Here is a 68967-nt window from a genome sequence, read left to right as displayed (position 1 = left end):
AAACAGAATCCAAGCTGGGTTAAGACTGATCAGCTGCTTCAGCTGCTTCTGAAAAAGGAGAGGAGATGTTATTGGGGGTTCGGGAAGGGAATCTGTCCAAGTGGGGAAAAGAACGTGAGGAAGCTTACTGGTCCAGAAGAAGAGCCGATCCCGGAGGGGGCTTGTGGATTGCAAAGGTGGGCTGGAGACCAAACGGTGGAGAGCGGGCAGGCAGACGGAGTAACAGCGGAGCCTGGAGGAAAAAGACAGCTGGATGAGCTGGAGCACAGGTGAGTCAGCAACAACCTGATGGTTCAGATACAGATCTCTGGGAGAGTTTACTCAGGGAGAGAGGCTTGAAATTACCAACTTAGTTGGACAATCAGGCGGTGAATGCTAGTCCAGCTGCTCCTTATAAGAGCTGCACCAGATGAGAAACAGGTGGGTCACCTGTCGGGTTGGCACACCTGTCGGGTTGGCACGCCCTCCAATTGGAGATCTGATTGGAAACCTGTAGTCTCAGCCACACACAGACACCATGACAAAGAGAGCTTTAGACACTTTCAAAGGAACACCACCAAGCCACTGGTTTAGATATTATATTAAATGAAGACTTCAAGAATAATATCTGCTGAAAATGTAAATGAAAAATGCTGTGAAATCTGCCTTTGTCTTGATGCAAATGACAGGGAGACAATGTTTATGACAAACTTTATACTGTATTCTAGGCCTATATCAAGCTTAATGTGACCTCACATACTCAAACTGTTTTTTTTTTATTGACGAATTGCTGGTGTTTGCTGATCTGGAAAGGTACAAAAGAAAAGCACGAAGCATAGGGAAGTTAATAGTTCTGTGGTCAGAATAACAGAGCAGGGAGACTGCTGTGCACGTAGGTGTTTCCTCCAGCAGACCTGCGTTGGGTGGCAACAGCAGGTAGATCTGTTTGCCAGCCTCCATGCTTATAATTTATACACTCTTACCCCAATGTGCTTAGCAACCAGCCATTATGTGTTCAATTCAGTCTTTATTGAAATTTGCCCCTCTTGTTGTGAGGAAGTATAGCACTAGTAACTAATTGAAATAAAAGAGAGATGTGTTATTTAGCTCAAAATGGCTCATAAACCTTTCTACAATTACTTTCTCTGTGACTCAGCCATACTTAGACGAGTTTACGTCCATTGATGTAATTCATCACTTTTTTATAATTATATTTCTTAGCGCTACTGTTAAAAATAAAGAGAAGGGCATTTTGAATAACAATAATACAGTCAGTGAGGGGGGAAAAGGCTTTCATAGATGGAGTTAGATTTTTTTTGTATTTTCAGTTTTGTAATAAAAATGTCTTTTAGCTAGCAGTTGAATATTTTTCATTTCCCAGTCAGTTCATAATTGAGTTACTACAATGGCACAAATGTAATTAAATCTAATTAATTCCTATATTCTTCCCTTCTGCCCCTTTTGCACACTTACTAAAAATTGCTTCCTTTGTGAAAAGGCAAAGATACAAGCTTAGCAACGACTTCCTTTTCATTTTCATGAAAATGAAACAGAAGTCATAAGGAAAGCAAATGAAAGCTTTACTTATGAAGCACATACCTTGGCTTAAATTGTATCTTACATGTGTTGAAGAGATACGTGTACCCCCTTTATTCATTGATCTATGGTTTCCATGTGTCCAGTCTTCGCTGGGGTCTCCTTTGCCTCTTGTCTTACAGTGTAGGGACTGAGGGAAATTGATTCAGACTCAAATGAATATAAATTTAATCTAAAGCGACAAACCTCACAAAAAAACTGGGCATCCTCCTACTGCAAATACCCAGGGCTGGCTCCATGGAGGTAGGCTCCTATATGCATTGACCCTCTTTGAGGAGGAAGTATACAGTCTGAACTATATTTGCATGGCATAGGCATACTGTTTCAAAAGGCCTCTCCCCTTAACTTTTTTATTTTAGAGTTTCTTAAGGAAAGAGGCTGCAGACAACTGTAAACTGTATACTAACAAGTCTGTGTGGACCAGAGGATTGCCCCTGTGGTTACACATCACCTTGATGATCGTCTGGGAGAGGAATGTGAAAAACTGTTATGAAATCTGCTACATTAAATAAAAAAAAAAATTTTTATGTGAAAGGTCCTTATTTATACTCACTTGACTCACATGATTTAAGTTTGAAATGGAGTACAGTACAATCATTAAGAGGAATCATGATGAGGTGTGGCTTCTTCTCCTCATTATCTACATCACAGTTTTTCCATCACCAAAATAATTGAAGGCATTGGCAAATGTAGCATGAGGGACTGCACCTTCCCCCTTCTGTCTTTTTTTTGTTGTTTTTTTTGTTTTGTTTTTTTATCCATTACAGACTTTGCATGAAAAGTTCTGTACTAAAGTTACTAGTTTGAGTAACTTTACTAGTTTGAGTGCATGCCTGACTTATGAATGAGGCCCCATGTCTTTTTAGAGACAATAAGGTATGATCTGAAAGCAGCTCCACTTAATAAGCGTGGAGGGCACCTGGAGGGATATTATTGGGAGGAATCAAAATCTGAGTCATGTTAATTATTGCCTAACTGTGCTAGATATGGTATGTTCATAACAAACACAATGTTGGGGTATAAAGTGGTTCTTAGGTGCACCTATTACAGGTCAGTTGGGCTTAAAGGTAGATGATCAGAGTGTGGCAATGGTGCACGGGCAGGATCCCTTCATCCCGTAATCCCTTCTCCCCTCCCTTGTTTTCATTCAATCAATCCCTCATTCTCACCCACTTTTCTTTCCCTCCATCTCATAACCATACTTTGCTGTCCTGTGTCGCAAGTTCTATCTGGGGGATCTAATGTGATACTCTGGAAACTATGGCGATAATTTACCCAAAGATTTTACTCCCACGTTAAGTTTTCACTACCAAAGCCCTCCAGTTTTCCCCTGATGTATAAACCAAGCCCTTATGCGGCCGGCGCGGCCGTCCTCCTCTCGGTGGCCCGTGGGCGGTGCAGGGCCGGAGTGGGGTGGGTAGTGCTGCTTTCGCGCCGAGCGCGGCGGGGTCGCGTCTGCTGCTTTGTTTTTGCTGCTTGTGCCGGCTTCTGACGGCCGGGGCGGCTTTGCTGCTCTGGCTCTCTGGCGTGCGCCGGGCGGGGCTGCTCTGTCCTTTGTTTTGCCTTGCGGCTGTGTTTGCTGTGGTCGGTGGGGGCGGAGTGGTTTCGTTGTGTTTTTGGGTGGGGGAATCCGCCTGGGGGCTTGGTTGGTGCCGTCGGTTCGTCCATATCGGCCTTCCGGTGTTGTTTCTGTTGGGGCCGCTCGGGCCCCAGTGTGCCGGCGGTGCGCTGTCGGAGGGGTTCCTGTTCAGCGGGCTTGTTTGTCTCCTGGGAGGGCAGGCATGTTGATTTTTCTGGGGAGGAGCGTCTGGGTGGAGGGGTCCTCGCGGTGTGGCGGTGGGTGTTGGACATTCTGATTTATGAAACGGACATTGGCTTGTTTGCGGCCGTTCTTCTTCAGTGAGAGGGAAAAAAAATTTATTTGTGGGAGGGGGGTGTGAGCGGGGGAATCGGAGCTTGGAGTCGGGCTCGGGATTTGTGCTTTGCTGTGTTGTGTGGCTTTCTACTTCTTCGGATTGGTGTTGTGGGACCGGTGTCGGGGGGGAGTCGTTCGGGGGCTTCACAGGTTTGCACTCTGTAAGTGGGGGAAGGGGAGGGAGGGGGAGTGGGAATGATCTCGGCCTGGATGTCTTCTGTTGCTTGTGTGGTGAGTAGCTTGATTGTTATTGTAGGGGAGGGATTAGATCTTCGTGGGTGGGGGGTGTTGATAGTGGGAAGAAGATCTTGGAAGGGCTTCCGGTCTTGCTCCCTGTCTCGGTCTTGCTGGGGGTGGTCCGGTCCGTGTGCGGGGTGGGGGGCCGGGCTCGAAGCAGGAATGAGATGGGTTGGTGTGGCAGTGTAGCCGCTCCCCTCCCCCCACATCCGGATTTTAGGTTCACTTATTGGGTCATCCAATAGTCCAGGGACCAACCACCAGTGCCACCGGGTTTTGGTCCTGGTATTATTGGATGTGAGTGTTATGTGTGAATGTGTGTCCGCGCTGTTATTTTCTTTCTTTATTTATTTTTTTTATTATTTATTTATTTTTCTCTGAGGTACGAGTGGGGGCACTAGGGAGGGAAGGCATGATTGAGATGGTGAGTGTTTTTTTTTTTTTTCTCTCCCAGGTTGGGGTCTCAACCGCACCCTCTCCCAAATACATCTCAAGTCTCCGCTGAGTGCAGAGCCCATTCCCCCCGTCCTGCTCTCCCTCCGCTGGCTGGCGTCGGGGCTCACCGGTGCACTGGTGGAGCTCGGGGTCTGGGGGTGGATGCCCGGGGGGCTGCTGGCTCATTCCTGGCGGCCTCTCCGCTGGCCCCGGCCGGCCGGGGCTTTGCTGGGGCTCCTGTCTCGGGGTTGGGTGCCCCTGGGGCCTCGGATCCCTGGGGCCCAGGACTGGATCCACTTCGGGGTGGGGCTGGGTGTTGTTCGGCGTTTTTCGGTGTCGGTGCCTACACTTCGATGCCGGTTCCTGGGTGGTGCTTTTTCCGAAGTGGGAGGGGAGGGGAGCTGCACGGCATGGTGAGGTGCAGGTCTTGGGTCTCGTTTTGGGTTCCGGTTTTTCCGCTTGCATTTCTCCTCTTGCATAGGGGAATTTTTTTTTATTTAAATTTTAATTATTAATAATTAATTAATTACGTGGCTGTGCTGCTCTGGCTTCGTCTGGTGGGGGAGCGGCATGGTTCGCTCCGCTCTGGCTTTGTGCTGCCCCTTGGGCTGCTGGGCGGGGGGGGGTGGGGTGGCGGGGGGTGGCTGTTGCGGCCGGTCGCCGGGGCTTGGTGTCAGGGGCTGGGGGGCGGGGGCCACGCTTTTTGCCTGAGGTGCGTTTTGGGGGGGTCCCGCGGCGCTTGCGGCCGGTTCGCGGTGGATACGCATGGCCCCTGGCTGCAGCTGTGTTTTTCCTGGGTGGTGCGGTCGCGGTGGGTGTTGCGGCCGGTCGCCGGCGCTTGGTGTTGGGGGGCGGGGCGTGTTTCGGTGCTCTGTGAGGCTGGGGCGTTTCGGTCGGTGCCGTGGGGGGGGCGGTGTTCGGTGCCCGACCCTACTTCAGGGTGGCCGGCTGCCGGCGGAGCCCTGCGGCTCTCCAGGGCGCCGGCATGGCGGTGGCTGGTGGGCTTCTTCGGGGCTGTCTCTCCTCCTCCCTTGGTGGGGGTCTGATTTCCGGGGCTGGCCCCTCCTTGGTGCCTTCGCTCTTGGGGTCCCTTTGGGCGCCTGGGGCTTTGGATCTCCCGGCGCTGGACTCAGTGCTCTGGGGGGTGTGCCTCTCCAGCTCTCCACAACCACTATTGAGCATTTTTTCTATGGATAAACTTTACATGCACAAGTTCACCCTCACAAACAACGACAGGTGCTTGGCTCCAGGTACTTAGAGATTCACTTCCAAACAGAAACCCCACATTCATATCTTCAGGTAACAAAGAGTACATGTCAGACTTAATAATATTACTTTAGCGATAGTTTCAAGGTGTTGAATTATTGTATATCTCGTACCATGTCTTTTGGTTGTGCTATTCTTTTTTCATCTCGTTACAGGTGATGAAGCAGACTGAAAATGTTTTGTCATTGTCTCCTTTCTATCTCCTCTTTCTTTCATCTTTTCTCCTTTTTTCCCTCTTTTTTCCTTTTTCTTCTTCTGTTTTTCTGCTCTACTTACATTGCAGTGTCCATATAAACTGTAAAACTCCCTGCATAATTATAATAAAGCAATTTATATGCATGAAACAAGTGGAACACTATGGCGATAGCCGTACTGCTCCACTTGTGAAAGCAAAATCTGTTGGGCTCTTTTTGGCATCAAGACAATTATTCTTATTGCCACATTGCCAGACAGGACACTGTAAAAAAAAAAAAGAAAGCTGACACCAAAAGTTCAAAGCCCCACAGCTCAAGACCTGTTATAGCTAGAGGTCTGAAATTTTCTGCATTTGTGGTTGACAGGGGCGGATCTATAGGGGTGGCTACGGGAGCAATTGACTCCCCCGAAATCTGATTGGCTACCCAAACTGCCACCCCAGATGATTGACGGCACCGCTAAAACAGTTGCACGTTTGAAGTCTTTGACTGCGATGTTCTTCCTGTACAGTAGATGGCGCAATGCAGCATGCGGTTTGCAGCCCCTTTCCAGTCATGAATCTAGGGTGAAAGAAGAAGAACTAAAGTGGCTGTGGAGCCACCGAGTGCAACAAGCATAACATTAGTTAACAAACAACAATCTTTGGGAAAAGGCTGCGCGCTCTCGAGATGGATTTTATCCTCATTTGGGCCGACTGACCCATATTGGTGAGTAGGCTGCACAACCACAGATTATATTCATAAAAGAAGCTCAATAACTAAGAGTTTGATAAGTTCAGTCAATGAGGATCATCAGAGAGTTGAAGAATGCACCATATTCATTTTGTGCATAAATAAACTACAAATTGTACTCAAAATTGCACCTTTTGTCTGCTTAGTATGTGGCTACTTAAATATGATTGCAAATTACTGCTTACAAGGTTTATATAAGAAAGGTCAATAAGCCTTAATTAACTTGTAAATTATGCAACAAAGATAACCACAGACTAGTTGGCTTTCATCTGTAGCCCCTGGAAGTTTGATGTTGAAAGAAGTGTGTGTGTGTGTGTGTGTGTGTGTGTGTGTGTGTGTGTGTGTGTGTGTGTGTGTGTGTGTGTGTTTGTGTGTGTGTGTGTGTGTGCGTGTGTGTGTGTACATATAGAGTATAACACAAGAATGATAAGTCATTACTCATGACATGTCAAAGAAGAACACAAGACAGGACCAACATCTGTAAGTCCATGTAGAAATAAATGATAGTGAATAATAATTTAAAGGTGACATGAACAGGTATACAGCACTCGATTGCTTACAGACGGTTGGTGTTTTCTGCTGCGACATTAACGCTAGTGAATATATTTTGTTATTTTTAAGTATAAACCATTGCCCCCCTAAAATACACTTGGCCACCCCCTTGCTACCCCAAGGATAAAAGTCTAGATCCGCCACTGGTGGTTGACATGATGTAAAACAAATATAATACAATAAAACCAATTTTTTTCTAAAGAATTTTGTTTATTACTGCTGTTCAAACAAGACCTATCACTTCATGGAATAATAAAAAAAAAAACTTTCTGTCATGTTTGAACTGATGCAGGTTGGTCTCTGTTCTAATCACCCAATTTTTATTCAAATAATATGGTGTTAGCTTTCAAAAAATGTATTGCACATGTAATTTGGGCATAGAGTTCCTAAGTTATTTGCTTTTCCATTTGGGTATGCAAAATAGGCGAGGATTACCCAAAATGAGGTGGATGTTAAGAGGTTAGAATAGCCCTTCCCAGTCAAACGCTAGCAGAGTGGCAGCCCACTTCCCTGCAACTTCCAGGAAATTCCCTCCAACTTCCAGCCCCTTGAGTGACCTGCTCCTTCTAGGCGTGAATATTTATTTACTCTGACTCCTCCCTTTCACTGAATTACAGGGCCTGACCAGGAGATGGCTTCTCTTTAAATCTTAATGTCCACAAGTCACGACAGAAAGAATTTTGTAATACAAGGTCCCATCAAGGAAAGTGGGGACATTTTGAATGGCTATTACTGTACGGGCGATCGGAATCAGAATCAGCAGCCTAAAATCAGACTATCCTTATCATAGATGTGCTCCTATTCTAATCATGTCATGTCAACTAAACTTATCATAGCTGGACATTCAATTTAAGTTGCAGAAAAGGGTAAGGATGATCATTGTAAACGGCACCTCACCTCAATTTTGAGCTACATGGTAAAGGCTGTGAATGTTTGTATTAATTTCATTTTTTAGATTAGATTATTTGTACTTACTTGTAACTTTCTCAAAAAATAAAAAAAAAGATGCTCATAGTGGCTCATTGTGTGGAATTCCCTAAGAAATATTTAAATTTAAATAAGATTGTACCATAACTAATGGAAAAGGTGCAGCACTGTGAATACTCTCAGGATCCACTGACAATGAAGAGCCATTTTGATTCTGGAGAACCAGCTCTCCAAATCGATCTGCAGTTTTCATTACTTGTATGTGCTGAATGGAACAACTTTTAAGTTACAAGAGCCAAGGTTTGGGTTCATGGAAATAAAGCAGGCTTGAGGTTTGTTAACGCATGTTCTGTCATGTTCTGAGAAAATTAGGTGCACCCAATGGAAATGAAAAATGAAGAAAAAAAAGATATAATTACAGTCTCTTTCATCCTCTTGCTGAGTCTTCAAGTCATGTTCCTTGTCCTCAATCATTTACTTCCTCTCAATCTGTTTCTGACTGACTGACTGTCAGCTCCTCTCCAGCTCCATGAATCTTTTATCCATTTGCTCTGTTTTGCAGTGAAAGCAGGATTTTCAGCAAGGAAAAGTCTCTAGGGAGCATATTTATTGAATGATTGAATTTAAATACAGGGAACTGGTTTTCACTCCTGCAAACCAAACTCAGTTAAGAGCACATTTTAAAAAGATGCAACTTTCAGCAACAAATGCTGGTATTGTGCTCATTCTATTTTATGTGAATCTCATCTCCAAATAAATATTCACATTGGATATCTGGGACAGACAGGTGCGACCCTTGATCAAAACGTTTGTTTGACATTAAGGTAAGAGGCACAGAAACAGAAACAGTTATAAATGTTGGGATCCAGAGGCTTGCCCTCCAGAGGGCGCCGAGGATCCGTTCCTGTTTGTATGTTTTTCTGTTGGGATCTGGGGTACTGTTGGGATCTGGAGATCTGCCACCTGTCTCCAGCAGAGAGCGCTATGGGTCTCCTGAGCTGGAGCCTCCTTCACACCTGAGGATCATCAGCCCATCAGGAGACCTTCTACATAAGCAGCGGCCAGACCTGTCTTCAGCGCCGGAGTGTTGACCAATTTTGGTTAGCGGAACCTGAGCCTCAGCTTGATTTAAGAATCTCCGCCTGCCTTAGGGAGCAACCTGATCCTAACCAGTCTCTGTCTTCTCTGCTCTTAGGTAACCTGATCGAAGTCTGTAGCTCTGGAGGAGCTCATGTCTGGAAACCTGCCTGCCTGCTCAGAGAAGCCAAACCAGAAGATCCTCAGTCTGAATCTCCAAGTTAGTTCTCAAGGGAGAACTAGGAGAAGAACTCAAGGTCTGATCCTCGCTAGCCTGAAGCTAAGCTCTGCCGCTGTTAAAGCTCTCTGCTGAACCCTCTGTCTCTGGACCCAACTCGTTACCTCTCTCCACCGCTCAGTTTGAACCTCATCCGGTACAAATCTGAATCAAGACTCAGTCAAGACTTCACTCCTACCTGGCTAACCAAACAATCCCTCTCTGCAGATTCTCTGTGATACCAGTCCCCGACCAGTACCAGAACCAGTGCATTCTTTTACTCTGCGTGTGTTTATCAAATAAACAGTTGAACTTTTATTCTGCTTCCTGTGGTGTTCTGCATATGGGTTTAATCACAGAGACCCATCATGACAATAAATAGGGAAAACATTATACAAACAAGTCAATATGAGGGGAAAGAGAAAAAAAAAAGTAGTAATATCTGCCCATATACAACACATTTCTTCAGAAAACCGTTTATGGAGACAAAACACTGACAGCTAAACAAACAATTGATAAACTTATGTATTTGACCCTTTCTTCCAGAATAGCTAAAAAGTTTTGAAAGGAAATGGTAAAGTGATAATAACTATGAACATTTCAAGCCTGACTGAAGTAACTCCAAAATTATTTTATGTCGTTTTCCATTTTAACATAAGGTTTCAGTAGCTGTTTTACCATGCTCTCTGATGGTATTCCTTAGTCTTCATGTAATGTTGAGCAGTGAGCACTTTCCACAGCGACACCCTCCACAGGTAGGGTCACAGGCAGCACCGATACTATACTTTTTCAGCCAACTCTTTATTGCATGCAGCTGTCGTTTGGACTTCCACGCTGCTTTCTTTTTCCAAATGGCTTCCTGACCTTTCCATGAAGTGTTCGTCATCTTTGACAGCTACCGTCTTAATGGAGTGTGCAAAGTGCGTCTTCAAGAGCCATGTGGTCACCTCCACTTCTTCGAAGAGGTCTAGATGCACACCACTCACAGTCTTGCCTAGAGGGCCGTCCCACATCACCAGGTCGCCGAGCCTTTGCAGTCTTTGTGGAGCTAATCGGACCAAATAACCAGCTGATTTGGTATAGCCTCTGCCAGAGATGTGAAATGTGGAGTCAACAAATCATCTCCATGTCATGTATTTGTTCTACCCACCCACGGAAGCAGGTGAGTCCAATCTTCACAGTGAATAAACCTGTGCAGATTGGACTCACCTTGTTAATTAGCTGGGTAGATTAAATACATCACATAGAGATGACTTGTTGACACGACATTTCCCATCTCTGGCGTATGCACATCCCGGGTCTGTGAGATCTAATGCTGCCCTCTCCCCTGCTAGAATCAACTCTAATGTCTCACGAGGCTGGTGGTTCTTTACAGCAGGCCTTGGTTATAGCTCCAACATCTCTTCTGCCGTTTGTGCTTTATCACCATAACGGTTCTCTAATTCCCTGAAGATATCGTTTGCATATCTTCAACGCAACGGTCTGAGTTTACTTTTGACAGTCTCACCTATGCTGTCTAGCAGTGAAGTTTCTTGCATTTCCTTGACCCCGTGGACTCTGTTTGCACCGGGATACTCTCCCATTTAGCCTTCCAGCGCCAATAGTCCCTTCTGTCCCCGGAGAAGTTGGGCAAACTTTTGGGTGGGAGCTTTATTTTAGGTCTGGCCCATTGCGAGCTGTTATCCCCAGCTGTGTACATGCCAGTGCTGTGTGTGGCAACCGCTACATACCTGCTCTGAGGTCGGCTAGTGACAGTAGCGCCTTGAGCAGCACAGGTAGTAATATTTGCTCCATCTCTGTCATGTCGCATCTTCATTTTGTGCTGTACCAATCCTCATTATAATCTTGCTTTTGCATCAGAACGTCCACTCATCCATCAGTTGCTCCTTGTCCTCTCTCAATGATAAAAGGAGCATCCACTTGTCCTTTTCATGTGGCCGATACTCTCTCCATGTGTACAGTGACTCACTGTCATCACCTGTAGGGTCTATCTGGCTCTGTGTGTTGATATATTAATTACTGACATTGAGGAATTTTTCATTATCATCCTTCAATCTCGCTAACTCTTCTGACAATTCAACCTCACGTAAATGTCCAACACAAACATCAAGGCGGTTTAATCGTGTTGCAAAGTTTCTTTTGCCGGATGCTATGGCTGGTAGTGACGTTGTTTACAAAGTCACTTCATTAGTTCTGCAGCTTTTATATTATCCACACAGCCCTACTCAACGTTGTGGAAGTTATTTAGCTCCGCAACTGTCCCATTAGCTCTTGGCTTTGGTCCTCCATTGTAGTGGAATTGTTGATGGCCGCTTCCTTCCCAGACACCGGATCTCTGGTCCCGGCGCCTATTGTCAACAGTGGCTCTCCTCCACTCGGGTTCTGTGTGCTCTCTGGCACGGCTCTGATGGTGGTTAACTACTGTCCAGACTTTTACTGAACTACATGCTATAGCTTACTAAACTCCCTTCTGGAAGGGTTTCAGACAAGAATGGTGGATACAACTCAAGTCGCTTTATGAATTTTTATTGCACACACATTCACAATAAGCATCCACACACACTAGGCAGCTTTACTGCTACAACTGTAGCAACTTAACTGCTATAACTGTAGCAGTTGAGCTGATTATCAAACTGTCGGCTTGATAATTAGTGAGTCAGTTAGCGAGGTTAATTAGGTTGTAAACTTGCAATGAAAACAAACGCAAAACCTGGAATTAACCAATGACCTTATACAATAATTCATGAGATATTAATACTTAATTTGGATTATTAGCAATGCTAGTTTAGAGTAACTCACCGGCAAGGCATACCAGTCCTGACCATCAATCAAATGAAGTGACGTAAAGGCGAGCCACCTGCGCACCGTGACTAATTATGCATACACAGACACACAGTCTAGAGAACAGGAATGATAATAAACAAACCTGTAGCCTGGTATGATTATAAAATATGTGAAATATAACATAAAATATGCATTCATTTGGAACAAGGTGGTAAATGTACACACTTATTTTCTCAAGTACCCCAGGACATACTCTTATCACCCACCACTTCTAATACATATATATAAAAAGCAGAATCTGCAACTGCTGGAAAGTTCTACAAGGTGGATCAGATGAGTAGTGATTAGAAACTGGGCAGTGAGACAGGTGAATGGAATGAGTAATTATCCAATGCCAAGATAAATGCCAAGATCATGACGACTGGATATGTTTCTTGAGGCTCATCTGACCAGAGCTCCTTGTGGGGATCCAGACATGCAAGAATACTTGGACTTTGCAATGGAGCAAAGTCATTTACAGAAGCCAGAACCCTGGCAGTCTTTAACTTAACTGTATATAAAACTAAAAGAAATTGCTCAGCTATGAAATGGAAGAAAGTTTATTGTGATAACTGTGGAACATGGACATAATTTGTCACCCTATCTTCCAAGTTAAAAACTCGGGAATAAATAAAAATAAATAAATTGGAATTTTTTTTTTTATTCCCAATGATGTCTAAGGGTGAAAACAAAAATCCTGCCCCAATTTATTAGCATTTTATCAAAAAGAACTGAGCCTTAAGGTACACATAATCTCATCAATGAACAAACATTTTACAGTCCAAGCTCTAGGACAAGCTCTTGGTCCTCAATCACGCTGCCACTGCATGTTTTAGACCTTTTCCTGCTTTAACACACCTGATTACACTAAAAGAAATATTAATCAGTTATTAACTGAGATCAGGTTTGCTGATGCAGAGAAATATCTAAAATATGATTTCTTGGCCTTGAGAGTGAGAACCTCATTTAAAAACACTACTGTAGGAGTTATCCAGCCATGAGGTTTCCCTCAAAGTCACCCAGCAAGCAAACTGAAGGGGAAAGTGATATTTTACAACCCAGACACAGTGTGTTAGTGGAGGGATGAGGATATTAGAAGGGCTTCGGATACTGCTCCCTGTCTCGATCTTGGTCCATGCTGTTCCCTGGTAGGGGCCTCGTCCACGGTGGTGGTCCTGCATGGTGCGTGCGGGCTGAACGGCCTGGATGGGGGGGGGTTGAGTGAGCTTCCTGATACGTGGTCTTCGCGGGGGACCTGGACCTGCCGGTGCTGGGCTTGTCACTTCTGCTCTCCATAAAGGGGTTTGGAGGGAGCGGCGTGTAGTGGCTTGATGAATTGGTTAGGTCGGGTGGCCTGAGCGGGGCATGTGGGCCCCAATCACGGGGGGGGCTTTTGCTGGGGGTGGTCTGGTCCGGGTGTGGGTTTGGGGGATGAGCTCGAAGCAGGAACGAGATGGGTTGGTGTGGCAGTGACACAGCTGCTCTCCCCCCATCCGGAATTTAGGTTCACTTATTGGGTCATCCGATAATCCCGGGACCAACCACCAATGCCGCCAGGTCTTTGGTCCTGGTTTTGGATGTGAGTGTTATGTGTTAATGTGCGTCTTTTTTTTGTTTATTTCTCTCGATAGAGTCTGCACTTCTCAAGTCTCTGCCAAGTGCGGAGCCCATCCCCCCCGTCCTGCTCTCCCTCTGCTGGCTGGCGCCTGGGCTCGCCGGTGCTCTAGTTGAGCTCGGGATTTGGGGGGTGGATGCCCAGGTGGCTGCTGGCTCATTCCTGGTGGCCTCTCGCGGGGCTCCTGACGGGGGGTGGGGCCTGGGGTCGGATTCACTTTGGGGTGGCTGGCTGCTGGCAGAGCCTGCGGACACATCCCCGCGGCTCCCGGGGGCTGCGGCATTGCGGTGGCTGGGGGACTTCCTCGGTGCTGTCTCTCCTCCTCCTTTGGTGAGGGTCGGATTCCCGAAGTATAATACAACTTATACTTCAGCGACAGTATCTAGGTGTTACTTTATTGTATCTCTTGTTCCATGTCTGTTGGTTGTGCTGTTCTTTTTACATCTCTTTGCAGGTGATGAAGCAGACTGAAAATGTTTTATCATTATCTACCTGTTATCTCCTCTTACTTTCATCTTTTCTCCTTTTTTTTCTGTTTTTCCTTTCCTGTTCTACCTACATTGAAGTGTCCATATATTCTGTAAAACTCCCTGCATAATTATAATAAAGCAATTTTTATGCATAAAGCAAGCAGAACAAGCAGAAAATCTGTTGGGCTCTTTTTGGCATCAAGACAATTATTGTTATTGCCACATGGCCAGACAGGACACTACTAAAAAAAAAGAATAGACAGCAATCAGCAAAATTTTGATCTCCTTTAAAGCTGAAATGGAACCGCGCCACTGACTTCAAGTCATACTGAATGTCTGTTAAATACTTTGGCAACAGAATTATTGTTGGAGGTCATGCAATTTAGCTATTGCTAAATTACTACTCTGGTGATCATATTCTCAAAACAAAATAGAGCAAAGTTTAACTAAATTTTCCTGGCCTGACAAGCTAAACAGACCCAATATCATAGACGTCTGCCCTGTTGAATATATCAACCATGCCTATATGGATGGCCCTGGCCCTTTAAAATGTGTCTGTGTTTTTTTTGACTCCTGTAATCTGATAACATTTAAAACTTAGACCAGCCCATACAGGAAGAGGGGGTGGTTTTTAGCATAAGAGTTGGTGAACTCTGATACTGCTCCAACTACTTCCTGCATGAAGTTGAAATGCAGGAAAAATGTTTTCTATTCTCTTGGTGCCGGGGCTTATAGCACTTGCTTACATTTTCCGTCAAGTTGTAGTTATAGGAAAGAGTTGTAAGAGCAATGCAAAGCTGCATGGGAAAACTGTGATTATAACTGGTAAGTACAGTCTCTGCATTCTGACAAATATGTGCTTGCTAACTACTTTCAACATGCAGGCAGCAATACTGGCATAGGGAAGGCCACAGCAATAGAAATGGCTAAAAGAGGAGCCAGAGTGACTCTGGCGTGTCGCAGCAAGCAGAGAGAAGCTGCTCTCCAGGATGTAAAGAGGGTCTGTATCTGAAAGCTATCCCCTTCTCTCTCACCAAACTAGTTAGAATAAAGGACTAGAGTTGCAAAATAGAACTGTTAGGATGAAATGTAAGAGTTATTGGTGGTAAAGTTGTAAGCTGTGAACAAGTGCATTGCAAGAGGGACACATTCAATTTTATTAAACATAGAGTTAAATAATTCAAGCTACATAAATGAAAAAAAGAAAAATTCTATCTCCTAAAAAATTCTAAGCCCATAAAAAAAAGTTGTGCATTTCGACATAGTTGATACTTAGTTGATCCTCCTTTACTATGAATAACTGCGTTGGTGTGGCATGGCTTGCAGGTAACCAGATAGTTGTTCTGCATAAAGGAAATGAAAAGCCATGTTTCTTTGGTAACCACCTTATGGTTATTTCCATTGGGGGGTCTGGGGTCTCTCATCCCCTTCTTGATAAATATTCCAAAGTTTCTCGATGGCTTTCAAGACGGATTTTGGTAACTTTGGCAATATGTTCAGGTCCTCCAGTCCTATTGGAAAATTAAACTACAGACATACCTTATTATATGTAAATCGTAAAAAACATACTCTTTAAGGGGGTTTGGGCTATATAAAGTTCAGAAATTTAGTTTCTTGTATCTATTGCTGTTACAATGAACACCTTGTGAATACTGACTAAACTGTCTAAGGCTCTCAGGAACAAAATAGTTTCTTAAGTATGGAAAATAAATTTAAAGTTTAAAAGGAAGTTGAAATCAGTCATTCCGTCACACAGAAATAAAGAAGGACTTTCCAACAATCCCCCTGAAAGCAGAGAATAAGTCATTGAAAATAATTTTTAAAAGTCCTTAATTTTCATCACGAGATCTGACACAGGTTTTATTTTTGTTATAAATGTTGGTGCAAATCCAACTTCGAGAGCAGGAAAAATTTGCTCTCTATGAAAACTTTAAGTGCCAAACACAAGTGTTTTTTTTTTTTATATATATATATATATATATATATATATATATATATATATATATATATATATATATATATATATATATATATATATATATATATATGTCTAGGCAGCTTTTTAGCCAATTTCTAAGTGTTTATTGTCTTTTGCAAGAGAGTGGCAGCAACAAGGTAGTGTTTATGCAGTTGGATCTGGGAAGTCTTAAGTCTGTCCATAGCTTTGCCGAGAACTTCCTTAAGTCTGAACCTAGACTGGACATCCTGATCAACAATGCAGGTAGGAGTGCAAGCTTTAGCCTTTAAGTTATTGTGGATACACTGCTCACAACCACTTTGGAAACTCAACAAAGACAGGGCATATGTTCATGCTGCGTTCACACCAGACACAGCAGGCGCAGCAGAAGCAACGAGTTTACATGCAAAGTCAATGGTTGATGCGTGTCAAGGCTCAGCAAAAGGTCCCGCAGCGCGTTTTGAGCAGCAGGCGCAGCACGTCTGAGCAGCTGAAGCAGAGCGTTGGGAGCGTTTAAGCATCTGACGCGCGCGACGCGCCGCAAATACGCTGCTGCTCGAGATGGAAAAATTGAACTTTTTGCTGCTTGACGTCAACCAATCAGAAAAGCTGATCTGGGAGCTGGCAGCGAGACAGACACATCACTGATGATACAGAGCACTGTGATCGCTCCTCTGAAACAGTTTATTAACGCCTAAATTAACTTCAAATGCTGAAACCTGCCGACAGAATATGTTCGCTTTTATTAACCTGGTGCCTGCAGTTTGGATTATTTAGATGAAAAACACCAACCAGCCGCGACGGTGAACCGAAAGGAGGCGACCCGGCCAGAGGCTGCTGTTGAGTGGGATTCCTACAGACAGAGCACCGCTGGTATGTGGGGGTCTAAGCGGCTCCGACAGAAATAATATTGGAAGGTGAGATTGTAACCTGGATGAACTGACTGCACTGATTAAGTTTTCAGGTGGATTTTCCCACTTAAAAACATATTAAAACTACTTTATTCCCACTGATCACAGCAAATATAGCTGCAAGGCAAAGAAAGGATAGGATAGTTCCGCCCAATGCACGTCAAACAGACTTTTGCACCGCGCAGCCAGAGCAGCAAAGCTGCTTCAGCTGCGCGTCAGAACTAACTGGTACAAGCAGCAGACGCGATTTTGCTGCACCTGCTGCGTCCGGTGTGAACGTAGCATAAGAGCTAAATTTGCTTTGATTTAAGATGTCATGTTGACAGAGACATTTCAAGATTATCCATCTTTTGTTTCAGGACTGATTGCATTTGGTCGAACGGAGAATGGGTTCGGGATGATGTTTGGCGTCAACCATCTCAGTCATTTTCTGCTTACTAACTTGTTACTAGATAGACTGAAGGAGTGTGGACCAAGCAGGGTGGTAAATGTGTCTTCTGGATTACACAAATTGGGAAAAATAGGTTTTGACTACCTAAACACTAACAAAGATCTAGGACTTGGGACATCATTATTAGATCGCTTTAGAATTTATGGATCTAGTAAGCTGTGCAATGTTCTCTTCACCCACGAGCTTGCAAAGAGATTGCAGGAAACCAAGGTGACTTGTTACTCGCTCCATCCAGGTAAGTTTGAGTGGTAAAGAATTACAATGATTAATGTATAATCAACTGAACATTATTTGACAAAATTTTATGACATACAGGAAGGTTATGTTAAGGTTTCTTGCATAAGCAACTGAAAAGTACATGTATTTAACAAAATATTTAAAAGGTATACAGCCTTTCAATGCAGAAAATTCTACTGATAACTTTGATCCCAAGAACCCATATGTTTGAAGGCTAACATGAGGTTAACAATTTTGGAGCAAAAAAAATACTTCCATGTTCACTTTTTTTTTTTTTTTTGCAAACTGTTTGATCAAATCCCAGCTATACAAACAAACCTCATTGTTTGTCTTTTGACCTGTTGCTTCTATCATTTTTTTGTCATTTCTTAACACATTGTAATATCCATAATAGATGGATGATGTCATGAGGTGTGATATATATCAGCATAGAATGGATAGAACAGATTCAGGTTGCATGACATCTGACCACATCAGATTTTAGAATAACAAACCTCTGCTTTTAAGAGAAATTACTTTACCTAAAAAAAAAATCAGAGGAATTGATGTAATGCTGTGATATACCTTTAAGTTTTTTATATACTTGAAGCTAGTTTGATAATTAAAATGACAATGTTCTTGCAGGAGTCATCAAGACTGAACTCAACAGGAACACAAACTCAATACTTAAAATCATCATTAAGATCATAGGAGGACTTCTCATGAAGAACCCCACCCAAGGAAGCCAAACCACTTTATATTGTGCCCTACAGGAGGGCATCGAACACCTGAGTGGGTGCTACTTCTCCAACTGCACTGCAAAAGAAATACTTGCAAAAGCCAAGGATGATGCTACTGCAAAGAAGCTGTGGGGGATAAGCCAGAGATTTTGTAACCTTTGAAGAATAGCCTACTTTTAGGAATTCATTACTGGTAATAAAAAATGAATGCAATAGACAATTGACTTGTTTGAAAATACTTTTTAGCCTTTAGAAAAGCCACCATTTGTTTTTTTTTTCTTCTGCTGTTATTTTTTTCTATGCTGACAAAACCTTTCAGTGATTTCAGTGATTCGTTTTTTTTGTACTGAAGGACTTCACTTTAACTTTCCACTCAATATATTATCTAATATAAGGAAATAGTTTTTGCCATACAGTAGTAAGTGTTTCTGAAGAGTAAACAGGGAAATCCAAAACTACTCATCTATCAGTGACCGTTAACAGTCACTGATAGATGACTGTTAACTGCCACAATTGGTGGCTCAGGATTCAGTGGGAGAGAAACAACCAAACCCCAAGCATCAGGCCTTCAAATCCTGACCATCTCCTGAGACCTATATGTTGCAGAATTTTATAAAAGTAGTGTGGTTCTGTTGATTGTTTATGTGAAATTAATGATACTTTATCTAATGTTCTGTATATTAGTCATTATAATTGGATATTTAGAGAGCAAATTGTGCTAAAAGTAGAAAAAACTATATAAGCAAATAAAGTGGAATCAGTATTTATAGATAAAAGAGTGGCAAGAATGGAGAATGCAGATAAGTTTGCTGCTGTTTCTGTTAGGGGTGGAACGGTTCACAAAATCCACGGTTCGGTTCGATTCACGGTTTCTGGTCACGGTTTTCGGTTCGATTTGATACATGTTGAATGTTACACCGAAATCCCATAAAAATTTAAGAAATCAATGAAAAAATCCCCCAAAAAATAATGGATTGTAATTATTTTAAATGATCCGCAGAAACCCTGGATAATTTCCGTATGTTTTGCTGCTTTGAATTTAATCATCTGACGCAAGCTCTCTACTACCTCCAAGGGACTCAGAGGGGAGCAGACGAAGCTACAGTGGAGGCTGTAGGCTTTGCTTTGAGCAGCCGGTCTGGAGCGCAGCGGGGCGGAGCGGGGGTTGCTGACGGAGTATGAGGGATTTCGGGGTTAGCATGACATGTTGCTGTTAGCATAAACAAAACGTGTTGCACAATGCTTGCACACTGTTGCACTTTTATCCACAACTTTCTTTCCGCTGTCATCGTAGGTCACTCTAAATGCAAAGCGCTCCCATACAGCAGACTTATAAAGTGCTGCTGGCGCGTCTTCCAACTCCTGTTCTTTCCCACTCGCCAGTCCGACACAATTCTCCACAACAACTGATTTTTTCCCCCTGCTACACCCGGCTAAGCTGCTTCGCTTCTTCTTCTTCTTGTTTACTACTGGCAGTTGGCTTTGGTCGCAGCACTGCCACCTTCTGCTCTGGAGTGTAATCGCTTCCTCTATGAGAAAAAGGAGCAGCGCATGAACCGAATGAAACACACGTGAACCGAACCGAGACAGTCGAACCGAACGATTCTGACGGTTTTCATAAATCGTCCCATCCCTAGTTTCTGTAGGTCTCATAGTAAAGTTTTATGAGCATTTAGAGTACACAACATTTAGTATTTAACATATATTTAATTGGTTTTAAATTTCACAGTTTACTCACGCTGATTACTTTTAGGTGCCAGTGCCATGTGGTAGATTATACAGTAAACATATACTTGACGTGACAACAATAAAGTGCATAGGGAACATTATTCATATTTACTAATTCTTTGCAATATCACTTTGCAGTAGTCTTTTGCAATAAATGCACCCCAAGCCCGACACACTAACATACACAAAAATATGCTGAAGCTAGGTAATTAATTTCAAGCAGGCATGAATTATCCTTTTTTTAACTTTCATTCAGGCAATGGCAACAGGTGATGTTCTTACAGATGCACTTTTATATTACAGTAACTGCACCTATGGCACCCATCTTCCTCCAACAATTGCCATCTGTCATCTTTCAGAAACTGAGTTTTTTCTAGCAGACTTAATAGAGGAAGGGTTGGGGGTGGTTTGATTTGGGATACTCCCCTCCTTTAGCCATGACAGTGTTGTATGTGGAGAGGGGTCATAATACTGAAGCTGCTCACGGTCTGAGCACTCTCTGTAAAAAAATACCACAGGAACATTATGATGAGTAGTTTTGAAATTCTGAATTTTCTTTATAATGGGGTATACCATAAACTGGTAAACAGCTCATGCCTTTAGGTGACACTAAAATATTTTTGTGATTTTCAAGTTTTATCTTTTAACTCCATAAATTAGGTATTAAACTATATTAGTTTCAATATAACAACATTTTTATTTTAATGCAAAAAGGCAAAGTTTCTGTATGTTTGGGGTTATGGTTAACATTTTCCAACCAAACTTCTTCAATCTAAAAACAAATGAGCAAAAATACCTTCATCCTAAATTATATTTTCCTATAAATTATTGTTGTTGTTTTTTTTTTTATTACATATTTTTTCTTTTTGACCATGTTCTGAAGACATCATATTGTTTTATATCTCTGACTTACAAATCGAAGTCATTCTTGTTGCAAGGAAGTCATTCATAGTGAAATAGAGTTTTAAGTTGAGCTACAGATTACTTTTACTGTGCTTTGTCAAGATAAGGGAAAATAATTATAAACCTAATTTTTAGGCACAATTTAATCAAATATTTAATACACCTTTCCATTACAGTTCCGTCTGAATCAATAATACATAATATAGATCAGTCACAAATTTACTTTGGATATACATTTTTTTTATGTAAATTTAATTCTTAAATTTAATAATTCAAACACTTTTTTAGCAGGGGATAGGGGCACAAAATAGGAATACCTTAACCTCATTAAACCTGACAGCTCTGTATCAGTATTTTACATTTTACATTTGTTTCTTGATCAATATCTGTCTTTCTTGGCCTTTAGGAGGATCTGTCTGTTTAAATAAAAATAACAAACTTCAGTCATGTTCCATATATCTGCCTTAATAAATGCCTTTATTGTTAGTAGATATAAGCATGACACAACACAGTGGATATCAGCTATATATACAAGAAATGTAAGGTATCCCAGGTAATCCAGTAAAAACTGGAGCAGCCGAGTTTGCATTGCTTTTGCATTTCACATTCTTATAGTTGCTCCTAAGATTTGTTGGACAGTTATGTCATAGTGTGAAGCTTAGGCCTGTTAAAATCAGAAGGATTGGGGTTATTGTTAAGCTTGTCCAACCAAGCTTCCTCAATAAAAACGGAGCAAAAATACCTTCATCCTAAATTAATTAATAATAAAGGATTTTTTTTCTATAAATTCTTGTTTATTTGTCAAGGCAAGGCAGCTGCTCCATGCTCTGAGGAATGAAAAAGGAAATGGTGACAAACAATGGTAAAACTGTCCCTGTGCAAATGGGTTTGGATGACATTTAAGCTGAAAAATAGAAGGTTAACATACTCATCACTAGCAGCCAGCCAACTATTGCCCCACCTGAAGAAGGATATCACAGCTTAACAGAAGGCATTCATACTTCTTCGAGCTCAACTCTCACCATTAATTGTTGAATTTCTGTTCCTGACAACAAAAGCTAAACAGTGTGGGTAAGACTCTTTAATAATTCTCCATTTTAAGATGGAAAGTTTGTAAACAAAGATTCAGTTATTGATAAAAAAAATTGTTTGTAAGAATCCTGTAGAAATGGCATAGTTGCTTAGAAATGCAGGAAAGCAATGGTTTATTTAATCTCATCCGACTGGATTTTACTTAAACTTATATCATTCTGCCTAAACTGTGTCATGGGTGTTAGGCAGGTTATGCCTTTCAAGCGATGACCTATGAACATGAATAATGACTGTGTACACAGTTCAACTATAAGCAAATAATTACCATTGTGCACATAGTTCAAGTCTGAACATGAATTATTACTGTGTACACAGTTCAACTTGAAACAAAGAATTATCATTGTGAACATAGTTCAATGCTGAACTTGAATTTTCACTGTGTACAAGGTTTATATATGAATGAACTAACCTGCTACTTATGGGAGAGCATAAACTTGCACAACACTGCCGTGGGATAAATCACTTAACAATTACTGCCATCAGTCATTCTAAACTGAGATTAATAGCTGTTGTTCTTTTTTTTCCTTGGGAGTTATGAAATAACCTTTATTGGGAAATATTGTTTATCAGTGCAATGTTAAACTTGGAACTTGGAACATAACTATGTATGAGCTAAGTTAACATTAGTTAAATAAACTCTCATTAATAGATAAAAGGCAATTACATCTCTAATTAGTTTACAGCAACTGTTTTAAATATTTTTCTTTTGAGATGTGGTTACGGTAATGTCAGATAATGACAGGGGTGGCTTTTAGATATGAAATTAAAATTATACTCTTGAAGAGAACAGCTATTAGCCATAAGATGATTTTCTAAATTTATTACCTTCAGCTAGGTAGCAAAAAGTATTCAATCACAGATAGTCTACATTCTCAGATTAGTTCTACCCTCAGAGTGAAAACAGTTGGCATGAAGACATCAACCTCTTCCAACCATGCTTCATCAATCTAAGAGAACTCTTAGATTGAGGAAACACAAAGTGCATCCGTAAAATATACACAACAAACTCTGAATTGCTTTTGTTTAGTGGATGTCCCTGTGTTTGAGTAACTATTTTGGTTATTCAGCAATTTAATTGTCATTATCAAGCATCTGGAATGTACATCGCAAGATTTATTTCTAAGTGCAAGGGAGAGATTACTAGTGAGAATCCATCCATCCATCCATCCATCCATCCATCCATCCATCCATCCATCCATCCATCCATCCATCCATCCATCCATCCATCCATCCATCCATCCATCTTCTCCCACTTATTCCTTGTCAGGGTCGCAGTGGAACTGGTGCCTATCTTTGGCAGTCTACGGGCAACAGGCAGGATTATTTGGATGGAGAGTTTAAGGAAAAAATTATGCAAGATTTCCATTTGTTCTTTTGTTTTTACAATTCACAAAAAATCTGAAAAGTTTGTATTGCATTTGTATTTTCTCGTGCATTATTTACCTGTATTTCACTATTAGGGATTTGTGTTGGTTGGTCACATTAACATCTGATCAGATATATTGTACTTGGAGGTTCTTTTATGAAATATGAAATAGTTCAAGGGGTGTGATTACTTCGGGGAAGGGCTGTATATGAACAGACATTGGCTGTTGTACCTTATTAATAAATGTCAGTTTCTCAAAGACAGCCATAAGCAGCATTTTTATCTCATTTAACGCTGAAATGAAACGTGCCACTAACTGAATGTGTTACTTACTTTGGCTTTGGAAATAGGATTATTGTTGGAGGTTATGCAATTGTATTGCTGAAGTACTACTCAGGTAATTATGATCTCAAAACAAATTAGAGCAAAGTTTAACTAGATTATCCTGGCATGACACAGCAAACACACCCACTATCATAGATGTCGGGCCTGCCTAATCTATCAACCATCCCTATATGTTTTTCAAAGACAGCAAACAGCAACATTTTGAGCTCTTTTAAAGCTGAAATGGAAACGTGGCACTGACTTCAAGTCATACTGAATGTCTGTTAAATACTTTGGCAACAGGATTATTGTTGGAGGTAATGCACAACTATTGCTACTATTACTACTCTGGTGATCCATCCATCCATTTTCTAACACGCTTATTCCCAAATAGGGTCACGAGGGGTGCTGGTGCCTATCTCCAGCTGTCAATGGGCGAGAGGCGGGCTACACTCTGGACAGGTCGCCAGTCCATTGCAGGGCAACACAGAGACAAACCATTCACACACACACCCACACCTAAGGAGAAATTAGAGAAGTCAATTAACCTAACAGTCCTGTTTTTGGATTGTGGGAGGAAGTACCTGGATAGAACCCACACATGCTCAGGGAGAACATGCAAACTCCATGCACAAAGAATCCGGGCCAGGAATCAAACCCAGAACCTTCTTCCTGCAAGGCAGCAGTGCTACTCACTGCACCACTGACCAACCCACTCTGGTGATCATATTCTCAAAACAAAATAGAGTAAAGTTTAACTAAATTATCCTGGCATGACAAAGTAAAGAAACCCAATATCATAGATTTCTGCCCTGCTGAATCTATCAACCTTGCCTACATGGACGGTTCTGGCCCTTTAAAAAATGTCAGTGTTTTTTTGGACTCCTGTAATCTGATAACATTTAAAACATAGTCCAGCCCATACAGGAAGAGGGTGTGGTTTTTAGCATAAGAGTTGGTGAAACCTGAGAGTGCCCCAACTACTGCATGAGTGAATCTCAAAGGCAGGAACAATGTTTTTTATTCTCCTGGTGCTGGGGCTTATATTCCTTGCTTACATTTTCCGTCAAGTTCTAGTTATAGGAAAGAGTTGTAAGAGCAATGCAAAGCTGCATGGGAAAACTGTGATTGTAACTGGTAAGTACAGCCTCTGCTTTCTGACAATTATGTGCTTGCTTTTAGTTACTAACTGCTTTCAACATGCAGGCAGCAATACTGGCATAGGGAAGGCCACAGCGATAGAAATCGCTAAAAGAGGAGCCAGGGTGATTCTGGCCTGTCGCAGCAAGCAGAGAGGAGAAGCTGCTCTCCAGGATGTAAAGAGGGTCTGTATCTGAAAGCTATCCCCTTCTCTCTCACCAAACTAGTGAGAATAAAAGATTGGAGCTGCACAATACAACTATGTTAGGCTGAAATGAGTTTTCTGGGTTTACAGTGGGCGCTGGTTGGAAATGGACACTCACACTCCCCGTGTTTCACGAATTGCGTGAAAAGCATGTGACTACTATAGCCACTAGGTGGCAGTGAAATTACCTCTGTAGGATCAACACTTCAAAATTTGTTGTGTGATGTTTCTCCAAACATGAGAGAAAGCTTGTTACTTACTTCACTAGGTCAGTCATGGGTTTTAAAACAACACTTACTGCAACGCAGGAAGGTGCCAAGACAGCTAAATTACAAAAGAGCTTTCAGCCCTGCTCACATGGGTCTTATAACATCTTAGTTGAAATGTCAATACTGCAATGCATACTGGGAGCTGTAGTTACTGTCAGTTAGTCTTCAGTAAAGTCCAACAAGTAGGTTGCACATTACATAGGAGATTGTAAGCTTTATACAGATACTCCCCTTTGAGATACAAAACCTGGTTTTGAAGGGAGTCCCGTGTCATAATAGCTAGTGTGGAATATTTTAAGTCTTTATATCTTCTAATCATAATGGGTTGGCTTATAGATCTTGAAAACCCAAATTCAGTGTATCAAAAAAAAAACAAAGTATTACATAGTATCGATAGAAAAAGGATATTTTTAAGAGCAATGACAGGCTTCTTAAAAGTGGGTTAATTTCTATACACATATTCTGCGCTCTGTGTAATTTACTGCATCAATGCGGCATGGCATGGAGGCAATCAGCATGTGGTTCTGCTGAAGTCCAACAGAAGCCAAGTTTGCATGGATGGCTTTCTTAGGGTAATTTGCTTTGTTGGTTTTGGTGTCTCTCTTCTTTCAGTCTACAATACTCCATAGATTCTCTATGGGGTTAAAGTCAAATAAGACTGTTGGCCTGTCAAGAAAAGTAACACAAAGGTCATTGAACTAGATTTAGGTACCTTTGCCAGTGTTGTCAGGTCCAAAGTCCTGTTGGAAAACGAAAGCATTGCATCCATAAAGTTTGTCAGAAGGAAACATAAGATGCCCTAAAATTTTGTCGTCAATGACTATGTTGACTATGTAGATTTAATAAATCATCATGAATCAACACCAACAGAAGACATGAAAGTCCAGTTGTGAGAGGTAAAGGTTGCTGTTGACTTCTCAGAATTGATTGTCTATTGCAGGAAAGTGGCAGTAATCAGATAGTGTTCATGCAGCTGGATTTGGGAAGTCTTAAGTCCATCAGGAGCTTTGCAGAAAACTTTCTAAAGTCTGAACCTAGATTGGACATCCTCATCAACAATGCAGGTAGGAGTTTTCACCAATGTATTTTGTTTTGTTTGTTTGCTTTTTAATTAACAACAGTTTTTTTTTACACTCGTCAGAAAAATCCATATAATCTTCCTACAGTACACTTTTATATTCTATATATAAAAGCCGTTCACAATAACAAATTTTTTTGGGTGCTCTTGGAGTCAAACAAGAGAAAAATTAGTCCAGTAATCACTAAATGACCAACGAGATAAATGCATGATTTTGATGCTGAAGCCAATGGTAAGCCTAAAGGATCTATAGTTTAAAGCTTATTCATGCCTTAGTTAAGCATATAACTAAACAATGTTCAGAATATTTGACAGGACAAAGATGCACCTAACCAAATCTAAATTGGCAAACAGTTTATTCTCTGCAGTATAAAGCTGGTGGAGCTATATGGAGGCAGATTGGTGCCATAAAGTTTGTTCAAAAATATAAATAAAATCCTAAATAACTTTATATACCTGAACAATGGCGTAACTATCGGTAAGCAGAGACTGCAGTTGCTTAGGGGCCCCCAACCTTTTAGGGGCCCCATAACTGACACCTGGTTGGCCCCCTATGCAATTGTAGACTAGGACGTCTCTTTGCAAATGTAATGGTGTGAAAAATTCCTCTTGAACCCACATGATACTAGGATGTCTGACCATACCTTATTTATACCCCAACACATGGCAGATTTCAACATGATGGTGAGTCGTTTAAAAACGACACCAATAGCAAAGCAGACGGTGGTGCTTTTAATTAATATGTTAACAACTGTGTTTAGTTCATTAGACGGTTGGTAAAAAAAATACAATCATATAATATGTTTCAAACCACATTAAGATCTTTTAAAGAACAAAGTATTTGAGTATTTTATTTTTTAAAATAGGACTTGGAATTGTGGGTTGTACTTTATATGGGGCCCACCCATATAATGTTGTTTACGGGCCTATTGTTGTGTCGTTATGTCATTGTAGCTAAACAAAACAAAAGATAAAAGTTTCTCAACTTATGTGGGAACTGAGAAGATGGGGGTGTGGAATCAAGACTATTATCATAGCAGTTGCATACACTTCGGGCGGAGACTTATGAAATGGCAGACCAATACCATAATTGGAAATGACACTTTATTTATCCTTCTTTTATTTAAAAACATTCACTGGTTATTTGATGTTTTTTTTTATATCAGTCATAACAAAGTTTTTTTTCAGTCAAAGCCTTTTTAGTCGCTTTATAAAAATAATTTTGATTTTGAAGCATTGTTTCCCATCCTTTTTAACTTGTGTTCCATGTTTCCACCAGCTTTATGCTACCCTTTGGGCATTTTGTCCTACCATGAGTACCCCTCTCATTTAAAAGTAATGAGGAGCTACAATAACTGATTACAAAATAAAAGCTATTCTACTTAGTCTAAGTTAATTTAAGCTTTAGGCTTTCTTTCGCAAATAAAAAACAGCATTAATATGTTGCCTGGAATAAGGAATAAAATCAAAAAGCTGTATTTATAAAACTAAAAAAATATAAAACTAGAAATTCCTTATAATTATATTTAAACTTGATGAATTGGGAACAAAATTCAAAACAAAAATTATAGTCAGACTGACTAAATTAGTTTAACTTGTTTTCATCAAGACACCTGAGCATGCTTTGATGAGCTGTGATAGCTCAGTATGAATCCTCCCCCTCCCCTTTTCACATGTTTGTCTCTAGAAGTCAAGGGAAGAGGCAACTGATGACACTGAATCATAATAAGTCACCAGGTCCCGATGATGTCAGCTCCAGATTCCTGAAGGCCTGTGCAGACCTTAGCCTGACCCAGGAGATATTTTGTGGAAGACCCTTCCCTTGCTCCAGTAGCAGGCGCGTCGGCTACCGTTCATTCATCCTGTCCCTTGAACTGCTGCTAGTTTTACTCACATGCCTGGAAGATGTCTAGTGCTACAGTGGGTCCTGATTGGAAATGGACACTTCACTCACGCTCTCCGTGTTTCACGAATTGCGTGGAAAAACATGTGACTAATATAGCCACTAGGTGGCAGTCTAAGTCCATTTCGGCGTCCCTTTTAAGATGTAAATGCCCCATTAGCGCTGTGGCTGGAGAACAAATCCACCCCCTTCAGTTTTGGTTTCAGCTAAAGTATCTCTCTTTGAGTGTTTTACCTGAGAGCAGGGGGGAAAAATCATATTTGTAATTAAATATAACTAGGTCTACGTCATCAGTGTCGCCAACACTGCAATGATTGCAGCACAGCCAGCCGCGCAGCGATCAGACAATAACTGATCTGTACAATGAAAATAGCTGCATGAGCTGGAAAGCTGTAGAAAGCAACAATATTTATACAATAATGACCATTTATACGATAATGACCGTTATTTATTTGGGGGGAAATATGACTCAGGCGATCTCTCTTCCGCTGCAGACACGTAGCCAGCATCGCGAGACTGCAGTAAAGTTGGCGAAAATATTCACAGATTCGGCTTTTCCGGATTAATAACTCGGCAAATTATTTATTCTACAAAACAGACACCAGAGCAAGGCAGACAGTGAGCTACAACCATAGTTTCCTAAAAACGAGTCTTCTATCGCGCTGGGAGAATTACATTTGATCCTATGGAGAGCACACTGCTCCAAAAATACTCCGTCTGCAGTTCGCAAAATAATCAGAGAGAAATATTCAAAAGCGTCACCAAGGAGAGGTGGATTATTATCACATTCATTGGATTCGAAAATTATACTTTTCTGAGGAATTTCCAAAAGCCTAAATGACAAATGGCACCTCTATTCTATTATTAGAATAAGTATAAAATGAGCAATGACTACACTATAGATCACTGTACTGCCTTCAAACTTGTAGGATACATAGATAACCTCACCTGGATCATACTACAACTCTTACTTTGGGAAGATAGGCCAAACTTTATTTTTGGAGATTTATTCATTGTTATTTTAAGCATATAATAGCCAAAAATTACTTGTGACTTTGACAGATTTATTTTGTTGTTTTGTATACACGTGTAAAAACAAATAGAAATTTTGTTTAGAACAGCTCTAGACAATTTCATATTTTAAAGTTCAGCCTTGAAAACAGTAATAAATACATTCAAAGAAATAGTTATATAAACATATGACTGTATATAACATTCTTTTTTTTCTTACTTTGGGAAGATAGGCCAAACTGTGTTTTTGGAGATTTTTTCTTTGTTATTATAAGCATATGATAGCCAATAATTACACTATAAATCATTGTACTGCCTTCAAACTTGAAGGATAAGCAGATAACTTCATCTGGATCATACTACAACTCTTACTTTGGGAAGATAGGCCAAGCTGATTGTGGGAGATTTATTCATTGTTATTATAAGCATATAATAGACAATAATTACACTATAGATCATTGTAGTGCCTCCAAACATAGATAACCTCATCTAGTTCACACTACAACTGTTACTTTGGGAAAATGTGCTAAACTCTATTTCTTTTTTCATTGTTATAAGCATATAAAAAGCCAAGAATTACTTATGACTTAGAGACTTAGATTTATTTTGTCATTTTGTATACACAAGTGTAAACAAAAATAAATTTCATTTAGAACAGCTCTAGACAATTTCATATTTTAAAGTGCAGCCTTGAAAACAGTAATGAATACATAAAAAATGGTTATATAAACATATGACTGTATATTTACAGTTCTAACATTCGTTTTTTCTTACTTTGGCAAGATAGGCCAAACTGTATTTTTGGAGATTTATTCATTGTTATTATAAGCATATAATAGCCAATAATTACACTGTAGATCATTGTAGTGACACAAAACGTATAGCTCACATAGATAACCTCATCTAGTTCATACTACAACTCTTAGTTTGGGAATATGTGCTAAACTCTATTTTTTTAGATTTTTTTATTGTTATTATAAGCAGGCCAGGTGTGCAATCTCTGCAACAGGAACCACAGCACTGAGCGTTGTGTGCACTGCACAAACTATACCTGTCGCAAATGCATCCTTGGGTTTGTGAAAACTGCTAAATGGGACAATTGTAGCTTCATATGTAGTGCTTTTCCTTGGGTGAAATAATTGTTACTCCAGTACTGAAATCATACTGTTTCTCATTTTCTAAGCTGAAATGTTGAATGACGTGAAAAGGCGAGACAAGACAAGATACAATTATTCTCTAAGTTGTTCTTTCTTTCACATAGTGAGCTTTGCAACAACACAAATGAGTCTGTTGGTGAATGGACAATATAAATAGGCTCCGCCTTGCCCTGTTGGAAAAGCATGGTTATGACCTGTTCTCAGCTCAGGAACTAGGACCCGTATGATATCTGGTTGTTCAATAGGTTTGCCTTAATAAAAGATTTGGATATGACTTATCAAGATATTCCTGCAAAAAGGTCTGATGTTGCAGGGGCAGGTAATGAAAAGTGCTAGGAGCATGCTCTTGTTCTGATGTCAGTTTGTTTCAGCCTAATCCAGTCTCCTGTAGAAGGGCTGGTCATATCACAAGTTATTTGCATTACAACAAGGACACAAACTTGAAGAGGGGAGGGGGGGCTTGCAGAAAACCTGAAATTCTCCGGGACATCTAGTGTTAATCACTTGATGGCCTATGATATCAAAAATTGTACAATAACTTATTTAACTTATTTATATATTTTACAGATACTAGCCTATTATGCTGTTTGACATTTATTTTATGGCGTCTTTCTTTTATGTAGATCAGCTGATGTGCGCTCCACCTTTCCAAGGAATTACATTAGACCATAGGGGCACATTATGCAAGAATGCTGCTTTCTGCCCCGATGAATAGTGGCGTTTCTAAGTTGTTGTCAGAGATGGCTGTGATCGACCCAAAAGTCAGTGAGCTAATCCAGAGTATTCCCATTTTAAATACAGTGAACCCTCGTTTATCGCGGGGGTTACGTTCCAAAAAGAACCCGCGATAGGTGAAATCCGTGAAGTAGAAACCTTTATTTCTTTACAGTTATCATACAATGAAATACTCCATACAACATTGAAATCAAGGAACAAACACTTTTTACAGGCCCAAGAATTTGTTTAACAAATAAAAGTACGGTATAAACATTGTTAACTACTGTACTTTACTGTAAAATAATATAGTTATAATAAATAAATAAGTAATAATTTTAATCATCAATACGAATTGAAGGGTTAATATTGCGGGGATCGGAACGGGAGAAAATGAAAAATGATTATGAAAAAAAATACAAAGTACAGTAGTACAAATAGTGACTGACTGTCATGATGGGTTCTCAAAAGAGACCCAAATATGCAGAACACCACTAGACGGAAACAGGTGTAAAAGTTTAACAGAGTTTATTGTCACAAAGCACAATGAGTTCTGGTTCTGGTTCTGGTCCAGGGACACGGGTTCACCGGAGTCTGCGTGGGAAGACAGTTCAGTTAGCGAGGCACTTAGGGATTTGTCTTTATATAGTTTCTGGCTTGTACCTTGAGGGTCCACGGTTAAGGCTTTGAGAGGAAGGTTGTTGGAACTGGAGAGAGTTTGGTTCGCAGAGTCCGACAGCTGCTTCAGCGTCTTACTTCTTTGGGTTTGAACAGAGCTAAGCTCAGGGTTTCCAGCTCTTGATCCAAGGCTGCATGGAAGTTCAAAGGCAGGCTTCAGGTTTGGCTCAGAGGGCAGGCTAGGCAGGTTAAGCTCTTCCAGAGCTTCACAGGAGAAAGACTGCTTTCCTGGAAAACAGAGACAGAGGTTAGAATCCAGCTTGGATTCAAAAGTCAACAAAAGTTCTCAGAAGGTTCTAGGCTTAGTGCTAACCAACTGGATCAACACTGCGGCGTTGAGGCAAGTTCTGAAGACAGCTTAAGTAGTGGATCCTCTGATGATGGAATGAGCTGCAGCTGTGAAGGAGGCTCAGCTCAGGAGGATCCACGGCGGACTCTGCTGGAGAAAGGTGGTACTTCTCCAGCTTCCAACACTGACATGTACAGTACAGTACAGTATTTCACTGCTGTTCTGACGGAGCCGCTGCCTCCTGATTGCTCTGTGGCGTTTTTTTCTTCTAAAGCCTGCGGTGCAGGTGTGTGTTTTTGAGAGAAGAACATCGGTAGTTGTTGTTGCTCTTTTTTCTTCTTGGCCAAAAGATCCTTATAAACTGACATGCCACCATTGATTATGTTTGACAATGAGGTTTAACAATGCATGATGCAAATCCGTGAAGCAGCGAGACTGTGAAAAGTGAACCGCGTTATAGCGAGGGTTCACTGTAATGTACTATTTAGATCAAGATATAAGAAGCATTACTTCTGCATAACATGGCATCAAATATTCTGTAGCTATAAGTAGCCTATAATAATCTACTATTAATTAATACATTTAATTTCAAAACAAGCTCAGACTGCATGAATGAGCTCAAAGAGCAGAGTGTTCATGCACCTGTAACAGGTAACCTCCCCGTTACTGACGCATGATATGATAACTACATCATTTAATAATCATGTGACAGCTAAACACTGCCCAGATAACAAAATGTATTTGGCCCGGATCCAGCCCAGATTCATCATGACATCTGGACCAAATCCGCGCAAAGGATCTGGGCCGGTGTCTTTTAGCACAACGGGCCAATACCGATACGGACCCATTTTACTGATGAGGGTCAGCTACGGGCCGGATCCATACCAGATGATTTGCCCTTTTTCCCTGATTTGCTCTGGATTTGGGCCAGATGTGCCTCTAATCTTCTGATACTGCACTAGAATTGTACCGGATAAGGAATCTTTGGCTACTTTTACACTGCAGGCCTAATTTTTATTAAACCCTCTAAATGTTTAATATTAATAACAGAAGAAATACCTTTCAAAAACTATGAGTGTTTTTAAAATCTAGTGATTTTTAGAAAGAAAATAAAAGAATAAAAACAGTTAAGCATTTTAAAAGCATCTTTACAAAAAAAAGGAACATAACAGCATTTTTTAAATAAATGATTTATAATGAGAACATATCATTTAACCATATATTTGGGGGGTAATTAATCGAATGCTTATTTATTTATTGAACATGTATTTATTTATGTATTTATTTAGACTAGATGATTGGATGAGCTTTATTGATCTCACAGCGGAGAAATTCACTCGTCACCAGAGATGGCAAAAGTACTTACTTTCCTTACTTGAGTAAAAGTACAGATACTTGTGTTAAAAAATACTCTGGTAAAAGTGGAAGTACTGATTAAACTTCTTTACTCAAGTAAAAGTAACAAAGTACAGGCTTGTAAATTTACTTAAAGTATAAAAGTAAAAGTAGAAACCACTTTTTTCATGCCGTTGCCTACATTTTAAATGGATGTCTGCCAATAGGACTAGATCTCCGTTGTGTTCATTTTCAATCATCTCGTCGTCCATGCTACTATGCTAACGCCACCGCCACCAAGCTGCAATGATTTGCCGCCAATGAATACCGCCGAATCTGTCGATTCATCTTGTAGTGGTGCGTCAAATGCAACGTAGATTCCCATCCAATTAGATTGAATTTGGTATTGATGACGTGAAAAATAATAACGGTAACTCCATTGAAATGATTCAAAACTAAAGTAACGAGCCAATTTTTTAAAATGTAAGGAGTAGAAAGTACAGATATTTGTGTAAAAATGTAAGGAGTAGAAGTAAAAAGTCGCCATAAAAATAAGTAGTAAAGTAAAGTAAAAATATCAGAAAAATCTACTTGAGTACAGTAACGAAGTATTTTTACTTCGTTACTTCCCATCTCTGCTCGTCACATATTGGCATAGAAGTTACAGAAGGTGCAAACAGGGAGGAAAAAGGTGCATTAAGAATAAGCAATATATATACAGTATATCCAGGTATATACAGTATATCAAGATAAATACTGTAGGATTAAGGTGCAAGTGTACATGTATTGCACACAATGAAAAACAAAATAAAAATAGGAAATAAAAAAATAAGAAATAAAGATATGTACAATCTGGATGGCTCATATACAGGGGGAGAAATATTGCACATTCAACATATTGCACAGGATATTGTTCACAGTCAATAAATACAAAACTATAATGTAGCTGCACAGTGGTTTTTACAGTAGTTATTGTGGTTATAGTGCATTATTATAGAGTCTGGGGGCAGCAGGAATGAATGACCTGCAGTAGCGCTCCTTCTTACAGACAGGGTGTCTAAGTCTCTGACTACAGGAGCTGCTCAGCTCCTATTTTTATACATGGGAGAGCTGTTCCTCCATACCTAAAAAAATCTTATCTGTGCAAATAAGCCTTAAAACATCTGAACACGTACTTTTTATCAGAGGATTCAACAAGTTTCAAAATCTCTGAAGATAAGGCCACGGTGTGGTAGCGACAGGTGGCTGCTCTTCTTGCTCTGCTCCTGTCTCCTCCTCCATCCTGTGTGTGTAGTCACTAACTGATTTAAAAACGGGTTTGTCATAATAGCTTTAAAATAGGCTTTACAGTCACCTAGCCAAAACCCCATCGAGGCTAAACGTTTAAGTGATAAAATCTGTTAATTTTGTGAGTCTGAACGTGAAATGTTTTTTACTATGGCTATTTTTTTTTATTACAGCGTAAGCACACAAACTCTCGATGGATTTTAATGAACACAGTTAAAGATTAGCTTAACTTTTGATCCTCAAAGCTGTCAACGGCACTTATATTTTACAAAACTAAATAAAATATATTTTCTTACATACCTTTTTGAACAACTTTGGCTTATCTTAATGAGGAATCAATTTTGGATATGATTTTAATTTCAAAATCACCAGCCGCAGTACTGTCTCTGTCGCCTTTCTCTGGTTGCGCCTCAGTCCATATCCAATTTAATTCATTTTATTTTTCATTAAATAATAGAGATGCAGATAAATATAAATAAACAGTTCTCAGATAAGATCGGAGGTGTATCTATAACTACGCAACAATTTTCATGAAATAAGATAATGCAGTCACTATGTTACATTAATTAATTAACTTTATTTTAATCAAAAACATCATAAAATAGCACAATATCACACCAAGATCCCCAATAAACCTGCTTTTCATTTGACTACAGGCCCACAAATCGTCACCTTTAGCACGGCAGAGCTCTCAAGTGCCACCTGTTGTTTGTCCGGGTACATTGCAGTTCTTTTTGAAATAAAAAAAACTGGCCTCAGGAAATACATCGTGATTCACGCAGGAATCCTGCAGGAATCCCGCTGGAAACCGTCCATTCCCAACCAGTACCCACTGTACTACCACAGATGATCTCGCTCTCGAAATGGAATGGAACGATTCAGATTACCAAGCAGAATTAAAAGAAGGGGTAGAGCGTAGCGGCTGGTGGCTCGGGCTGCCTGTCACAACTCCAGAACGGTGCGCGGAAGACGCCATACACACTCCGCTTTGTTTTTAAAAAGTATAAATATAAAATATATAGCCAGGGATGTTGTGGGAAACAGTGATTCGCCTACATGTTATGAATGCTGGCTTACCATAAATGATAAATTATGAACAGTTTAGTTTGTGCCTTCAAGTCGTTTGCCCATAGGAAGATGTTACTTGGACGGAATATCTTCAGAACAGCTCCAAATGACACAAAACTCATATGGGCCAATGTAAAAAAAACAGCGTTCCCATTTAAGCCGTAACATCCCGCCACCACAAAACACCTAACCCCTCCCTGCTAATCAGCAGCCACCTGTGGCAGAGGGAGAAAAACAAAGACTGCAGAAACCACTGCAGCACCCTAAGAACATCGAAAATATCAAAGATGTTTGACTTTATACTAGGAACAAAGTCTTAACTGGACTTTTGAACCGAGCCATCAGCTCCAGCCGGGGTCGGAGCAACCGAACCAAACCGCTGATGGTATGCTTCCCCCCGCCTGCCCGAAAATATACAAAGGCTTGAAATGGAATAAAAATGAGTGTGCCCCATCAGGCTAGAGTAGTAGAACAATTTCACAAAGAATTTGAGTCAGTAGGTCACATGACCTGGAAGCTATTGAAGAAAAGTCCCAACTTTTGTCTTCAAAAATATCTTAACAATTGAAAATAGCTTAAAATTGCATAAAAGTAAGTGTGCCTTACATATGTTATCTATTGGAATTACTTTATATTAGTTTTTACTTAGCTGGTCATAAAATAAGGAATTTATTGAATTTTGTTTCTCAAGAGTGCTTGGTTCAAAGATTTGTTGATGGTCTCTAACTGCACCACCGCGTGTGGGAGGAGAGAGCAGCTAAGAGACGCTGGCTGTCTCCGTCGGATCAACCGTGAGATAGATACAGCTGACTCCTCGGAGCTTGAATATCCAATATCTAATTTCAAACCAGCTTCACCATGATGCTGACGGCTCGGTTCTGCTGCACTGTAGTCGATCAATATCACGGACGATTTTGAAATTCCCCCTCAACATTTTTTTTGGTATGAAAAGTTGGACATGTCCAGGAAAACGAGGACATCTGGTCACCCTATATCAACACCTATAAAATCTAATTGAAAAACTGGCCATGAGTTACTGCAACAATTGATTTTCCTTTGAGTCAATAAAGTAATTTTAAATTGAATTTAATATAGTAAAACATTAAAGGGCAACAAAGGTGTTTTAAAGAACTGTTTGGTTAGATTAATCTCCACATACCAGACACCCTGGCCTTAAGAGTTTATCTTAGCAACATATTTATTCAGTCTTCTCTTAGTAAGATTTAAGATTTTCTTACAGATTTTTGTATGACTTTCGTTGGAAATGACTGTTGGTTCTCCATGTTTTTTCCTTAAGGTGTTGTCCTGGTGGGAAGAACTGAAGATGGATTTGGGACGATGTTTGGTGTCAACCACCTCGGCCACTTCCTGTTAACTAACTTGTTATTAGATCGACTTAAGGATTGTGCACCAAGCAGGGTAGTTACTGTGTCATCTACAGCACACAACTGGGGAAGAGTTGATTTCAACTATCTGAATACCCACAAAGACCTGAGAGAAGGGACATCTTTTTGGGATAGCGTAATGATATATGGTGATTCTAAGCTGTGCAATGTTCTCTTCACCCATGAGCTAGCCAAAAGACTTCAAGGAACCAAGGTCACTTGCTACTCCCTCCATCCGGGTAAGATCCATTCAAGTGATAGACAGACAGTCTCACAAAAAATGGACAGTTTATGCTGTATGTGTGCAACCAAACCAGCTTTTTTGTACATAGAAACTAGAACATGAATATTCATTTCAAAACACTTTCCACCTTTAATGTGACATTTGTGTTGTAGTGTTACTTTGATAAACAATATTCCAATTAGTTTAAGTAACCTTAAATCAATGTCAGCTGTTGTTATGGGATTTTCCCAGCACTGACATTCTTGAAGTTGATGCATTGTTTGTAGAGAGATTAGAGAAGAACAACAATCTCATAATACAAAGGTAACAGTCAGAGTAGGAATACAATTTTGTATAGCTATTTAGAGATAACATGGGACAAAACTACTGTCTTTATTAGTTGGACATTAAAAATAATTTTTATTAAAACTGATTAAAGGAGTATCATCTTATGTTGTAAATCAGTCTTACATACCTAATAGTTAGCTTGTTTTTATGTAATATATATAGTTAAAAATATAAAGTAATGCTGATGCAAGAGTACGGCTGATAAGTGCAAACATCTTGCATTGACACCAAATTCAAGATTTTGTGGCACACAAAAGTAAATCTAGAAAATCCCAAAATTGGACTAATTCAAAAGAAAAATAAGGCTTGCAAACTATCAACTCCCCATGTGAGTTCCCAAACCATTCATAAAGACATAAAAAAGGATGCTAAGAAAGATTAAAGATTCAAAGAAAAACATATCTTTTTTCATCCTTTCAAATGGTGGGCTTGGTGAGCATCCAATTTATGGTTTTGGTCCAAAGACAATGGCTGCTTCTCAATACGTGTACTTGGGCATTTTCATGTGCTCATTAAATGTCATTAGCCACAGCACAAAATCCTAGATGCTGTTCGCGCGCCTCCCGAGCGCAGACTTGTGCATCCTTCATACTGACAGCTGTCTCAGTACAGAACACGGCAGCAGCAGCTTCCTGTGGCGCGCTCTCAGAGCTTAGATAGCACATACTCTTTGAGAACATAAGTCCATACTCATATTTTTGTGAATTGAAAAATGGCCAGAATTTCATTGTAATATCTATGGTCTGTTCCCATTGATAATTTTCCTTTAGTGGTTTGGAGATAAGCAACACCAGTTTGTTTGTTGGATAGAATTGCTTCACCAAAAGAAAATTCATCAAAAAAACATTTATTTTCCCACAGGAAGCATCTACACTGAGCTGGCCAGGAATAAAAGCTCATTCGTGCAAATGGTGTTGAAGTACATGGGAATGTATTTCTTCAAGAACGCCGTCCAAGGAAGCCAAACCACTCTGCACTGTGCCCTACAGGAGGGCATTGAACACCTCAGTGGACGCTACTTCTCCGACTGCACCGTGAGAAAAGTCTTTAAGAAGGCCGAGGATGATGCTGCCTCAAAGAAGCTGTGGGACATCAGCGAGAGGTTTTGTGGCATCTGAAGAGTGGTATTTATTCTCTGTCAAATGGATTAGATTCAGTTATGTTTTTTAAATAGTATAAATATGCCACAAAGCACACAATTTCAAAATAGGTTGAGACAAAAATGTAAACTGAGCTGTATAGGAAATAGGAAAGATTACTGCATGAGCACAGCACGAAAAGGATGCACCAAGAAACACAACAACCTATTTCATACAATAAGCCAGTGACTTTAGAGAAGGAGGAACTTTTCTACTAACAGCACTCTAAAAACTTAAATAAAACTTAGAAAAGAGTAACTAATGAGTGATAAACATTACAGGAAGACAAACCTCTCATAGTCTCAAGAGAACAACAGTTTAATCATGTGCACAAATGTTTCCTCAATTAAATGAACATCATACTAAGAGACTGTTTAGAAACTACATTTTATGCTAGTCCTGATAGGTATTTTAGAAATACGTTTTATTTGAGATTTGATTCCTGTTTCTTTGCAATATTTCTTGATTTTACATGTGCTGCTCTTTGTTGCAGCTACAGTTGATTTCTAATGCTCTATAAATATACAACAGTGAAAATTTTTCACATTCAGGTTTGAGTGGTCACTATGTTGTACTTTTATTGCTTGTTTGTAATATGGCTCTGATGCTAAAAAAAAATCTTCTAATCCTGCTTGTTTTGTGAAGCAGAAATACACAATAACAATAAAACATTTTATAAAAAGCTCATCTGTGTATTATTTTAAATCTGTAATAAATTTTTCGATTCATGTTTGATTAGACTAAATATTTTAGATGCATTGATCAAATGTATTCCTGGCTGATAAATACATTCCAGGATGCTGTATAGAATTAGAATAATGTTTTTCATGCCAAACCTCGTTCATCATCATAGCCATTTTCATAAGTGGAAGCATTAAATGATGAATTGAAATGCAAGTGATATTAACTTGATATCTCACAGTTGTTGAAAATAATATTGGAGAGAAAACTGTGCTTGGGAGCAGGATTAACAGAGTTGTTGGAATTATGTCAAATATGTGTTGAGAAATAGGCAAACTTTTACTCTTATTAGATATCGCATTGTTGACTTGTTCCAAGGTGCCGTAAACTGACAAGAACCACTTATACTTGTAAGAAAACAGTGGATATGGATTATAGATAAAGTGAATCTCTGGAAAATCAAACAATGTAAGGTGAAATGATTTGATTAAAAAATAAAAATAAAAGAAACCTACTATCAAAAGTGTCAATATGTATGTAGCTATGGCTTGTTGGTTCTGGTGTCTCTCTTCTTAATCCCAGATTACTCTTGGAAGGCCATGTAGAAAGCACAGAATTTTCCCTTTGCTCGTGTGTGGTTCAAGCAATTATACAAACATCTGTGTACCATCTGGGAAACTTCGACCACTCAGAAGGAGGAATCTTTGGCAGTTATTTGGATTTCATAGCACCATTGTTTTATACGTATTGTTGGAGATAAAATGTCAGTGATGTAAGACCCTGACTTCATGTCCCTTTAAAACCATGGCGCAAACTCGTCCCATTCTCTTTGCCCTGTAACCTCTAGACATGGGCACAGGTTTGCATAGGGATCATAGGGACCTGTCCCTTCCCAAAATTTGGATCAACCTACCTGTTTCTATAAATAATTTGATGTGAATAACATAGTTATAATTTACAATACAGTGTTTTTGCAATAGTCACTTCTTTTCCTCTCGCTGGCTTCGCTGCCTGGTTGCTGCTGCTTCTGTTATGCCGCGCAGCCACTCAGATGGAGTGGTGTTATACCCAGTCTTTTCTTCCCTTATAGTCAGTAACTGTGCTGTGCTGCTTAACTCCACTCTCATCGGTTGTTCTCCTTTAAATTCATCCTTCTCACTTCCTTTTGTCTGTTTTCTTGTCCGTATGTGTGCGTGCATGCTTGGAGTGCAAGATTAAAATTTTCAAAACTACTCCCAGTTAAAAAACTAAAAAACAGTATCTATGCTAAAACAGGAGAAGGCAGCTGATTGCATTTCTGTAAAGAAGCAAGAGAGAGAGTTGTGATTTGTTGAACCAACAATATGTTGTCATATGCCATGATCATGGTTTTTGGACATTGGAACCAGCGTCCATATTTCATCTTGAAATACCTCCCACAGAGGTGTGACTTGCCAGCCCCCTCTCGCCCCTATCGCTGCTAGTTATTTCAAAGAGGGTAACGAATCATTTGACTAAAGGTTATTGGTTCTTGATTAAGCAAATCATTTAATAAAACATTATTTGGCCAAATAATGTTTTATTCACCTCATGGATTTGCATTGTGAATTGGTCTGAAAACATTCCAATTTCTCAAAATTAATGAAAAGCTTATTTGGTCATATACCAAATTTTTCCAAATAAACTTTTGTTTTCAAATACAAAATCCACCTTAAACTGTGATATGGTTTTCAACCATGTTTCCCTTCCTCTTTGTACATAGTAATTAAGTTTAGTTGGGTTTCACTAGTTTTAGTATAGAGTGTTAAACTGAAATATTTTTGACTTGGAGCTGAATGATATTTGTTATTAAACTCTTATATTTTGAACAGAAATTGTGGTCAATTTATTCCATGTATGTCCAGATTTAACAGTTTGACCATGATTAGAGCTTGAATCACTCTTTCATTTATTGTTTTAACACACAGCTAGTAGGGCGTGTATCTATCAACAATATGTAACAGCCGAAATAATATCTGATTTAATAAGATATTTAACTACCTGTAGCAGGGAGGGCAATAGACATCTTAAAGTATCAGAAATATAAATTCCCAGCTGGCTGGGAATAGAATTGAACATAAAATCACAACACACCTTACCTCATCAGTGATCCTCATAGTTCTAAAGATTACCCCCATTCTTCCTAAGGTGAATGTGATTCACTGTTTTACCAGCAGATGGTGCATTTTAGCAGGAATTAACCTAAATCATTTTAATTATGTTATAAAAGCAGGCTGCCAATTCTTGTTCCGTTTCCTTGTGATCCTGCCTACTCCGAAGCAGAAGAAAAAAAACATGTTATTGCCGGGTCTACCCTTTTTTGCCACCCACGGAACAGCCTGGGCCTGAGAGCTGTTTGCCAAAGTGCCTCTGTGAATCCACTGAACCGCCCAATTGCCCTACAAAATATATGTCCTCTAGGAGCATTTGTAGGTGCTCAAAAGAATTAACGATTGCAGACTGAAAAAAAAGTGTTCTGTTGTTTTGCATCATTCAATTAATTCCGAGAGCTGCCTTTCTTTTTATTGATGCTTACTGAAGTACTCTAGCTTGGGCAGGGTATAGAATAGATAATTGCTTGTGTTTTTCTTCTGAAAGACATCCACCCTTAAATGCCCAAATCCATTAAGCCTTAAAACTTAAACTGGCATGATCTGGCCTGAATTCTGCCGTTTCCCTCCCTGCTGTAATTATGGCTCCAAGGAGGACACCAGTTTAAAGTTTCCGGCATCAAGTTCTGGTTTAACATCCTGTCTCTGTTACCCTCAACCACTGAGACTGCATGTCTGCATACGAGCCCGTCTGCTTCTGTGCGTGTCCGCCTGGTCACACTTCTGGACTCCGTCTTACTCTGAACCTGCCTGGGAGCTCTTAGGATTCCTGGAAGCCTGGATCCTGTCTGTTCCTGTACGATCTGTCCTCCCCTGACTCTGATCAGCTTCCTGCTAGTCCTCTGGGGCTGCAGCACCAGGGACAGTCAAGGTGACGCGCAGTGTCAGTTGGCAGTCAAGCGGCTGGATTGTGCCCCTTTCAGGGCTTGAATTGAACTGTTAAACCAGATAAGTGACTCACTCTTATAATCATCTCCTGTCAGATGTTCGTGGTAACTCATCTGTGTTTCTCCCACTACCAGAGTGTCTGTAATTGGGCGGTGCCCCACCCCCCTCCTGCAGTCGTTGTGAGCCGCAGATCCTCAGGAGCTTTACTTCTCTTCCATCTGTTTATGTTTTTATTTCAATAAACGTTTTTTAACTTTCCTACTGGCTGTCTCGCCTTGAATACTGGGTCCATCTGTCCCGTTTTATGACATACACATTCAAGACCCTTTGGACAGACTCTTAGACCCCTTTTTCTAACGTTTTATTAGCTTTTATTTTATCCTGTGCTTATTTTTTTTTGTAATTTGTTCTGTTTTCATAGTTATTAGATACACTTATACTGTAATAGGGAATAGTAGGCCATAAAGACACTGATACTATAGCTATGGTTGTCTGAGATTAATGAATACAGTAAATGATTTATCACTCAGAGCCAGATCTACCCCCATGTCTGTTAAGAAATATGGAATAGAATAGAATACAAAAAACCCCTTAATTGTCCCATAATGGGGAAATTATGGTGTTTACAGCAGCAGAAAGATTATAGAAAAAATGGTCACACAAATGCGAACCTTAAAAATAACATGAGAATATGAGAATAACATAATAGTGAAGAGCCAAAAGATAAAGAATAAAATACTGTACTGTAAAAACAATATAAACTGTGGACCCGTAGAATAAATAACCAATATACAGCTATGAACATTTGTACAGTAATGGATATTTGAAAATAACAGCAACATCAGAGAGGGTCAAAATGACAGAGGCACGTTATTTAACTGACTAAGGTAGACACTGTGCAAAATCAGCATGAATGTAACAAATTATTGTGGTTGTTGGGAACAGTGGTGGTTATAGAGTCTTACAGCTACTGGGAGGAAGGATCTGTGATAAAGCTCCCTGGTGGAGCTCTCCAATTCTTCAACAGCTTCATGCATGGGGTGGGAGACATTATCCAACAGAGATGTTAATTTAGTTAGGATCCTTTTGTTTCCCACATCCTGTACTGAATCCAGAGGGCATCGAATCACACAACTGGCCTTCCTGATCTGCTTATCCAGCCACTTTCACTGCTGTTCCTTTAATTCCAATAAAATATTCAAATCTTTCTAAAAGAATATTATGGTCAACTTTAAAAAATGCAGCACTGAGATCCAACAGGACAAGCAAAGATACAAGTCCATTATCTGAGGCCATGAAAATATCATTAGCAACCTTCACCAGAGCTGTTTCGGTGCTATGATGAGCTCTAAAGCATGACTGAAACTCTTCAAAAAGTTCATTATGGTGTGAGTGATCATACACTTGTTAGGCAACTACTTTCTTAAGGATTTTAGATAAGAAGGGAAGATTGGATATAGGTCTCTAATTGACCAAGTCATCTGGGTCAAGAGACAGTTTCTTAAGCAAAGGTTTAATTACAGCAACCTTAAAAGCCTTTGGTACATATCTCTGTAACAGAGATAGATTAATCACATCTATAAAGGAGGAGTAGATCAAAGGGAATACCTCCTTAAATAACCTTGTTGGATCTGGATCTAACAAACATGTTGAAGGCTTAGATGGAGACAATAGTTTTGCTAACTCTGGAAGTTCAAGTAGATCAAAGCAGTCTAAACCTGGTTCCAATTCCATAACTACCTCAGATGCAGCCCCACCCTCCAGTGACGAACCAAGAGGAGTGCCAATGATCTTAATTTTTATAAGATCAATCTTATTTATAAGAATCCCAGGAAATCATTACTGCTAAGAGCAGGTGGAATTGATGGTTCAACTAAGCGATAGCTCTGGGTGAGTTTGGCAACTGTATTAAAAAGAAATCTAGGATTATTCTTATTCTCCTCTATTAATGAGGATAAATATGCTGCTCTTGCTTTACAAAGGATCCTCTTATACAGCAGTAAACTATTTTTCCAGACTAGGTAGGATTCCCATAGGCATGTGGAGCGATATTTTCTCTCCAGTTTCCTAGTATTTTGCTTCAAGGTGTGAAGCTGTGCAATAAACCAAGGAGCTAGCTATCTATTTTTAACAGTTTTCATTTTTTTAAAGGAGCTGCGTTGTCTAACCCCCGGCTCACACCGACTCCGGTCTTACCGTTGCGGTGCAGTGGGTGCGGTGCCGCAGTGATTCCAAGTCATTAAAAAGACGTAAACCTCTCTCACCGGCTGCTGAGCTGTCCGGCTGCGGTTACCAAGACACTCCGGCGCTGCAGAAAATTCAGCAAGAAAGCTATCCTTGGGGCGTGCCGGAGCCCTCCGCAACAAGCTCTCGCAAATATCCTTATTTGGGCCGTATTATCGCGTGAAGTTACGTGAACTCAAGTGAACTTCTGTTCTCGCGAGTTAAATCTCCGGACCTTTTGCCGGAGCCGCAGAGCCGCACCGTAGTCAAAAGGGCGGTGTGTGAGGGGGTGTGCGGGAGTTGCGGTCTCCGTCGGCTCGGTAACCGCACCGGAGCCAGTGTGAGCAAGGGGTAAGGCAGTACGTAGAGAACTAGCAATGCCATCAACAAAATCATCAACCTGTGAAGGGGAATAAACTAAGCTTTTGCAAACTGCAGCACTGCTCAGCGACACAGAGGAGAGCAAAAGTGAAGCACATTCTTTAAAATGTATAACTGCACTATCTGATAATGATCTGCTAAACTTGAACCTTCTTTTGGGAGAGGGGAACTCTGTTAAAGTAATCCTGAAGGTTATTAGAAAGTGGTCAGAGAGGACAGAGTTGTGAGGAAATACTTATTTCTTCACATTCTATGCCATATGTCAGCACAAGATCCAAAGTATGAAGATGAGAATGTGTGGGACTATTCACATTTTGAACAAAGCCAATAGTGTCTAAGAAAGCTTTAGAGGCTGCTCTTAAGCTATCGCCTTTAATGTCAGCATGGATGTTAAAATCTCCCACTATGATGACCCTGTCAGTATTTAATACCAAATCAGAAAGGAACTCTGAAAACTCATCTAAAATTCAGCGTAAGGACCTGGTGGACAATACAAAGTTACAAAAAGAAGAGGTTAGTTGCTTTGCAATTTGGATGAGGGAAATTAAGGGTTAAATGTTCAAAAGAGTTGTAAGTATTAACTGCCTTTGGAGTAATCAGTAAGTCAGACTGAAAGATTGTTGCTACTCCTCCTCCTTGCCCAGAACTTCTGGGTATATAAAAATTTAAATAGCTTGAAGGAGTTACCTTATTTATGCTCACAAAATCTTCCTGCTGCAGCCAGGTTTCTGTAAGGCAACACAAGTCAATGTGATTATCACAAATCAAGTCATTAACTAGCAGACTTTTAGAGGAAAGAGATTTTATGTTAAACAGACCACATTTAATCGTTTTAACTTTTTCCCCAATTGGAGTTTTCCCCCAGTTATTATTATTATTATTATTATTATTATTAAATTATCATGATTTACTGCTTTGGGAATCTTTGCTAATTTAATAGATTTATTTGATTTTGGTCGTGGGCAAGACACTGTCTGGATGGAGTAAAGAGTGGGTAACAGTAGAGAAGCTGCAGAGATGTGTGCTAAAAGACTGCAATGCAATGATCATATAAAAAGTCAGCCTTTAGCCTGCATTGAGTCTGCACAGACTTTCACGGACACATGTCTGCGCAAGTATGTTGGAGCCTCCTTGACCTGTCCCCGAAGTGGGATAGTTTGAGATTCCAGACGGAAGCCAGCAGGGAATGGGCCCTGATCCATTAGTAGCTCCAATCTGGGAGCATATCTGTAGGATTTGGAGAACAGGGATGCTGGTGCTTTTTTCCAGCTTTTCTGAAATAACTAATGCACCATGACTTACTCTGTAAAATCCAGGTTCAACATGCTAAGGTGAGACTGCAAATCAGCAGATTCCATGTCGAGATCTGCAAAATATTTTCTTACACTGCTTTCATGTTAAGTGTGAATACTCCATAAAGGGTTTGAACCGCTCTTTGTCTGGCCCGTTACTCAGAGCTGGTTTGCCTTGGGAGACCCGCCCAGGGGTATTTAAGTTCCTGGCAATAACTTTTCTGGGATCCTTCGAGCATTGAAACCTCTCCACCATGTTAAGGTGGTGGTTCACGGAGTTGAAGGTGGTGGTTCAAGGCGCTGCTACCTTTTCTAATTTCTGTGTTACAGAAGGGAATGATGGTAAACTAGTTATATAGATGGCTTTGTCTAGAAGCTCTTCTATGTTGCTCCTGTGCTGCCGACCACCTGCTAAGACACAAGTGATTGTTGAGACGTCCACCGGTGTCTTCTGGCTTTTTATATATTATATATATTTTTATAAGACTATTTACTTTGTCTAATCTTGACTTAACCCTTTATGGGGCACTTAAAGAAATACTTTGAAAATCAACATTTAAAGCCAAGATTATTATTGGAGGACAGGACCTTATTACTTTTGAGAATTCAAGAAAATATGTATATTTTGATGGCAGAAATAAGGTCAATGTAATAACAAGAAACAGCCACTTAATATGTTAAGAAATATATTAAGAAAATATATTAAGAAAAATAACATTAGTGCTTCTATAAGAAATTCATGAAAAACCCTCACCAACTGAAAGAAACAACTTTTGTTTTTGTTTTAACATAAAGCATTAGGGTACCCATCGGAAATCCGAGTGACAGTCCACCCCATTACTCCTCAGGGTCCAACGCTTGTCAAACATCTCCGCCCTCCGACGTGTGCTTTATTCTCTGGATATGCCACACAGACTGGATTCAAGGTCGAACAAGGTCCCACTCTAACGTGAGTCCCATTCTTGCAAATCTAATGGCTTCCAAGATTCCCACGGTACCTGAACTGACCACTGAACTTCCCTTCTCACTTCCAGTTCCGGGTTACCTGCTCACTGAGTTCCAGATCCAACTCCTGTTTAAACCACTCAATAAACCTGTTAAACTTTTTCCGTGCTCTCTGAGTTAAACCGATCATACAGGCATTTCCATTTTTCACTTTTTAAACTTATATTTTAAAGTTTTTTTAATTTATTTTTTAACCTTTTCAATTAGCTTTTTTCTTAACAAATTCACTTCATTTTCATAATATAAGAAAAGAAAAGAAATTTTGTTTTGAATACTCTCCGTGTATACAGAAAGACAAATAATGTCCAGGTCTAATATCGTCAAAGATTCATTTAATTGGTCAAATGCCAGCATCTTAGCTGAATAGCTGTATAGAAATCTTGAAGGTGTTTTCTAATAATCAAATAATGGTAATTTGCCCTATAAAAGGTTAAGGTAATTTTTATGTCCTTTGTATTTCAGGAATCCTTCTTTAGTCTGTTGTTCTTTTGAAACCCACACTGGTCGATGTGTGTGGGTTTCCTGTAGACTTCTATCTTGAGTTGTCTGTCTTCCATGATGTGCATCGCGCAGTCCAGGAAAACATGGCTGTCATCTTTCACGTCTTCCCAGGGGAACTTGATGTTTCTGTCCACTTCGTTAATGTGGTCTGTGAGTGTGTTGATATCCTTGTTCTTTATTTTAACCCATGTGTGTCTTTGGAAGGCTTTCAGAGATTTTCTTTCCGCCTTTATCATGTTTTATTTATATAATAGTTAGTGTTGCACCAATGCCATTTTTTAGCCCCGATACCCGATGCCATTGTTTGGCACCATTACTGATACCCGATACCTGGCTATTGGCTGATACCAATACCATACCAATACTATCAGTTTGAAATTGATGTGTGTGTATATATGAAGAACTGCATACTGTACTACTTGGAAGGAAAATAATTGCCATCATGGCTTTGTCAAGCTGCTGCCTACCGTTGCGAAGCAGGAAAAAGACTAATACAAAGTTAATCCAGTAGAACTTTTTATTACCAACCTGGGTGACAATAGTTGAATAAACTTTTTGCTCTCGAAATGGTATTGGTGCCCTATTTGTTTGTACTCGCCGATACCGATACCACCATTTTAGTGCTGGATTCGGGCACCGCCTGATACTGGTATCGGTATCATCGGTGCAAATATTAGCATAGTATAATTTATTTTCCCTTTTTATATACCTTGTTACAACATTTCGACGTTTACACTATACTTGCTAATGTGATTTAAGTTTAGATATAATTGCTGCTTTTTTAGCTAGATCTCTCTCTTTCATAAGATCGTTTAATTCTTAATCCAACCTGGGGTTGTAAACATTTCAAACAGGAAGATTTTTTTATTGGTGCATGATTTTCTACAATTCTCATCAAGGTTTGATCAAAAAGCTGAAATGCCTTCTCTGGATCCTTTTGTAGAAAAACCTCTGACCGCTTTCTATGTCTTACATCATCTTCATTTTGTAAAAGATTAAATCTTCTTTTCATTATTGTTTTTTGGACCCCATTTAGGAACATTTGTTTTTCACAATTGCAAAGAGATTGTGAACACTACAACCATCTGGCACCGATAAGCTATTTGAGCACACTTGTGGTATATTTATAAACATGTGGTCAATACAGCAAGCTAATCCAGTGCCACCCTTTTTATAAACATTCAGTTTATTGATTATCCATGATAATCCACATGTTATGTTGCGTTTACAATAAAAGTTGTCTAAGTTATTGCTGTGCTCATTATTTGGACTTTCGTAGGACAGTCAGAAAAATTCCAGTCTATGTTGAGATACACACATTGTGTCCAAATATTCACTATTTGCATTTGGAGGTCTGTAACAGCACCCTATAAGTATTGGTTTTAGATGTTTCAGAATAACTGTTTATCAAAGTACTTCAATACCAGAATACATAAAGTCTGGCATCACTTGAACAGGTCTATAATTTTGTATATACAGTAGATAACAATTCCTCCTCGATATATATTCTTATAATCGCTAAAAGTGCTGTATCCATCAATCATTTAAGTTGCATCATCAATGGAGAGTTTGCATGGGTTTCAGACAATGCCCATATGCAAAGTATTTGTTTTTAATATGTCTGTTATTGCACTTAATTTATTTCTAAGACTGCATATATCAATATGGGCAATTTTAAGACCTTTCTTTGGTAATTTATGTAACATACTGAAGATCATGTTTTTTTGGATTCATACTGTTTGACTCTATATTGAAGAAAAACAATTTAGAAATAAACACCTCATTTAAACCACATATATACATTCATTCACAGATTGAGACAGACCTCTTTGTATTGCCAATCTAGTTGTCAAGGTTGTAATAAGTTGGCTGAACTCCTCCTGACATCTATTTCCATCAGATAGCTCTCAGCCTTATTTATTCATAAAACTTAGAATATCCCTCCTATAACATTCACAAATTTGGCAAAATATTAACAGTCCTTAACTAAAGGTTACAACTGTATATGTTTCCACTATCTTTTATTTTAATCTGGAAAAACTCACACAGAGAGAAAAAGACAATTAGAAGAATTTTATGAATGTTTGAGGACCATGGAAATTGTTGAAGCTAATTCTGTTGGTCCAATATTGGTCATTTGACTGGGCTACATTTTTTGTTGACTGGTTCCAGAAGGAAATGCGTCCTCTCTGTTCCTGTTGTGGATACCATCTTTGATTCTTCCCCTGTCTTTTTCTGCAGTTGAAGTTGTTATTTTGTCAAGGGGTAAATCTTTTACCCGAATTGCTTGGGAAGGAGCCTGCAGTTTGCTGTCTGAAGTTGCATCTTGTATATTTTGAACATATCTCAGCACTGAGTTTGTTGTTCCAAGGACATGTTTTCTCAGTCTGAGGTCTGGAAACCTTTTGTCCATTGTTGGATCTACTTTTTATTTGATCCTGAACATTGAAAGATATGATGTGAGGCTGGTTCATGTTGTTCCTTCCATGGTTGAAGCTTTTGGTGCCTCTCTGCTTTGGTGCAGCCATTGCTGACCTGTTTCTAACCATGTAAATATATTTCTTCAACCAGTGGGGCTCTTTCCCTTTCCACAAAGGGGAAGGATACATGTCAGGAGTGGTGCCTTGATTTAAATGACATGGCAAACGTAGCAGTTTTCTGTTTCTGACTGGCGTATCTTCACTTCAGTCTTCATTTTCCTTCACTGACCCGTGAATCTTCCTGAAGTCTGCCAGTAGTTCATACCTGCGTTTTTTACGCAGTGCCCACAGACAAGATGAATCCTTGCTAAGGATTGAAGCCGGGTTTCTGCGTTGTCCTTTGGAGAACATTGTCCTGTTGAACTTTACTGAAGCTAGGTTAGCCACATTATTCAGCTCAACTTCGTCCTCGGTAATCAACTTAGTGATTCCTCTGCAACGAGCAAGGATAGCAAACCTGAGGTTTTTATGCCATGCCTTAAACTCAAAATATTTACTTGCTCTCACTTTCTGGTCTCGTCTCAGATTGTAGATATCTTTCTTGTCCATCATTTTAGCGTTCAGATTCTATCAGGGAGAAACGATAAGTACTCAGTAATCAGTACTCTTTCCAAACGCTTAGAAGTGGTTTAGGAACGAACGAGTGAACTAGTTTTCTGAAACCTGCTTCTGACTCTGACTTCTGACCGCACAATGAGATAGCAGTATGGAACCCCTTTATATAGACTAGCTGTGATGTCATTCAAAGCATTTAGAATGTTGGTCCTTTAAAGTCATCAGGTGGGCGGACATGACCATTCTTATGTTTCCTAGCAACAGAAGTGAACTGGGCCTGAGAATAACCACTGCCAACATGGAAATTATCATTATCAACATCAGTTTTATTGTAGCCTTCATTATATAAATATTTGTTTGTTGAAAGCAACAAAATGTGATGGTTTCTTAGTTAATGTTAGGTGATATAAAGATTTAGCTGCAACGCCTCCACTTATCACCAAATGAAACATACCGGTACTAAGAAAACGATACAAAGAAAAATAGCTGCAAAAAAGACTTAGCACTGGTTATGTTGTGGCTTTAAAACTGATTTGTTTTGTTCCCTGCTAACACAAAGTTTGTGAATTCAGTTAAATAATTGTTAAAATATATATGTCATTTGTGTGTTTTTAGCTTTCTTCCTGTATGGGAAGCTTTTTAAAATTTGAAACGGTGCAACGGTTTATGTTAAAATAAACCTTTGGGTTAAGTTGTCGCAAGCAGGTTTTTCTTGTGTTTCTTGTGAATTTGGTCTTAAATTTTTATTTCAAGTGGCAAAAGTCTTAAAAAGTCTTGAATTTAACTTTCCTTATGCTGTAGGAACCCTGAAGCAAGCTGTGATGAATAAGCAACAATTTCAGTTGAGATTCGTATGCCATGATGTGCTAAGGGGTTCAATGCAAAGCACCTTGTGATGCAAACGTATGATAGGTTTGGGTGCGATGCGCCTGAAGCAATGAGCTGAGGGGCCATAATGCACCTGCTGCGATGAAAAAAGAGTGCCATAAACTTTCCTGCGAAGGGTTAAAAGCCAGATGTGCCTAAGGAAATGCATTGGCTATAATGGAAAAAGGTTGCCATGAAGTGCCGTGGTAATGGATAAAAGTGGGATGCATCTGCCACGATGGGTATGGGCACCATGGAGTGCCCGCATTTGGAGCGATGGATGGAGGACTCCAAGCACCTATCGCGATGGAAAAAGGGGTGCAATAAGGCAGTAGCGATGGAAAAAGGGGCACCATGAAGCGGCGTGCAATGAAAGTGCCATAGCACCTGCAGCGATAAAAAATGGTACTGTGAGCACCTGGAGCCATGGGAAGAGGGACACCATGAGCACCGGCGCGAGGATGAGGGGTGCCATGGCACCTGCAGTGATGGGAAAAGGCCACCATGACCACCTGCAGTGATGGCAAAAAGGGAGAGTAGGCGCCCACCACTAGGGATGGGGGGCACCTTGCGCACCTTCAGAGGTAGGAAAAGGCACAATGAGCACCTGCAGCAATGGGAAAAGGGCACCATAACCGCCTGCCGCAGTTATAGAGGGCATCATAACACCTGCAGCAATGAGAAAGGAATGCCATAAAGCACTTGTTGTGATGGATGGAGGGTGTCTAGGTCGCCCGCCACAATGAAACCCATCAAACATGTTGCAGATTTAGATGGAAACAATGCGCTGAGGGGAATGCCTGTGACTATGCTGACGTTGAGACATGCAGTTGATGATGATCTGAAACAAGAAGCAAAGATTATGAACGCAGTGGGCTACATAATCACTAACCAGACAACAGGCGCAGCAGACACATTATAAGCTTCCTACTGAGTCACTAACTGACAGTAAAACATGGTGAACTGCCAAAAGAAAATCTGCAAAACTCCACGAGGCTTGAAAATGACCATGATTAAGCTGAGAGGGATTCTTTTCTTGTCTGCTTTTGTTTAAACTACAACTCTGCTTCCTGGTCTGCACCCTGGGCAGTCAGGGTTTTGGAGGACTAATAAATTTAGCCAGATTCCTAGAAAGAGCTACACCATCATAAGTGGGATGGATGCTGTCTCTCCGAATCAGACCAGGCTTTCCCCAAAAGGATTGCCAATTATTAAAGTAGCCCACGTTGTTTTCAGGACACCACCTAAACAACCAGCAGTTGAATGACGACATGCGGCGAAATATCTCATCCCTGGTCAGATCATGGAAGAGACCAGAGAAAATTAAGGAGTCCGATATTGTTTTGGCAAACTTACACACCGAAGCAACATTCATTTTAGTGACCTCCGATCGGCGTAACCGAGTGTCATTACCACCAGTGTGAATAACAATCTTACTGTATTTAACCTTATCCTTAGCCAGCTGTTTCAGGTAGGATTTGATGTCGCTCTGGCCCCCGCAAACATTTGACTATGGTCCCCGGTTTCTCTAAAGCCACGTTTCTGACTATGGAGCTGCCAATCACCAGAGTGGGTTTCTCAGTGGGTGTGTCGCTGAGTGGGGAAAACCGGTAGAAACATGAACAGATTGGTGGTGACCAGTGGGCAGAGATCCACGACTATGCTTTCTGTGTACAGTTACCCAATCGCCTGGCTGCTCAGGCACTTTTGGAGGACAGCTACGTGGGGGCCTACTTTAACTCTTGGATGTTCAACAGCCTGAATTCTAACTCTGACACCCTCGCCTCCAAAGCTAAAAAAATACTACACTTATTACACATACCATTAATACTAAAGGAGGCAGAGGAATAACTGAACATCTGACACAGAGGGCAGGAGAGAGGAGAGGAAGAAGGAAGAGTTGGAAAAGAGTCAAGGGAGGGAGAAAGAGGAGCCATAGCAATGCTAAGCTAGCGCTAGCCTAGGCTAGCTACTCCTTATTACCAGAAATAAAACCGTGTTAAACTGACAAGTGCTCGGTAGAAAAGTGCATGTATTGCATGTACTGGTATTTCTGAGGCCAGTTTTGTTTAAACTCTGCCCACCGGGACTTTACAAACTTTACAAACAAGTCCGTACATCAGCCCCATCCACGAGGAATGTAAGAAATCATTTTTGATACAGATCTTTTCAGCAGAATCTGAATGTACCTGTATGTTCCTGAAGGTCTACGTAATTTGGCTAATTAAAGTCACCAAATTAACTTGCCCTTAAACTAGACACGTAATCTACAAGTTATAATTTTGGTTTATGAAAAACAGGAGAAGAAAAAAAGGCCTGCAAGTTAAACTGAAACAGGCCAACGTCTCTATAATGGTGAAAAGTTAAAGGAATAGTACACCCAAAACATGATTAGCAAATCTATAAAGCCAGAAGCTCCATATTACTCCAGATATTTTGAATTGAGAAAGCTTCCTTTATGGGAAGCAAAGTCTTCAAACTTGAACAAAAAGTCCAGTGGTTTTGTTTTTTATTTTTATGGAATGACTGAGAATTTATCACCGGCTTAATATAAATGCTTCTGATGTAATAAATAGTACCATCCAACTGAAATGTTTACAGAGTTCTCTGGTTTATTTGGAAGCTTCCTGATAAGCTGTGCCTCCAACCTACCAATAGAACTGTCAGATTTCATAAACAAGCTCTTCCATATTGGAAAGGGATTTTTAAAAACCCTTTTGCACACATTCTGTCTTTTTGGGAAAAAAAGCAACGGGCATCCTAATCCAAAGACAATTATTCCTAAACCAGGACTGGTTGAGGAAAGGCATTTGGTTTGCTTGTTTTGGGTTTTTTTTTTTATCCTATGATGTGTTAAACAGAAAATACACACAAAGCTGAACTAAAACTCAGTTTAACAAAATGCCAAAAATAATTTTTCCTGCTATTGTTTTACTTATCAAAGGGGTGATAACGTAAGATGCTCCATTTATTAGAAATGTTTCGACAATGTCAAAAGAAACAATGATTTATGTATGCTTCTCAGCCTGCTTTCCATCAGCCTTAAGAAGAAGAAATTTCTTTAAAAGTCGTGATATCTTTAAAGAGTATGAGAATCTATCTATTCTTCTGTCACAAAAAAAGCCAAATACAATAAAATGATGGATGAAATCTACCCTTATGCTGACTTTTGTAAAAAAAAAAAAAATATGAATAAATAAACAATCAATCCACATCCATGAATAAGAATTTGAGACATTAGACATCTTCTTTTTTTTTTCCCTGAAATTCAATAGGTATATGGTACGTTGAAAATTTTAAATGAAAAAAAAATATTCTGAAAAAGAGGATTTTCTTGCAATTATCCCTAATCTAACCTGTTTTTCTCTTTACACCATTTTTGTTGTAATTTAATGGGCTGTTCTCTATTTTTTTTCTGCTCAGTGACTGAAGTTAAGTTGAACTTCTAATGTTGTGCAACATGCTTGGTATTTTATGATTCTGCATGAAAGGTTTTTGTAGGAAACAAAACCACATTTTTATTATGACTGTTATGATGATAGGTCTTAAAGAGAGCTAAATCAATTTCTTCTTTCTAACCCTAAAGTTGACTTTGATGATGCAAGAAAACAGTTTTCTAACCGGACCTGATGACCTCTTCATCCTCAACACATCTCCATCAGAGCTATTGTTTAGGTTCATGATATGAGGCCATAAAAGAGAGGAGACGCCTGATAAAACAGGAAATGGAGTGATCAATCAAAGTGTTTAGATTGGATTGGTGACATTAAAAGCTGTACTTGGACAGGATGCATTCTGTTGCCATGTTATCATAGTCATGAAGCAGCATGCAGAGCTAATCAGATTAGAGCAAATGGTAAATGGATTGAGACTCCTGTCTGGATACTCAGCTCAGTCCACTAATAACTTGTTCCACTATGCTAATCAAATAACATGATATGATTTTACAAGCAGGAGACATGGATCCTACATTCATGTTTGAATAACTTGACCTCCCAACTGTCCAAAAAAAAAGTAAAATAAAATCCTGATTTTAGTTCAATTGTTTTACTCTTAAAGTGACATTTTAAGTTAAATACATAAATCTAATGGGAAAGTAAAACTATTATTTTTGTTTATTACAAGCAAGAATGGGCACTTTGACTGCTAAATAGTCATCAGAAACCCATCCTGGGGGAAGAAATTGCTTCTTTCACAATCAGTTTCTACAAAAGTCTGTCAGTAGTGAAAGCAGCTTATAACCAGGATTTGTGGGTTTTGCAGAACTGTTAGCTTCATCTGCAAGATTGGATATAGGTCGATCATTGACATCTAGGGCAAGAGATGGTATTTTAAGTAAATCTTTAATTACAGCTACCTTAAAAGCCTTTGGTACATATCCTTGTAACAGGGATAGGTTCATCATATCTAAAATGGAGGAGGAAATCAGAGTGAGCGCTTCCTAACATCTAACATACAAGTTGAGGGCTTAGATGAAGACAGTTCTGCTAGCTCTGAAAGTTCAACTGGATCAAAGCAGTCTAAATCCGGTTCAGATTCTATGGCTACCTCAGATGCTGCTGCACCTTCAAGGGATAAACCAATCATAGTAAGAGGGTTGATAATGATCTTATTTTTAATAGAATCCATCTTATTTATAAAGAATTCCATAAAATCCTTACTGCTAAGAGCAGGTGGGATGGATTGTTCAACCCAGTGGCTCTGGGTGAGTTTGGCAACTGTATTAAGAAGATATCTAGGATTATTCTTATTCTCCTATATCAATGAGGAGAAATATACTGCTCTCGCTTTACAAGAGTGTCTTCTTACACAGCAGTGAACTGTTTTTCCAGACCAGCTGGATTTCCATAGGCATGTAGAGCACCATATTCTCTACAATATTCTAGCATTTTGCTTTAGAGTGCACAGCTCTGCATTAAACCTGGGAGCCAGCTTTCTATTTTTTAAGTTATTCTTTTTCAAAAGGGCCTGCATTGTCTAAGGCAGTACGTAGAGAACTAGCAACCTAATCAACATATTAATTCCTTTTAAATGGCATTAGGTGTCAACTTCCAATGGTGATTGTGGGATGTCAACGTAAGCGACCTTTACCTCTATTTGTTGGGATGTGTAAGACTGTTTGAAAATTATAAGGCACCACTTAAAAATGTTCCTTTCAAAACTGTTAAAATTAGTTTTGCAGCTCCATTAACATAAAAGTGGTGTCATTTTGGTTTCTTGCTATTGACCTTGAGAGGTTGTTGAAAGGCCATTAAACAAAAACAAAAAACAGCTTTGAAATAACCCTTAGTGTGAAGGGAAATTTTCATCAACCTTTTTGTTGATTCCAAGGATATATAAAGTACAAATAATCACACAAAAGCCCTTACACCCCTCTAAGCAATGTTATTCTGAAAAGTTTGACCTGCAGATGGCTTTGGTTTCGCAGACAAGGAATTTCTTCTTGACGTTTTATTTTAACCAGTTGCAAAGCAAGATTGAAAAATATTCTCTTATGTTAATGTCAGCAACATATTGTTATGTTTAACAGCTTTATATCTTCATCTTAATTTGGCAGAATAAGCATATCTGTAAGATGAGTCAAACAATTCCAGTACTACAGAGCATACTCTACCCTTTCTAACAAGTTGCAATCTGATATTTTTAAGCTGATCTATAATATGGTATTAACGTCTTGTTTCACCAACAGCAGACGGGCAATAAACTGGAAAAAATCTGGCCCAACAGTGTCCACAGAGCGAAAACTAAACAGAGCTTCAACAGCAGGTCTACTCTATGCTGTCTGAAGTCGGCAGATGGAAATGATCCTTTAAAATTCAGCTTATTATAGTTCTGCCAGCAGCGTGACAAACAGGATTAAGTTGAGTGACACGGGTGTTTGTGCTAGCTCCAGATGATCCTTGGCCCTCAACAACATTTTTTACACTGATAATTTTAGCTGGTAATGGGAGTGGATTAACATATTTTCACAGACATTTTCACTACATTAAGATTCTTATGTTGGAGTATTTCTTGTTGCATTGAATTTATTGCAGACTTTTTTTTTTTTATCATTCGGTGAATCAGCTCAGGTGTGGAGTCATTACTCTCCAAAATTATAGCTATCTTGAACATATTTGTCTCTCAGATTAAAATTTTTTCATGATAAAACAGACTATTCACATATAAATAGAAACATGTGACCTTCTTAGTTTCCAAAATACTTCACCTCAATTACAGATATTACTGGAACTATTATTAGAACTGTTTGAGCACACATAAAGGTAAAGATGACTACTCAGACTGTAAAGTGTTTACCATGTTAATTTGTGAGAGTTTGCAGAAAGTTAAAGTAGTACCGTATTTTCACGACCATAAGGCGCACCGGACTAAAAGGCGCACTCTCAGTTATGTGTCCCATTTCTGTATTTAACACACACATAAGGCGCACCGGACTATAGGGCGCGTTTTTTATATACAGGTACATGTCCTCTCAGGTGGATTTTCCCACTTAAAAACATATTAAAACTACTTTATTCCCACTGATCACAGCAAATAAAGCTGCAAGGTGTATTTATTACAAAGTATTATTCAAACCTGGGAGCTGGCCATGAGAGACACATCGCTGATGACACAGGGCTGTGATTACTCCTCTGATACAATTTATTGACGCATAAATTAACTTAAAACATAGGCAGGATAATAATCTGGATGAACTGACTGCAATGATTAAATTTTCAGGTGGACTTTCTCACTTAAAAAGATTTAGATTATTTAGATGAAAAAACACCTGCCGAGGTGAGTCCGGATGCGCCGCGGCCCAGAGCCTGCTGTTGAATTAAGTTTTCAGGTAGAAAAATAGAGCGGGAGCAAAACTGAGTATGATTGTGCTTTATTCAAGTATTTATTACAAAGTATTAATCAAACCCCTCAAAGTCCTCATCCTCTGTTTCTGAATTAAACAGCTGCGCTAAATCCAACATGCCGGTTTCCCCTTCTTCTTCGTTTATTGACGCATACATTAACTTAAAACATAGGATAATAATCTGGATGAACTGACTGCAATGATTAAATTTTCAAGTGGACTTTCTCACTTAAAAAGATTTAGATTATTTAGATGAAAAAACACCTGCCGAGGTGAGTCCGGATGCGCCGCGGCCCAGAGCCTGCTGTTGAATTAAGTTTTTTAGGTAGAAAAATAGAGCGGGAGCAAAACTGAGTATGACTGTGCTTTATTCATGTATTTATTACAGAGTATTAATCAAACCCCTCAAAGTCCTCATCCTCTGTTTCTGAATTAAACAGCTGCGCTAAATCCGACATGCCAGTTTCCCCTTCTTCTTCGTTTATTGACGCATAAATTAACTTAAAACATAGGCAGGATAATAATCTGGATGAGCTGACTGCAATGATTAAATTTTCAGGTGGACTTTCTCACTTAAAAAGATTTAGATTATTTAGATCAGTGGTCTCCAACCCTGGTCCTCAAGATCTACTGTCCTACAGATTTTAGATGCATCCCTGCTTCAACACAGCTGAATCAAATGAATGGCTTGAAAAGGTAATCAATCATTTGATTCAGCTGTGTTGAAGCAGGGAAAATCTGTAGGACAGTAGATCTTGAGGACCAGGGTTGGAGACCACTGATTTAGATGAAAAAACACCTGCCGAGGTGAGTCCGGATGCGGCCCTCGCTCATCCATACACCTGTGGATGGGGGGGGGAGCTTACCGAGGCGGTTTGGTGCATGGCGCGTGTTTTGAAGCTGCTCTGCTTGTGGAGAAATGTCCTGGGCCGTGAGTAGTGAGGAAACAGGAAGCGATTCTTGTGGGATGGAAGAGGGAAATAGTGACAATGAAGGTTGGAAGATAGCAGCATCAAAAAATGAGAAAAAGCGGAAAAAACAGAGATCAGTTAAAGGGGAATCTAGTTCAGAACAATCCAGTGATGATCAATCCATACATTCCACAGCACAACAAAATGAATTCAAAGTCATATTCAAAGTCGTTAATCAGGCAGACTCTTTTACAAACTGGAATCCGGTTCACTTAACAAAAACCATCAATAAACTTGTTGGAGAAGTCAGAGGTGCCAGAATTCTGTACAGTGGAGACCTGCTAATTAACTGCAGAGACAGCGCCCAGCAAGGCAAAGCAATACGTATTAACAAAATTGACGGGATAAGAGTTCAGTGCAGCCTAATGGAGAACAAAAAGATCAGCAGGGGAGTCATTGGAGGAGTTCCTCTGAAAATTTCTGAAAAAGAGATTCTGGAAAACATAAGCGGTGCAAAAGTAAAAGAAGTAAAACGGTTAAAAACAACAAGAAACGGAGAAAGATCTGACAGTTTATCTGTACTAATTAAATTCGAGGAAGAGCAATTACCAAGCAAAGTATTCATCGGTTACATCAGTTACAATGTCAAAATCTACAATCCACCACCATTGAGATGTTTCAAATGTCAAAAATTCGGACACATTGCAGCAGTTTGTAAAGGGAAACAGAGGTGTGGAAGGTGTGCAGGAGAACATGAATATGGTAAATGTGGAAAAGAAGCTAAAATAAAATGCTGTAATTGTGGTGGAGAACATACTGCTGCTTATCGCGGCTGTGAAGCAAGCAAAAGGTCTGAAGAAATAAAAAAAATGAAATTTGAGCTTGGAATAACTTATGCTGAAGCTGCAAAAAGGATCCCATCTCAGTCAGAAAAACCCAAACCTACAGTTCAACACACGGCAAATTTCAAACCTCTAGAGAAATCTCCAAAAATTGATGAAGACTCACTAATTGTTAAAAAGACAAATTTTGTTCTTTTCATGGTGGAAGTGATTAATTGTACTGCTCAGACGACAAAAAAAACAGAAAAAATCAAAATAATAGTGAAGGCTGCAGAAAAATATCTGGATGTTAAAGATATGAACTGGGAGATGGTTGGAAGCATGATGGAAAGACCAATGGGACCATCAGAAACTGGCAGAGGTACGATGACCTAGAGTAAATTAAAATTATACGGGCAAATGTAATTTAGTATAATTTAGTATTATGTGGGTTTAAGTTACACAGGTTATTTTATTGTATTTTTTTTTTTTTTTTTTTTTTTTTTTTTTTTTTTGGGGGGGGGTGAATCGTTTCCTGGCGCCGCGGCCCAGAGGCAGCTGTTGAATTAAGTTTTCAGGTAGAAATATAGAGCGGGAGCAAAACTGAGTATGATTGTGCTTTATTCATGTATTTATTACAAAGTATTAATCAAACCCCTCAAAGTCCTCATCCTCTGTTTCTGAATTAAACAGCTGCGCTAAATCCGACATGCCAGTTTCCCCTTCTTCTTCGTTTATTGACGCATAAATTAACTTAAAACATAGGCAGGATAATAATCTGGATGAGCTGACTGCAATGATTAAATTTTCAGGTGGACTTTCTCACTTAAAAAGATTTAGATTATTTAGATGAAAAAAACACCTGCCGAGGTGAGTCCGGATGCGCCGCGGCCCAGAGCCTGCTGTTGAATTAAGTTTTCAGGTAGAAAAATAGAGCGGGAGCAAAACTGAGTATGATTGTGCTTTATTCAAGTATTTATTACAAAGTATTAATCAAACCCCTCAAAGTCCTCATCCTCTGTTTCTGAATTAAACAGCTGCGCTAAATCAGACATGCCAGTTTCCCCTTCTGCGCTGTCAGAGTCACTTTCCGTGCAGCGCGGCTCCTCAGAAATAATGCCTGCTAATCCTCGCTGCTTCTGCTGCACCTGCTGGGTCCGGTTCACACCGATGTCCAGCGGTTGAACAGCGAGCACAGGGTTAATTTGTTTCCCCATGTTTTTCACATCAGCTGTGAGATGGGCACGCATGGAGTTACAGATTAATGGTGATGAGTGGAAAAAAAACAGCTGGTCTCCTTACATTCAGCCACTCTTTCATCATCTCCTCAATGAGGTGGTCTCAAAAGTCGCAGTTACAACACACATAGGGCGCACCGCACCACAGGGCGCACCGCACATTTTGAGGGGAAAAAAAGACGTTTAAGTGCGCCTTATAGTCGTGAAAATACGGTATTAGTAAACGTCATAGACATTTAACCTTTTAATTAACAGGTAATGTCTGACTCTATGGTTGACGTTACAGCTATGGTTGGGCAGATCATGCTTCACATCCCATCTTTGTAGTATAATTACAAAGATTATACTACAAAGATGTAGTATAATCTTTCCCTGGTGGGAAACAGCTTTCACTGCTGGAGCGCTGTTTAGTACCTCAAACTTTCCAAACAAGATGTTTAGGTCATTTAGAAAATCAGTATGTACTGTGTTTACCAGGAAGTAGGGTGTGTTGCAGTCTCTGATCAACCGTATGCCTTTCCACATTCTCTTGGTGTTGCTGGTGGAAATAATCCTGGATTTTCTGGCTGTGGTTCTGCTTCACTGATCTGATGCTGCTCCAGTGGTGAAGATTATGATGCCAACAATGGCAAATCATGGTGTTTCCAAAACAGACATCTTCTCTACATCTACACCTTGAGATAGTGTCTATGCAGGTTTTCATATGTCTTGAACTGAGGAGAGCCTTCCGTTGGGCCACTCTGCCATAAAGCCATGGCTGAGCTCCATATTGCATCTCTGGAGCTCAGTCACAGTGATGTTTGGGTTCTTCTTTACCTCTCTCACCAAGGCTCTTCTCCCACAATTGCGCAGTTTGGCTGGATTGCCAGGTCTAGGAAGACTTGTGGTCATCCAAAACTACTTCCATTTAAGGACTATGGACTGTGCTCTTAGGAGCATTGAGGGCTGCAGAAAGCCTTTTGTAACTTTGGCCAGATCTGTGCCTTGCCACAACTCTTTTGCTGTTTGCTTTCTATTTCATTTTTCTGTCAAGATGGGGTGCTGGATGTACATTAATGAGTATTAAAATATTTTTATTTTAGCAAATTGCTGCAATGAAATAAAGAGTGAAAAATTTAAGGGGGTCTGACTACTTTCCGTACCCACTGTAATTGCAGAGGAAGCCAGAGTTAGAAGATGTGGAGTCAATAAGTTAACTACTTATATATTTATTCTTCGCTGTCACTGAACCATGTTTCCACAATGTTAGTCACTGTAGAAACTGGACTGACCGGGCCGAACAAATGCATGGCATGGAGATGAATTGTTGACTCCACATCTCGTTGCCTCCATGTCTCCAACCTCTGGAATACGCAGACACAACTTAGTTGTTGTGGGAAGAAAAAGGTCTGGCCTACTTTTCTTTAGCTACTTGAAACCCTGGTTCCTCAGCTGTAATTTAGTAACACAACTTAAGCTTAAACTTAAGCTGGTCAAACAGACCTGAATATTCCAAACTAGTACAGTTTTTTTTTTAGCACAATTCACTATTTCAGATTTTTTTTAATAAATAAAAGAAAAACTGAGTTATTAGTATACCTCAAGATACACCTTGTCTTATCTTCATTTAGAGAACTGTCGTGTTATCTGTAGGACGTTACCAATTATTTTGTACTGATGAAGCCTAGTATTTCAAAATCAAAACATGGCAATAGGTTTGTTTTCAAAATGGCCTTATTTTTTCTAAAGGTTGTTCCATCCTTACAAACATCAGCAAGCCCATATTGAAAGAATTAAAATTTAGTCACTGAAAACAGACTTCGGTTTGCTTTAAATTTCCATGGTGTTGCCAATTCAGAATCTATGCTTAGTGCTTCAGTATCAGTCATGAGTAGATCAACTATCTTTGCCATAGCAGCTAAATCATCACCAAGCTAAACCAAATTTTATTGAAAGTATCTAAAACTTAGGTTCACACAAACACATACTGTGCAGATGCTTTTATTTACACTCTCATGCAAACAACATCTTTGTTTGACTGAGAGCTTTCTGTAAATCCCTGGGTATGCTCAGAGCAGCAGGGTAAGATAAGAGGGCATTTCATTTTGTTGGTATTGTAAGCAAAATTATGCTTTTATAAAACAATGTCCAGGACAGCTTTGTTGAAGCTGATTGTGCTCCAAGGCCATTTAATTTTTCTCCATGGTGAGGATGCCAAACAAAAGTTATTGATGTACGTCATTTCAGTAAAACAGGAAAACACATCTGAGAATGAAAAGCAACACTAATTTAATTAACTTAATCAGATAACCACTTACACATTCCTAGTGGAGTGAAAAAACCCAGCACAAACTAGTTTGGAGATAGAGGCTGTCCTCCATTTCCCTGTAAGGGGAGACAGTTGTCTGCTTAGCTGGAGCCAGCTCTGAAGTTGGGGGAAGAAGTTGAATGAAGGTGTAAATCGGATTCAGAGTCTACACTCAAGCCTTCATGCAGTGCATGTCCCTTGTAGTTAAAGGGAGCAGTCTGATGAAAAACAATGAAGAGCTGGTTGGGGAGGCAAAGAAGAACTACTAACTGGTTTCAGGAGTAGCATAAAATTTGGCATAAATTATGACTAATATCACACAACAGGTCTTGAAAGTCATTTCAGACATTTAGCTGAAATCTATTTTTTCCCCAAATAGTCATGCACACTACTCTTTATATGCAATGGCTATTAGACCTTCATCTAGTTAGAAAGAAAATGTTATTGTTGCGCAATACTGATCTAAATTTTCTCAATATGCAGTAGGCCTATAACATTTCAAAGTCAAGGTCAGCTTTAATGTCAATTCTTCACATTCACCAGACATACAAGGACTCGGGAGGACGTTTCTCATTCACCAACAGTGAAACAGATAAAGTGCACAGGCGAAACAGATAAGATCAGTTCTAAAATTTAAACATTCAATTTCACAATAAAATATAAAATGTACAATAATATAAAATATGCAATACTTATGCTAGTGCAAAAAGGCAGAGGATAATGGCAGGAGAAAAATATTATTGTTATTATTATCATTATTATTATTATTATTACTATTATTATTATTACCAATTATGTAAGATATAGCATTTGTAACAGTGCAAAAGAACAGTAAATAAATATAGTAATAATAGTAGTGCAGGAGACAGTCTGTCCGGAGTGATTTTTTTTTTAGGGGGGCTCAGCTTCCTGACAGCTTGGTGGATGACGCTTTCTGTGAATCTGGAGGACCTTTGAGGTCCACAAACAGGAGTGAAGACCTGCTGTCTTTGCACAATCTGTTCCGAGTTGCCCATGTTATTAATTGCGGAAAAGCACATGGCTAATTTGCATACGCGAGCAGGATTGGCTGGCTCCACTCAGCAAAAAATAGAACATATTTGTGAATAAAGGTTTTGAATTTTAATAATGGACATGTTGAGCTTAAAAACATTTTAGTGACCATTAGCGACAAAATAAATATTTTATTTTTAATTTTTTTGACACAATTTAAGACCCCCTTTAAATTTTGCTTTTGAGGCATTCAGGGGGTCACATGGGTTAATCGGGGGGGTCAAGCTCCCCCGGACCCCCCCGTATTTCGCACACTGTATTTATATATATATATATATATATATATATATATATATATATATATATATATATATATATATATATATATATACACTATATTGCCAAAAGTATTTGCTCACCTGCCTTGACTCACATATGAGCTTAAGTGACATCCCGTTCCTAATCCATAGGGTTCAATATGACGTCGGTCCACCCTTTGCAGCTAGAACAGCTTCAACTCTTCTGGGAAGGCTGTCCACAAGGTTTAGGAGTGTGTTTATGGGAATTTTTGACCATTCTTCCAGAAGTGCATTTGTGAGGTCGCACACTGATGTTGGACGAGAAGGCCTGGCTCTCAGTCTCCGCTCTAATTCATCCCAAAGGTGTTCTATCGGGTTGAGGTCAGGACTCTGTGCAGGCCAGTCAAGTTCATCCACACCAGACTCTGTCATCCATGTCTTTATGGACCTTGCTTTGTGCACTGGTGCACAGTCATGTTGGAAGAGGAAGGGGCCAGCTCCAAACTGTTCCCACAAAGTTGGGAGCATGGAATTGTCCAAAATGTCTTGGTATGCTGAAGCATTCAGAGTTCCTTTCACTGGAACTAAGGGGCCAAGCCCAGGTCCTGAAAAACAACCCCACACCATAATCCCCCCTCCACCAAACTTTACACTTGGCACAATGCAGTCAGACAAGTACCGTTCTCCTGGCAACCGCCAAACCCAGACCCGTCCATCAGATTGCCAGATGGAGAAGCGCGATTCGTCACTCCAGAGAACGCGTCTCCACTGCTCTAGAGTCCAGTGGCGGCGTGCTTTACACCACCGCATCCGACGCTTTGCATTGCACTTGGTGATGTATGGCTTGGATGCAGCTGCTCGACCATGGAAACCCATTCCATGAAGCTCTCTGCGCACTGTTCTTGAGCTAATCTGAAGGCCACATGAAGTTTGGAGGTCTGTAGTGATTGACTCTGCAGAAAGTTGGCGACCTCTTCGCACTATGCGCGTCAGCATCCGCTGACCCCGCTCTGTCAGTTTACGTGGCCTACCACTTCGTGGCTGAGTTGCTGTCGTTCCCAAACACTTCCATTTTCTTATAATACAGCTGACAGTTGACTGTGGAATATTTAGGAGCGAGGAAATTTCACGACTGGATTTGTTGCACAGGTGGCATCCTATCACAGTTCCACGCTGGAATTCACTGAGCTCCTGAGAGCGACCCATTCTTTCACAAATGTTTGTAAAAACAGTCTGCATGCCTAGGTGCTTGAATTTATACACCTGTGGCCATGGAAGTGATTGGAACACCTGATTCCAATAATTTGGATGGGTGAGCAAATACTTTTGGCAATATAGTGTATATTTGTTAGCATCAAAAAAAATAACACGATGGCTAACCAACCAGACATCGTGTTGATCGACAAACAGCAGAAGAAGGCAGTAGTGATAGATGTGGCATCCCAAGCGACAGCAACATCAAGAAGAAAGAACACGAGAAGCTTGAGAAATACCAAGGGCTGAAAGAGGAGCTAGAAAAGATATGGAAAGTAAGAGCAACAGTGGTGCCAGTGGTAATTGGAGCACTGGGGGCTGTGACCCCCAAACTGGGAGAGTGGCTACAGTAAAACATCAGAGGTCTCTGTCCAGAAGAGTGCAGTCCTAGGAACAGCTAAGATACTGTGCAGAACCCTCAAACTCCCAGGCCTCTGGTAAGAGGACCCGAGCTTGAGGATGACACATACTGTACCACCCCACAAGGGGTGAGAAAACATTTATTTTTTTTTTTTATGTATATATGGTCCATTTATTGTAATTCCACAACAACCAGTAATTTCTACCACACCATTTGTTTTTAAAAAATTGTTGCAAAATTCTAATCACTCATTAAAACCTTCTTCATAACTTAAGAGATAATGTTCCACTTTAATTAAAAACACAGGTATTTACACCTTGAAATGCATCTTGCGATTCCAATGCTATATCTCAAGTTATGGCGGACATAAGATTCACGTCTTGTCCTCATCACAATTAATTTACCTAATCCATAAATGTATGTGTTAACAATAAAGGCATAAACAGTTAAAACTATATATGAAATTGTTCTCCCTGTTAAAAAACATTATGTGAATCATAGTATTTTAGAAGAAATGACAAATATTTAAAGTGATGGAAATGACATTTGTGCCAGCCGAGTTGGTAAATCTGTTAAAAACACCAATTTGTCTTAAAAAATCAGTGTGTTCTCTTATGAATCATAGATAGATAGATAGATAGATAGATAGATAGATAGATCGATCGATCGATCGATCGATCGATCGATCGATCTTGCCGAGAAAGGGATGCTGCAGACGGGCTGAAGTAAGCCTCAAAGGTCCGTTGGTTGCCATGGTCCTCTCAACTTCAGAATCTTTTTTTTTTTTATGTATTACTCATTAAATCGGTAGATGGGCCATGTTATACTTAAAAGTATAATGTTCTTATCTCAAATAATCTTAAAATTTTCTTTTATTGAACAACAGCAACAGAAAAGAGAACTTTTAACTTACGGTAATACTCTGAGCTCTGTGAGTTAAGAAGATGAGCCGCCAACCATTGGGCAGAAGTTAACCATCTAAGACACAGCCCTTCCTCATTTGCATAATGAGGCAGGAATGCATACAGAATAGCATTGAAGAAATAAATACAATAATACATAAAAAAAAAAAAAATACAAAGGAAAAAATATTATAACATGCACATTAATAAATACCTAAAGTAATTAGGGGGGCCACATGCCGAAGGCATGGCCCACCTATTACTATTGCACATATTTATTAGGGGGGCCACATGCCGAAGGCATGGCCCACCTATTACTATTGCACATATTTATTCCGCGTATTATTATTATTATTAGGGGGGCCACATGCCGAAGGCATGGCCCACCTATTACTATTGCACATATTTATTAGGGGGGCCACATGCCGAAGGCATGGCCCACCTATTACTATTGCACATATTTATTCCGCGTATTATTATTATTAGGGGGGCCACATGCCGAAGGCATGGCCCACCTATTACTATTGCACATATTTATTCCGCGTATTATTAGGGGGGCCACATGCCGAAGGCATGGCCCACCTATTACTATTGCACATATTTATTCCGCGTATTATTATTAGGGGGGCCACATGCCGAAGGCATGGCCCACCTATTACTATTGCACATATTTATTCCGCGTATTATTATTATAGCTTATAGTTCTCCTCGTCCCCTAAAACTTCGGCGCGTAACTAGTCCCGCACGGTTTGTCGGATCGGGCCCAGAGTTGGCACACGCGTCGGGACCAATGGTGCGATGCGTGCTTGTATAAAACTTTCTCATTAGTCCGAAGGTTCGCGAATTATTAGCGAAAACGTCGCAAAAAAATCCCATAGGAAATGAATGGGGAGAGGTAAAAAAAAGCATAAAAAACAGCGCTTCACTGTGTCGGCATACATTCACTTAGAAAAAAAGTTTAAAGCTCAGTTTGTAGATAAATCCTTCCTCTGCATAAAACTGAAGACGGCATGTTGATAACTGCTACGGTTTTTGTATAATCAGACCTCAAGCGCCACAAAGTTTTAGCAAAATCCACCCTTCTAGAGTGGAGAGACTGAAAA

At 39.9% G+C, this 68967-nt stretch overlaps 2 protein-coding genes across 2 annotated transcripts; both read left to right on the top strand.

Annotated features, from left to right (window-relative positions):
* The first annotated feature begins 14673 nt into the window (after positions 1–14673).
* LOC119774817 (dehydrogenase/reductase SDR family member 13-like) lies at positions 14674–18500 on the top strand. The gene is made up of 5 exons (XM_038272496.1): positions 14674–14860; positions 14920–15035; positions 16133–16256; positions 17263–17589; positions 18216–18500. Exons 1-5 carry the CDS (start codon positions 14737–14739, stop codon positions 18470–18472), a joined length of 948 nt encoding a protein of 315 aa, XP_038128424.1. The 5' UTR covers positions 14674–14736; the 3' UTR covers positions 18473–18500.
* Positions 18501–24689: 6189 nt separating this feature from the next.
* LOC119774821 (dehydrogenase/reductase SDR family member 13-like) lies at positions 24690–39639 on the top strand. Its single transcript, XM_038272501.1, has 5 exons — positions 24690–24860; positions 24930–25048; positions 26278–26401; positions 37155–37481; positions 38675–39639. Exons 1-5 carry the CDS (start codon positions 24737–24739, stop codon positions 38929–38931), a joined length of 951 nt encoding a protein of 316 aa, XP_038128429.1. The 5' UTR covers positions 24690–24736; the 3' UTR covers positions 38932–39639.
* Positions 39640–68967: the final 29328 nt, after the last annotated feature.

Source organism: Cyprinodon tularosa, unplaced genomic scaffold (assembly GCF_016077235.1).
Source record: "Cyprinodon tularosa strain WSP-4 unplaced genomic scaffold, ASM1607723v1 ctg832, whole genome shotgun sequence".
In the NCBI taxonomy this organism is placed as follows: domain Eukaryota; kingdom Metazoa; phylum Chordata; class Actinopteri; order Cyprinodontiformes; family Cyprinodontidae; genus Cyprinodon; species Cyprinodon tularosa.
This window is presented reverse-complemented; position numbering and strand designations above follow the sequence as displayed.

What these genes read in the sequence shown, in the direction of transcription:
- LOC119774817 (XM_038272496.1), top strand. Translation starts at nt 14,737, where the DNA reads ATGTTTTCTATTCTCTTGGTGCCGGGGCTTATAGCACTTGCTTACATT. An exon ending in GAAAACTGTGATTATAACTG is followed by an intron (nt 14,861 to 14,919) that starts GTAAGTACAGTC and finishes TTCAACATGCAG; the next exon opens with GCAGCAATACTGGCATAGGG. An exon ending in TTGTTACTCGCTCCATCCAG is followed by an intron (nt 17,590 to 18,215) that starts GTAAGTTTGAGT and finishes ATGTTCTTGCAG; the next exon opens with GAGTCATCAAGACTGAACTC.
- LOC119774821 (XM_038272501.1), top strand. Translation starts at nt 24,737, where the DNA reads ATGTTTTTTATTCTCCTGGTGCTGGGGCTTATATTCCTTGCTTACATT. An exon ending in GAAAACTGTGATTGTAACTG is followed by an intron (nt 24,861 to 24,929) that starts GTAAGTACAGCC and finishes TTCAACATGCAG; the next exon opens with GCAGCAATACTGGCATAGGG. An exon ending in CTCTCCAGGATGTAAAGAGG is followed by an intron (nt 25,049 to 26,277) that starts GTCTGTATCTGA and finishes TGTCTATTGCAG; the next exon opens with GAAAGTGGCAGTAATCAGAT.